The following is a 72,089-nucleotide window of genomic DNA, read 5'->3' as shown; positions in this document are numbered from 1 at the left end:
CTTGATAAATGACTGTTTTTTAAGATTAGATTTGAAGATGTGTAGAATTCGATATGAAAATTGACAAAATTTTGGAATGTCAACAATCGGTGCAGGAATGATGTACATAACACGAAAATAAATTAAGTGATCTATCTGACATTGGAGGCAAATCACAAATAAAATGATGTATGTGACGTCAAAAGCAAATCAGGAATTAAGTGATGTATCTGACATCAGAGGCAAATTGTAAATAAAATCTTGGTGTTACATTGCAAGAGTTTCATCTACCCAATTAAGTGCTTGGAAAAAAAAAAAAGGAGATCGATTGTCAGGGTTAGCAGCTGAGTGCGATAGGCTCCAACTTCTCGGTTGTGTTGTAGTTGGAAATTTTTTCTGTGGGCAATTTTAGAGTGTAAGACACAATAGTGACTTTGAGTCAAGTTTAGTGGTTCAGTGCAATAGCTTTGAACTTCTTGGTTCTGTAGTAGTAAACAATCTGATCCATGGGCTTGCTTAGCTGTAGTAGTTTTCTACAGAAATTGCTTACAACGACTCATTCACGACCTTAAGTGGGAATTGCTTACAATGACCCAAAAGGTACAACTAGAAAGTCATGATGTTGGGGTTGTATGAAGAATTCCAATGTATGAAGAATGCAAATGTTGTTAGTTCGTGACAGGTAGAGCCATAGTACAAGTAGGTAGCTACAAAGAAGAAGTTGATTGTAATATAATATCAATCAGAAGTTGCAGTGGACAACATCATATGATGAACAGTTGCATAGGCATTATTTTTTTAATAGGCTTGAAGGCAATATTCATTACAACAATGACAAATTTTGCACTAGCATAAACTACACCAAATCCAACAGTAATAACATCTCCAACCTACAGATTCTTTAGCTAATTCTACATGATTTTCTGGCAGTTCTAGCCCCCATGTGCAATGCATGATAAATTTACCTGTGTTAAGGTAAAAGATGTTGACTATGCAGAAATTTTCTGAGTATTTCTATTACTTGGCATGGATGTTGTAGAGGCAGAAGCAGTAGATGGATAGTCTAATAGCTGAGGACTTGTTGTAGATTCCTATGCTTCTCGTTCGAGATGTTATTGTTAGTGGTTGTTTCTTGGTTTCCTTTTCCTTTGTGCTTCTACTTTTAGGATGTCCATAATCAGAAGATTCATGAGAACAAGTGTTAAAAGAAACAATGTTGTGAGTTGACTAAGTTTGCTTATGATAATGGATTCCATGTAGCTTGTTGCTACATTGGTTAGAAATGGTATTCAGATTGAGGCTATGTTATGTGAACTAGAGAGAAGTATCTCAATATGTAGGTGCAGAAAGAAGTTATGTTTTGCAGGTGAGAAATTAGGCATTGCTTTTGCCAATTTATAGAAGAGTTCAAGGTGTTTGCAAGTTGGTTTTAAGTGTGAATGGAACTGAATTTTTGGGAATATTTTACTGCAAGCAAGAGGTAATCAATTGAAAAGATTGAAAGATAGTGGGTAATGAATGTTTGTAAGGCTTGTTCAATCTCGTGGAACGAGCCTTTTTGGAGCTTATGTGCTAAAATAGATGTAACCGAAAAGTCCCGTACTTCCAATTCTAATGCATCTAGTATTTTCAATTTGATTCTTGGTGTGGCATGCAACCAAACAAGCAAACCCTTGCAAGATCGCAACACTTCAATGAGAGATAAATTTCTGACAAGTGGAAAAATAAATACATATACTGTCTGATTTGAAATGGAACTGAAATACTTCAAGTTCAGACTAGAGAGGATATAATCCAAGATCAGCAACATTTATTGGATCAAACCAGTGTTTAATGATCGCCATAAAACAAAAAACCTACCACTTCAATGTTGCAAGATGCATAATGTGCACCACTGACAATCTATAAAGAGAAAGAGAGGAAGTAATGAAAATACATATAAAGTCTAATACTACAGTGCATGCAGTACTAATTACTGTAAAGTAAAGTAATGTAGTGACAATAGATAAAGACAAAGGTTACAGTCCGTGAAACTCCACAAATATTTTTGATAAGTCCCCCCCCCTTGTTAGGTCTTACAAAATAATGAATTAAACCTGACTGCCTTCAATACAGATACGAGATGGGACGACATGGTGATTTTGATATAAACCTTTCTTCATACATTATATGTACAAAAATTATAAACATACATACCCATAGTTCCACTTTGCATAAGCATAGGGTCCAATTTGAAGGTGAGCATAAAGGCCTGCTTCTTGTACTGTCTTCAAAAACCTCACTAGGTCAAATCTTCCTTCAAAATTATACTACAATTAAATTGTATGCCACAATAAATTCATCAACAATTCAGAGTTCAATTCGAAGTGATACATACATTTCAAGATTGTTAAAATATTTTAAATGTTTATTACATGAGGTTGCTTTGGCTCATGCCCATTCCAAAAGACATATGTTTGAATAACATCTATTCCTCCATCTTTAGACTTGGCAATAAGATCAGGCCACATCTATTTAATAACATGCAAAAAATTTAAGCAAATTGTACAATTAACAATAAAAAGAAACATAGCTAAAATAATAGCAAATGCAATACAAGCCTCTGGGGTGCTTCGAGGGTAATGTATGGACCTAGAAATTAATAACGTACACTGTCCATTGATTAGGAAAGCTTTCCCATCATAGCTAACACATGTTGTTGCATCCACTTTACAATGAAATATAGAAAATATGCAAATACATAGTAAAATTACAAATGAAAAACATCTGATAATCTCCATCGGATTCCTTTGTTATTAAAAATTCTCTAAAGCTCCCTGGTCAGTGCATTGCTGGGAAACCCCTGCAAGATCACAACACTTCAATGAGAGATAAATTTCTGACAAGTGCAGAAATAAATACATATACCGTCCGATTTGAAATGGAATTGAAATACTTCAAGTTCAGATCGAAGAGGATATAATCCAAGGTCAATAGCATTTATTAGACAAAACCGGTGTTTAATGATTGCCATAAAACAAAAAACCTACCATTTCAATGTTGCAAGATGCATAATGCTCACCACTGACAATCTATAAAGAGAAAGCGAGGAAATAATGAGAATATATATAAAGTCTAATACTATAGTGCATGCAGTACTAATTACTATAAAGTAAAGTACTATAGTGACAATAGATAAAGACAAAGGTTACAGGGCGTGAAACTCTACAAATATTTTTGATAAGTTCCCCCCCTTTGTTGGGTCTTACAAAATAATGAATTAAACCTGACTGCCTTCAATACAGATACGGGATGGGATGGCGTGGTGATTTTGATATAAACCTTTCTTCATACATTATATGTACAAAAATTATAAACATACATACCCATAGTTCAACTTTGCACAAGCATAGGGTCCTATTTGAAGATGAGCATAAAGGCCTGCTTCTTGTACTATCTTCAGAAACCTCACCAGGTCAAATATTCCTTCAAAATTATACTACAATTAAATTGTATGCCACAATAAATTCATCAACAATTCATACTTCAATTCGAAGTGATACATACATTTCAATATTGTTAAAATATTTTAAATGATTATTACCTGAGTTTGTTCTGGCTCATGCCCATTCCAGAAGACATATGTCTGAATAACATCTATTCGTCTGTCTTTAGACTTGGCAATAAGATCAGGCCACATCTGTTTAATAACATGCAAAAAGTTTAAGCAAATTGTATAGTTAAAAATAAACAGAAACATAGCTAAAATAATAGCAAATGCAATAAAAACCTCTGGGTGCTTCGGGGGTAATATATGGACCCAGAAATTAATAACATACATTGTCCATTAATTAGCAAAGCTCTCACATCATAGCTAACACTTGTTGTTGCATCCACTTTAGAGTGAAAATAGAAAATATGAAAATACACAGTACAAAACGTCCTGATAATCCCCATCGAATTCCTTTGTTATTAAAAATTCTGTAAATCTCCCTGGTTAATGCATTATTGGTGAATGATTTGGTATTTAAGCTGCCACAGCCCTCCTTTAATGTACTGCACTTGGATTGCAAGAGATAAGTCTATTAATTTGGATTGCAGACATACTGCTGAATTATATATGAGCTAACAGATTTAAGATTTTTGTGGGAACAGTTGTTGGAGTGTAGATTTTTCAGACAATTTTCTACAGTATTCATCTTTCAAAAAAGTCAACGGATTTGAAATCCTCAACAGAATTCATCTTCAAAACTAACAGTGAAGAAAGGAAGAGGAAAAGGTTCTAATGATGCAGGACCAGGGGAAAGGAAAAGGGAGGGGGAATTACATACGAGCTATCAGCCACCATTGAATATCTATTATGTCCATAGTTTATCCTGTATGGTATCTTTATAAAAAGACACATAATGACTATTCGACAAACAGTTGGTGGACAATGTGTCAAAGATATTCCCGACGTTTGTTTGTATTATATCTTGTCTGTATTGTTTACAAAACGTGCACTTGAACAACACGAGATAACCAGACATAATGTAAATTGCATACAAGCTATCACCCACCATTGAATCTTCGTTACATAAAATCCATAGTTTATTCTGTATCGCAAGTTTAGAAAAACAGAGTCATCCTAAATTTCATCTCCAATGACTATACTATGTGGCAACAATATCCTTTATTCTGTATTCCTATTTAGACTAAATAACAGAGTCACCCTACAAAGTTTCAGCATTAACAACCTTCTCCACACCTCTCGTGGACGATGTAGCAACAATATCCCTTTATTATTCTGTATCCATATTTAAAGAAAAACAGAGTCACCTTACAAAGTTTCAGCATTGACCATTCTCCATACAACTGTTAGATGATATGACAGCAACATCCCTTCCACTTTTTTGTATCATATCTTGTCTGTGCTGTTACTTATATGGCCCAATCGAAATGTTCTGATAACTAATATTCCAGAGTGAATATGACTGGGAGATTTAGCTTGCCTTAATTGAATACTTTTACTTGGAATGGGAATTATCTAGCGGGCATCCATGCCATTTCCATACTGTTCCCTTTATCTAGCTGAATTTCATGTAACCATATATAAAGTTCCATGTTAAACCACCTATCTGCACAGGGCATGCACAAGGCATGTTGTTGAAGGAAAGTTTTAGTCTTGACATACAATAAATTCAAATCAAATGAAATAAAAATGAATGTGACTCATAGCATAAGTTGCTGAAAAGAAGTCATGTTGCACAAGGAATGTTGTTGAAGGAAAGTCATGTTGCACAAGGCATGTTGTTGAAGTCATGTTGCAGAATATCTTTATTTTTATACTTAAAAAATAACCATAAATCACTAAGACATTTACGAGAAAGAAGAAAACACATTTTGATATTGGAAAAAAACTTGGCTGTTCTTACACAGGTCTAAATGGATTATCCCCTGTGAGCTCCTTAGTTGGACATTTTCTAGACATGTTATAGCATATAGGATATGTACTTATTGCATACTAAGAAAAAAGCAGTGAATGCTCAAAACTAGAGTAATGAATTTGAGAATTTCAGAGAGACTTTTGTAAAAACTTTGAGTGGAAGTAGGACAAAAATAGAACAATTGTTTTTAGATAATCAGTAGGAATTATGGAACATTATGATAATAAAAAAATATTGTACAACAATATTGTGCCATAAGTACATTTTCTTGGTAAATGAGTGGAAACTGCAAGTTAAATAGTTCTATTACAATAACACCATAATATGAAGAAACATATTCATATCACTTTTGCATTTGTTGTGTACGTGAAGGCAGTCAATCGCATTGAACAAGCTATTGGATTCCAATAGTTTCCATGTTCCTGGATTTTGTGATCTGTATAACAAATAGTTAGTTATAATAAAATGATAACATTGTGAATTGAACAGAGGACATATTTGAAAGAAAAGATGTTAAGGCATATGTTGATGTACCTTCCATTTGTTAGTCGACATGTAATAGTTCACTATCTTCAATGAGTGTGAACTAGCTGTGAATTTTTAAGTCACGTAACATGTATACAATGGTAACTTTTTGTTCCAAATATGATTCATATGACATTAGTTTTAAATCAGGAAGTAAGTCATGTAGTAAAGGCTATCTGACATTGCAATGCACAATGTTATTTGTAATAGATTCTATGATAGCATTTATACAATGCTTGTAGATGAAAGGGAAATTATTATTGCATTGTGAATAGTAGATTGTTCCATTGGTTATCAATATGGATGAATTGATTGGAGAGTTACAAATAGCACAAACAGGTTCGAAAGGAGTTGAATATGGATTTGCCGCCATCGGAACACCTTCGACCTGTTTATAAAATATTCAAATGTTAATCTACATTATTACATATGAAATACAAAGTTAGTAAAAAGATCATTATTGTTATACTTACAACATAGGTAGATGTAGTTAGTTTTCTGAGATTGTTTACTGCATCTGTGTTAAGTTCAGTCATGAATGTTGACTTTGTTGCTCTGAATATTTTTTCTTTTGTGTCTGTCCTTTTTGTTATATTTTTGAAAAGGATCAGGGGGAACTCTCCTTTTTGCAGTTGTTCTTCCATTGAAATAAAATATTGTTCGTAGGTGTCAAACAATTGCAACTGCAAGAGACAAATTACAATAATTATATAATGAAGTAATGCATGTTATCTATTGAAAATTACGAATAAGTAATATGCAAATACATTGTTCATATGTGTTGAACAATTGCAAGTGCAAGAGACAAATTACAATAATTATATATTGAAGTGATGCATGTTATCTATTGAAAATTAGGAATAAGTAATATGCAAATACATATTGTTGCATTGTCATTTTCAGAATCTCCATCTTTGATATGGAGTATGTAATGCAATCCAACCCGTTTGGCAAGTGTAACGGTTGTTTGCAAATCGCCTACTGATTATATTAGGGATGAAGCAATATTCTTTGTGAACCTTAGGTACAGTTTCTATGATACTTGATTCATTGAGCGAAATTATTTTGTCATAGTCACTGTAATCATAAACAGTTTTAGGCAATATCTTGAAATTTGTAATTGATATGTTGTTGCCTTGCAAAATTTTTTGTTCATGTCGCTAAACTAAATGTGCAGGTACAGTTAATGTTATAGTCATCATTCGTTTAGCATCTGTCAAATCAGCTCATAATATATGACATGATTTGTTTGCTTTATCAAGAAATGCACTATACACAACCATTATGTCTCCAACAAATAGGTGTCCAATTCTACGACTATTGAGATCTTCAATTGATACTTTAATTGGGAGTATATATTTTTGCCTACAAAAATTGCTTAGTTAGATACTGCTATAAACATTTATACAATGCTATGTTTTTCCTATAAATTGTAGAAGTATAAATAGATTACAATGTTGTATTTCATATGCATACCTTTTTGATGTATCATTTTGTAGATTTGTTGAATCAAGTTTTGTTGTGTTTGTTTCACTTGGACTAAAAAAAGTAATTGCACATTTCAATATGATGTGGATATTATCACATGTATTTTGCATAAGCAATCAATAAAAAATTTATGATATCTAACCTGTACATGTATTGTTGCTGCATTGTGTGGGGGGACTTACTACTAGTGCTTTCTCCACTCGTCCAACATTTTCTAATTTATATACATTTAAATATACATATGTAAAAACAGAATGCATATATAGTAAACATTAATATTCTAAATACAAATTAGCATATTTGTATAGTTGTCATAGACATACCTTTTCAAAACAAGTGGTTGGCTTGCCTTTTCTATTTGGGTTATGCCCTCTATCTCTTCAATTGTTTCTTTTCCTTTTTCAAGATTTATGCTATGTTATAGAATAGTAGCATATATTTAGTTCAGTTTAAAAGAGCATATAAAAGTAAAAAGTGAACAAGAACATAAAAACCATAGAAAAGGAAAAGCAAGAAGAATATACTCTCTTCGTTCATGTTCCATGTTGTTGTTCTTTTTTCTCATTCATTTTGTTTAATTGAAAAGGGTTTTACTGGTACAATCTGCATTCAAAAATATATGAGGTCATATGTGTAAATTTACAATAGGATGCTTGTCTTGCTTAATTGAAAAGGGTTTCATTGGCACAATTTGCATTGATGAATATATGAGGTCATATATGTAAATGTACAATAGAATGCATAATATATATGGTGTTATTATTTGGTTTACTACAAATATTCCTTAGTAAATAGAAGTGGTAAAAGCAATGACGTATTGCAAAAGTATCAAAATTTGCAATTTTGTAAAGTGTTTCACGTGTATATCATAGTTGAAGGACAAGAGATATTGTATCATGATCAGACCAATATGTATCTAATATGAAAATTCTATATTTTATATTAGCTAGATTTGCCCAAACATGGTCAATGAATGATTTATGCATGTTATTAGTTTTGTCAATAAGGAAATGAAGATTGTAGTTTTCCATGTAGCTTTCTAGCTGCTTTGTTTTTTGATTGCAATGCACCATATCAATATTGAAGTCCCCCAATATAATTATGATATTGTTTAGATCTAAGTGGCATAAAGATTTTGCAATGACATTCAAAATATTGTTTACATTTTCATGTGGTGATGCATATATATTGAGTACCGCAATTGTAATCCGTGAACTTTTAGTTTTGCGAGCAATGCCTCTACAAGTTGCTCTTCAAAATGTGTATGTTCAAGGATAATGCTATTTTTTTTATCAGTATCATTACTCCATGCTTAATGCAACTTGAGATGCAATTGAAATTTTTGAAGTACTCATTTTGCATACACAATGACATATGTGTTTCTTGTAAGCATAAGATATCAGATTGCATTATGTCATAATCATTGCATATGTCATTAAGATGTGCATGAAGATTACGAGTGTTCAATGAAAGAATAAAGATGGATCAAAATGATTGTATTGATGAATAGTCATATTCTAATTGCCATTTTGCAGTGGTTTGGAAATGTTGAACTTCACAATTTACTTTTTGCTTAACCTTAAAATTATTGCATTTAAGAGCATTAAGCAAATACAATGATTCTATGTTTCTGACACGTGATAGCGTTGTGTATACTAAGCCATGCACTTGTACTCCAGTAGGGTCGAATGCAAGCCTATCTAAGGTTAAGCCTTGTGATCTATGTATTGTGCGTGCACATGCAAGTTGAATTGGAAATTGTTTCCGTATTTTCAAATGAGCCATCTTTGGTGTGAATAGGCATTGCTTTTGATATTTGAAATATTGGTTTCCCATTATATGCTATGTCTGAAGTATAAAAATGAGCCAGTTTTCTAGATTGTCGATGACCAATATTAGGGTCATGGAACTTAATCCATAGAACATCGACCTTATCTATATGGATATATGATTGAACTATTCCATCTGCGCCATTTACTAGCCCATCTAGTGCATCATAATTGCAAGCATACATTTCAACTAACATGTTCAACTTTATCACATGTTCAACTTTATCACTAACATGTTCTCCTCATTTTCATCAATTGCATTAATTAAAATTTCATTGTCAGGGATGAGCATTAACATATTCTTGTTATGCATTGCAACATCCTTGCTTTTGTAAAATAAATGGGGAAATGTTGGATCATTTGGTACAGGGCACATGAAACTTGTATTAATATATGTTATATCATCAGATGTTTGGCAATTTGTTCGCATTCTATTTAAAACTAATATGAATCTCTCATTTTTTTGTCACATAGTCATATGCAATTGGAAGCACTTGACATTATCCATCCAGAAATCATGTGTTATTGTTTCATTGTTGATTCTTGGTTGTTCAAAAGTAAGAGAGTCTTGAATAGCTTGTGCTTGATAGAAATCACCACAAAATATGATGTCAATGTTTCCAAAGTATTTGGTTTGGACATGTTTTATGTTTTTGAATCTACTGTCAATAGAATATAACAACCGACTACCAATCATAGAGGCCTCATCTATGAAAGCTAGCTGCAATTCTTGATATAGTTGTGATAAGTTGTCTAATACTTCTTTGCTAAGTGGCAACAATTGAGACTTGTTAAAAGGCATTAGCAATGCAGAATGGATTGTTGTTCCACCTCCATTATATACAACTTTTACTCTATATGCTAATATTAGACTTTTTGGTTTCATAGGATCAGTTATGTTCTGTGAATCATAAATTCGTATAAGCATTTAGAAAATTGCTTTTGTTGTGAGTGTTTTGCCTACCCCTACTCCACCTGTAATAAATAGGTAAATTGGTTCCTTTGGGTTTTTTTCTTTTTTAATTCCAATGTCTTTTACAATTGCTTGTTGCTCTTTGTTCAACATTCTTCTAAGTTTGTAATACTCATTGTTCTCCATTAAAAATGGATGAGCAGTTATTTGAAATCCAAGATTGATTTTTTTCTTCATTTCAAACTATTTTGGAAATTGCAAGTCCGATTGCAAATCATATTCCTCATAATGGGAACTGTTCTCTTGGTTTCGCATATTTATTTGGTTAGTATTCAAAGAACTAATTTGTTCATTTGTTGCAGTCTCTAAATCACCCCATGTTGGATTGATGTTATATGTAAATTTAGCTTCATTGGCTTGAACTGTTTTTTTTTATGTAATCTTTATGTAGATAGCCATGTAGGCAATTCTTGTTTCAATGTATTTTCACAATTTTCAAATGGCATATATAATAATAATTTCTCTCTACAAAAGTTTTCAATATCATTATATTTGTTATATTTGACAAATCGTATAACATTTGGTTTTTTTCTTTTTGATATGTGTGCCATCTTTCTTGTAATTTGATACAAATTCTGAAAGGTAGATTTTGGTAAATGGAACTTGGGCATCTGATGTAGTAGTCAATAATGGAATGGCACATCACATCCTCTAAATCATTAGGTTCTTGTTTCAAGAGAATAGGCGGTTTAAGCATAAATGTGCGTTCATCAACTGGATATGTGTTTATGAATATACACTCTCTTGAACTACAACTCAATGTCAATGAAAGTGATATATGCACTGCTTGTTGAGTTGACATTTGTTGGATATTGAGTAATGTATTTATGAGTTTACGAATCATTTGCATAGCATAAATTTCATTTTTCTCATGCTCTTTGCATATGCTTCTAAATGCATTTGTCATAGACTTGACAATTCTGGTCATATATGAACTACAATATGATGCTGCGGCATGTGCATTTAGCACAAATTGTGCATCTGTATTTGCATTCAATAGAGTAGGAATAACCTTTTCAAAACTATTATTCCAAATGTGAGAAGGTTTTCGTTTCAGGAAAATTGTTGGTTGCTTTAGTATATGTTGTAGTAGTTGTATGTACTCACTTCCTATTAGTCCTATTTCTACTAGGAAATTGTCATGGGTTATTGAATCATTGTAGTTTATTTGCTCCAAAAATGCCAAAAGTGATATTGATTTCTTTGCAAGTTTTTTATTCTATATACTAGTTGGCTCAATGATCATTGTTGATTTCATTGGTGGCATGGGGAAATTGTATCTACAGTTTGAATTTTTTCTCTTCTTACAACTTCTTGTATGGTGATGTTTATGAAATTTAGCAACATCTGGCTCCAAATGATCTGTATCACAAGTTATGTAATTGTCAAGAAACTTCTCAATTTCTGAATTGCTTTGTTTTCCATATATTGGAGCATTTTCTATCCATAACAGTCCATGTTCATGTTCAGTTCCTCTATTTTGAAATTCTGTTACGAAATAGTAATCAGATATTTTTCCAAAGAATGTAGTATCCTGACATATCATTCACTTTATAGCATTAATTCTATGTCTATAGTACTGGCTACATGTGACTAGATATTTTCTTATAAGGTAGTCAATGTCATCATCTTCTAATGTATCAGTATCATTTTTACTTGCTTTATTTCTAAACAATGTGACCATTGTATCTACTAATGGTTTCCATCAATGTTCTGCACTTGTAAATGTCACAAAGAAAGTTGGAGGTCCCAATTGTCGTACCATTGCAAATATGTTTTTCTTAATTTGTCCCAAATGATCAGAAGATATGTGGATGTTTCTAAAATCTATGCATCTAATATCAGATTTCAATAACTTTTCCAAATTTGCTCGATACTTGACATATCTTGCTTATATTTTTCCCCCTTTTAGTTGTCCTTTTCTTATTCATATCCATATGCAAGAAAGCACTTTATCAATAATTATTCTCATTGTCTTGAAAAACAAATTTGTTGTATGATATGAGAAGTCACCACTTGCTTCTAACAATTCCCATTGTACAATTTTTTGGTAGCTAAACGTATTTGTGATGTCATCATCATGCGCATCACCATAGAGTAATGTTGGAAAGTTCATTTCTTATGCATATTTGTCCTTGAAAATCCCCAGTGGTTGATGTCCTTCAGTAGGTGCCAGTTCAATAATCTTGTCTTGAAAATTGTAGATGTGTTGTGACTCTATTAATCCATGCACCAATGTTTCAGTAGGTGCTTCGTTATTTGCATCACTGTTTGTATCACTTTCATTGTCACTGTTTGCATTTTGTATGATGTATTCATTATTCTCTTGTAAAACATGGGTCCAATTCTCATTTATACAAATGTTCTCAGCTTTATAAATACTTCTAGAACATAGTTCATTCAATGCTTTCATGACAATAATTTGACGTACTTTACCTGTTTGGTATGCATTTTTGTATTGCAATCGTCTTTTCAATGCAACTACAATTGTCATTGTATCACTTAGATATTGTAGCAATGCTTTTTGCACAATGTACATATGAACTGGTACATTGATAATTGATCCTGTTAAGCTAATATGTGATCTCTTATATCCCCATTGTCTGATTTGTGCAAATGCAATTCTTAGTGACACAAGTCTTTCTTCTAGATCTTAAAGTGTATTTACAGTTGGTAATGGAATGTTACATCTTATTTGTTCAGGTGTTGCAAATAGTGTAAGCTTTTCATTTTGAAGTGCTTTTTTGCAAGCAACACATATGTTTTCATTTCTGAAGGTCCTGTTGTTCAATGTGAAATTCATATGTCTTTCTTGCAATTTTGTAGTGAAGCATATGATATTTTTTTGCAAAATGCAATATGGTACAAAATGCACATGTATTCCTATGCATGTCTTTGACCTGCTTCATATAAATGTATTTTGCATCTTTCTTGCTTGGATGGATTTGTTTGCTTATTGTATTTTCCTTATTGTTTCCGATATTGAGCAATATTTGTTTTAATCCAAGAAATGTCATTCTTGTCTTCCTATTAGAAGATTCTTTTTTGCATATGTCATTGCATTTGCTTCTTGTAGGTATGAATTGCTTCATTTGGTGATAAGTAAGCTTATGACACTTAAGCAATTTTTGTAAGCAAGATGTTATTTAAAATTCAATGTTGTTATTGAGGTGTATGCGAGAACTAGATTGTTGATTTTCTAGTACATGCTTATGACAAAAGATGTTATCATTGTTATCTACATCATTGCATTTGCTTTTTGTACGTATGAATTGCTTCAGTTTGTGATAATTGAGCCTACGATGCTTAGTTGGTCACATTTGTTCTAAATGAGATGCTATCTCAAATTGAATATTATTGTTAAAATGTTCTTGAGATATACATTGTCGTTTTTCTAGTATATGATTATGACGCAATTAATCCTCTATTGCTTCCATGTACACTTGTTGTGAATTGCGATCATTTTTTTGTATCATTGCATGGTAATGAATATGTAATGTATCTGTTCTGAATGACATGATGTTAACAACACAATTGCATCTCAAATGAGCAAAACTGTAACTGAAAAAGTTATTAGCAATAGAGGACCATACTTGGATATTGACTTTGAATATGACAAATATCCATTGAAAACAGAATGGTCCACCTTCTACCTGCCCTTTCTCATATGGCATTGCCATATTTATGAGATATTGTTGCTAGTTGTTATTCATTACATAGTGTATCACATCATTTATTAGGTATTGTTCTAAATAATGCAATGCATCTTGATTCTTATGCATAAGTGCATTCCAAAAATATTGGACAATGTAAAGTCGCAAACACTGTGCATCAAATTCTGTTGGTACTAAATATCAAATTGCATTAAAGAGACTGTCACCACAATTAGATGTCATTTGTTTTGAGATCATGAATTCATTTAAAAGAATATTATGTGCAATATGCATCCAATGGCTTTCAATATCTTTGCAAAAAGATTACAGGTAGATATTAGATTGTTTAGAAATCAAATTGGAAACTTTTGGTAAAGTAATGGTTCATAATGACCACTAACAGAATTTTCATCATGAAAGAGAATGCAATATGGAATTGTATTTTCATGTTGACTAAAAAACAAATATCTTGTTTTCCTTGTCAATGACCAAACTCCAATTGATATATCTAGCCATTTAGCTAACCAACGTATGCAAAAGGTATCCCCCCATAGACCTCGTTGAAACTCCTTTATATTTGTAGATGCAGAACAACACATTTTATGAAGATACGTACCAATATCACTAAATCCATGTAACTCGTATACGAAGTCAGGTGCTAGTTCATATTCATATGACTCTATTGCTTCACCATCGTTATTGTTTAAGCGAAAAATAAAATGTTCTATTAACCCATTTCATAGTTGATTTTAGGTATAACGAAAATGTAGAAGCATTTCGAATGAGTCAAATAGACAATCTCCTACAATATATGAAAATGCATCTAGTCTAAAGAGACCATTTCTTTTTAATACACAATCAATGTTGTCAGGCACAATGCATTGTAATATGAATTTGTAATTGTCAACATCTATTATTTCTTCCATCATTTCCAATTGCTTACCAGAGTTGGTTATGCGAGAACTAGATTGTTGATTTTCTAGTACATGATTATGACAAAAGATGTTATCATTTTCATGTACATCATTGCATTTGCTTTTTGTACGTATGAATTTCTCCAGTTTGTGATAATTGAGCCTACAATGCTTAGTTGGTCGCATTTGTTCTAAATGATATGCTATCTCAAATTGAATATTATTGTTAAAATGTACTTGAGATATACATTGTTGTTTTTCTAGTATATGCTTATGACACAATTGATTACAATCCTCTTTTGCTTCCATGTACACTTGTTGAGAATTGCGAACATATTTTTGTATCATTGTGTGGTAATGAATATGTAATGTATCTGTTTTGAATCACATGATGTTAACAACAAGATGGCATCTCAAATGAGCAAAACTGTAACTGAAAAAGTTATTAGCAACCAAGGACCATACTTGGATATTGACTTTGAATATGACAGATATCCATTGCAAATAGAATGGTCCACCTTCTACCTGCCCTTTTTCATATGGCATTGCCATATTTACGAGATATTGTTGCCAGTTGTTATTCATTGCATAGTGTATCACATCAACTATTAGGTATTGTTCTAAACAATGCAATGGATCTTGATTCTTATGCATAAGTGATTTGCAAAAAGATTGGACAATGTAAAGTCGCAAACACTGTGCATCGAATTCAATTGCCACTAAGTAGCAAATTTCATTAAAGAGATTGTCACCACAATTAGATGTCATTTGTTTTGCAATCGTTAATTCATTTAAAAGCATATTATGTGCAATATGCATCCAATGGCTTTCAATATCTTTGCAAATAGATGACAGGTAGATATTAGATTGTTTAGAAATGCATATTGGAAACTTTTGGTAAAGCAATGGTTCATAATGATCACTAACAAGATTTGCATCATGAAAGAGAATGCAATATGGAATTGTATTTTCATGTTGATTAAAAAGAAAATATCGTGTTTGCCTTGTCAATGGCCAAACTCCAATTGATATATCTATCCATTTAGCTAACCAACGTAAGCAAAAGGTATTTCCCCATAGACCTCGTTCAGACTCCTTTATATTTGTAGATGTAGAACAACGCATTTTATGAAGATATGTACCAATATCATTAATTCCATGTAACTCATATAGGAAGTCAAGTGCTAGTTCATATTCATATGACTCTATTGCCTCAACATCATTATTGTTTAAGAAAAAAGGAAAATGTTCTATTAACCCATTTCGTATTTGATTTGAAGTATAACGAAAATGTAGAAGCATTTCGAATTAGTCAAATAGACAATCTCCTACAGTATATGAAAATGCATCTAGTCTAAAGAGACCATTTCTTTTTTAATACACAATCAATGTTGTTAAGCACAATGCATTGTAATATGAATTCATAACTGTCAACATCTATTATTTCTTCCATCATTTCCAATTGCTTACCAGAGTTTCCTTGTGCAATTGTCTTCACAGAAACTCAATTACTTTAGCAATTTTTACTATTGCTGTTATCTAGCATGGAAAAATTAAAAAAATATTAAAACAACAGCAAACAAGAATGAATTTAGAACAACGTTAAAACAAGAACGAGTAATTCCTTAGATGAGCTTTGAATTAACAAGAGAATGTTGAAAAGAATAATAGACAATCTATGTCAAATATGAACCCTGAGATTACAGGGAAAAGTTAAAAAACAAGAACAAATGACAAAGAATTGACCAGAACATTGAAGCACAAATAGAGTGATGTCAAAGATAAACCCTCCATTTATAAGGAAATGTTAAAAAGCAACAAAATGACGTTGGAAAAAGTTAAAACAAGAACAACATCATGCCTAAAAATGAATTTTTTGATGAAAAATACTTGAAGCAATAGCAGAAACATCATCAAGAAATATTCCCAAACAGAAGTCTTGATTCACAAGAAAAATTTAAAACAACTACATACTGGTGAGACTATTTGCAAATAGATTCGAATAATGATAATCATTACCCATAATGTTATATAATCTATGACTTTAATTAAGACTATATATACCTATTGTTTGTTGAAGACTCCTGTTCATTGCATTTGTTTGCTGCTGGAATGAGGGAATGGGGTGAGTATATATGTATCACTGAGTTAAGTCTAAATTATCACATGGGTGCATTTCATTCACAGGAGTAACAGTCATGAAGGCATCTTCTGACGTTACTGCAATTCTGGCTACATTAATGTAGCTGCACTCACTGTGTCTTGCATCTATATGGCTTTTGTATTATATAACTAAAACATAATTTGATTTTCCAAAACAAAATAGAAAGGATGTGACGTCAAAGATACTCTTATGATTGTTGTAATGTTTCAGTGCTTTGAGTCATTTGATGGGAAAATAGGTCTTTCTTTAAAATTCAGCTTTTTAAAATTGCCTGCTCAAGCTAGACCCAAGGGGTTATTGTTGATTAGGAATGTACACCATATGTCTTCACTTGCATCTTCTGACGTTACTGCAATTCTGGCTACATTAATGCAGCTGCACTCACTGTCTCTTGCATCTATATGGCTTTTGTATTATATAAGTAAAAAATAATTTGATTTTCCAAAACGAAATAGAAAAGCTGTGACGTCAAAGATACTCTTATGATTGTAGTAAAGTTTCAGTTCTTTGTTGATAGGTTATTTTCTTTCTACATAAATTATTCTCTGTAGGCATATTGTGCGTATTACTCAAACTTCACTTCTTGAGTGCTCTGAGTCATTTCAGTAATTGTCTGACATGCTTTCTGATGACAGGAGATCAGCGGTAGGAATCTGCCTGAACAGGAGTCTTCAGCAGACAACACATGAATAAATGCGATGGCTATATTATTGTTTATAGAAAGTCTTATCGTAAGGATACAATAGCTATATTGAAAGATTACTCTGTAACCAGAACTATAACAAGCTTAGGGGTCTGTAGATGGAAATCAGAATTTATATAAAATGGCTAAGCTGTGGTCTTATCTATTACTGTCATTTTGTAAAAGTTTTTCTTAACCTGGCTTCCTATTTTGTGTATTTGTATGGAACCTATCTCTATTCTATAATAAAATTAAAAACTTTGAGCATCCCTTTTGGAACTCATGGGTTTTCCCCTTTCTTGTATTGGTATAATTCATTATTAGCATATCTTTTGGTGTGGTCAGCCTTCACTTTCTAGAAGACATGATTTTATTGAATTCTTGATTTTGTAATTACCTAAAGTGTGTTGGGATGCCTAGGGAACTTTTTTTCTGAATAATATCGCTCACCCGGTCAGGCCATCAGGTCTACTTTGCTAAGGGGCATGGCTGGGGTTTGTCAAAGGGGAATTCTAGAGCTATGTTTGGTAGAATAAAACGTACGTTTCTTCCAGATCACAAGGCAGTTGTAGGTATTCAGGCCCCTGAGCAGGGTGATGACAAGTTAACCACCAGTCCCTACACTTGGTGATGATGATGCACAGTTTCAGGCACTTATAGGCACTGTACACCGAAACCTTCTTGAAAATGCATTAGATAAGGGATTATATAAACCACCTGATGAATAAGTGAAATAAGTGAAATTGCAGTACCATCTACGTTATCAAATTTAACAACAGAAGAAGCAATTCAAGATTGATACCAGTGTGAGTCTTTGATCCAGTTTAAGAACCTGTAAAAGCGTTCATTTAAGCTTATTATAATAGTTGCAACATTATATGATTCACTCACACACTTAATATAATTAATTGAGTTCAGTCAAGCTATGGGTATTGTCTCAAATTAGTTAATTCATATGTCCTTCCTCTGCACAATCGTCAATTATAGAACCATTAGAGCTCCAAATGCATCAAATATCTGATACAAGGGGTTTAAAAATACACTTTCAATAGGGAGGGGCATGTGGGGCTGCATGCAAGCCCCATGTGGCTACTATGAAAGTTTTATTTTTTTATATTTAACTTTATATTAGTGACTATACTTTTTACTTTTATTTTTATATTAATTTTTCTCTCCACATTAACTACAAATTTAATATAAAATAAATTTTACCACACTTTCATGCAACACACATGTATTAACCAATATTTTTGTGGGTTCACCATGTACTAAATGCATGTAGAGGAATTTTTGAATGGAGGCCAAAGTCATGTTGTTTATTTGTGGGATTTTATCTACAATCCCAACTCATCTCATAAAACTATTCCTACATAGAAGAATAAGGTGGGTTTCTTCTAGAAGATAACCAAAGGTATTTTGGGCACTATGTTTTCTCTGTTACTTAAGATAGGATATAGTTCATGCAGGAATATGATATTGGTGTTGAAATTTAATGGTTTGCAGTTGTGTTATTAGCCTTCTGTCTGAATAGAACCAAACATTTTGACGCTACCATGGAATTCAAAAGAAACTTTTCATTATTGGAGGTTGGAATAGCAATTATTGCCTTCCATCACAAAGCTTTCAGGTTATCTTTGTTCTTGTGTTTATTCTCTTTCTTGCAAGCCAGGTATCCAAGATCAAATCTAATGCAGGTAAGCTCTTTAATTTATCTGTTTGGCTTCTTGTCATAACCATAGAGCCGTGGAACGAGAATGGGGTCAGCCTTCACTTTCTAGTAGACATGATTTTATTGAATTCTTGATTTTGTAATTACCTAAAGTGTGTTGGGATGCCTAGGGGACCTTTTTTTTAATGAATAATATCGCTCACTCGGTCAGGCCATCAGGTCTACTCTGCTAAGGAGCACGGCTGGGATTTGTCAAAGGGCCATTCTAGGGCTATGTTTGGTGAAATAAACCATACATTTATTCCAGATCTCGAGGCAGTTGTAGGTATTCAGGCCCCTGAGTAGGGTGATGACAGGTTAACCACCGGTCCCTACACCTGGTGATGATGGTGCATAGTTTCAGGCACTTACAGACACTATACACCCAAAAATTCTTTAAAATTCATTAGATAATGGATTATATAAACCACCTAATGAATAATCGAAATAAGTGAAATTGCAGTACCATCTACATTAGCATATTTAACAACAGAAGAAGAAATTCAAGATTAATACCAGCGTGAGTCTTTGATCCAGTTTAAGAACCTATAAAATCATTTATTTAAGCTTCTTATAATATTTGCAGCACTGTATGATTACACATAGCCACCTAATGTCATTAAGTCTGTGAGGGAAGCTACCTAAGTGAAAAAGGAAATTGGTGTTTTTCTCTATTTTTCTCCGTCTACCAAGTTAATTACATGAACTGGAAAAACAAACTGATTTATTCAAGAGGCAGGGCAGAACAACACAATGAACACTTTGGTCCAGTGAATTCACACCAAAGTAAATGGCTATTAATGGTTAAACTTTGTAATACTAACCAAAAAAATTGTAAACTCTTTAGTAGGGCGACACAATCCCTGGGAAAACAATGCGCCAAAATAATATACAAAACAAGATTATAAAAATTAATGGCCATGTATAAACAACAACATAATAATAAATTTCAGACCATTACACCCATGGCTAAGAATGAATATAATCTACCCATTGAATATGATTTAGATGGTGTTATATCTGAGCTTAAAAGATAAAGTTGTATAAAAATGATATTTTAATTCATTAATTACATACTCATAGCAATAACAGAGTCATTTGGAATTTTCATATACAAAGAATTGGTGGTTGTTTTAAGAGATCTCACATTGAAGAAAACATCCATATTAGAGATAGGGATGGTTGAATGTGTTTACCCTTGGCTCCAAACTATTGACATTTTACAAAATATTGCCTTGCCATAAACATTAGAAAGAATGAAATTGCCAAGAATTGGACACTTTCAAGTCTCATAAACCTCAAATTCCTCAACTTAAATGGATTCTTATAGCTGGAGAAAGCTCAGTCTACAAGGTCTGATATCTTTGTACGTAGTTGAAATAGAGCAATTGAATTTTCTCGGAAGATATTCACAAACTTTTGGTGATTCTTTTTGTACATTATACCACCAAATATTAATTCTCTCACATATATATTCTCTAAATTAAGAACAAAATCACTCTAATTGAAGCATTAATTTCATCATCTCTCATTCACTTTTCTGCTCAACGTTCATCATATCTCATTCTCCTTAACCTATAAATTCAATATTAAAAGCATTTCACTATGCCATCTGCTATCATGATCATTGCCAGCAGTCAGTGATGGTCGGTGGAATACATGAATGCAAATAGATCTAGATAGGCATAGGCAGCGACACTATAGTTGAGAATTGGCCCTAGAGGAGGCACCAGAGTAAGTAGTAGAGGCATTGGTCCCAAAGGAAGCACTAGAGTAAGCTGTAGAAGGTAGAGGCAATAATTCTTTATATAGAATTGAATCCCTAGACAGAATAACTTCATCAATACATTCACATAAATCTACTGCAAATGCATAATAACGAGTACTCTAGAATAATTTGATCAATGCATTCACATAAGCCAACAGCATAAGTGGAGGCATCGATTGTATATATCACCATAAATCTCCTACACATAGCCACCCAATGCCATTAAGTCTGTAAGGGAAGCTACCTAAGTGAAAAAGGAAATTGCCATATATAGCTAATTCATGGTTTTTTTCTCTGTTTTTAAGACTAGCAATATTTTGTCCCACCTTATGAGATTTTATATGTCAAAGTTTATTGTATAATGCTCAAAGGAAAAGGAGGATGGCTCAAAATCAGACTACTACCTTGCCCATTTGAAGCCATGTGCTATGGAACTAGATTTGTTGCTACCTTTTCTTTTTATTAGAATTCTTCTACAGGTGCTTCAACAGTTTGTGGTGAAACCCAGACTACTGCCTTAGCTAGAACTAAATGGTAAAGAAATTATGGATTTGAAATAACTTTAAACCATCAAAGGAAAAATTGACACTCGACAGAGACTAGATTTTGTTAGAAATATTCAAAGAAGATTTCAAGAGGAAATTTGGGCATCCGAGCAGCTTATTGCAATTTCTATATATTTCTTTAAATAAAGGTCTTGAATTAGCATAATGAAAATGTATTTCACGGAGAATGCAGCTGCAGAAAAAGTAGAATTGGTACAATTCAATCCTGCTAAATAATTTTTTTGATCGATTGTAATTCTGTAGGGCTCATGACCATACATGTCAAATAAAGCTAGACTTCAAACGTTGTCAAATAAAGCTGGACTTAAGTTGGACTTGAAAATTTGTCATAGTTCATTGCTCTCAAACTGTAATGTAATGTATACATGTAAAGACAAACTATACAAACTGTAATGTATCAAGCTAAAGACAGAGATTTTACAAAAGAAGACCTATAAGACCCACAAAAAAACTGGAAGACACCTGTAATGCATAAAAAAAAGAAACTGAAAGACACTTGTAACACATGCTAAAAAATGTTTCATATAAAAAAAGAATTCAACACGTAAAACCCTGTGGGCCCAAAATTTTACCACTTCCCTGCCTATGTGGGCCTAGGGCCTACGACCTTACTACTTGTCTCTCTTGCATGCCCAACGCATGTCTACTTCTTCCGCGTGTCTACTTCCTAGATAGGTGGAATGATTGCTCAGCTCTAGACCTTAGACACTGTAAATAGATAAATGCAAATAAAAAAGTCCAGACACCTACTTTGTTACTTACCTTTGATTGAAGCATCGTCACTGCTTTCCCTCCATTACAGATTTCATTTACCTTTCACCATCCAGCTCATACTCCAGCTTCCCATTCCCTCCATTATAGATTTCATTTACCTTTCCCCATCCAGCTTCTGCTTCAGCTCCCCAGTTCACAAGCTCCATTACAAATTTCATTTACCTTTCACGATCCAGCTTCCCAGCTCCCCAGTTCACAAGCTTCCCACTAGCTAACAAGCCATCTAGTGAACCAGCAAGCTCTAGTACTTCCATCCAAAGATTTTGGTGAAGCTTCACAGAATCGGGTCAGAATATACAATGACAACCACAAAAGCAGGTTTTATAAAATAAAATTATGCCAAAATACCTTGAACTTTTTGGACATCAAAGCTAGCAAGGTAAGATAGAGACATTGCAGAAAGCTGCTCAACTATTTTCCCTCATGGCTTTTAATCCTGCATGATAACCCTGAGCCTCTGGTAAAGTTGTGCAGAACTGCCTCTCTTGTTTTTATTTTCACTAACCGCGCCCCAACCACAACTCTATTCCTTTGTCGTGCTTGCGGTCTAGGTCCATTAGATGTTGTAGCAGAGTCCCTGGTTCCAGCTTTTCACCACCACTAAGCTGCGTTAAGGTAGGCATGCCCCTACTCCTTCCTACCTATATGCATGCTTCCTGCGAGTACTTTCGGCTCATTTCGGCCTCAACGAGGAACCACGGTAGATTCGTTGTCATTATTTTCATTTTCTTGGTTTTTAAAATAGGCACAAATTCCCTTTCAGAGAGCTGTGAATGTGACAAAGGGATAAAACTGAAAACCAACAAAATCAGCACAACATTTCTTGGTTTCTAAAATAGGCATAGATTCCATTTCAGAGAGCTGTGAATGCAACAAATGGATAAAACTGGAAACCAACAAAATTAGCACAGCGTTTCTTGGTTTTTAAAACAGGCACAGATTCCCTTTCAGAGAGATGTGAATGTGACAAAGGGATAAAACTGGAAACCAACAAAATTAGCACAACGTTTCTTGGTTTTTAAAACAGGCACAGATTCCCTTTCAGAGAGCTGTGAATGTGACAAAGGGAAAAAACTTGAAACCAACAAAATTAGCACATCGTTTCTTGGTTTTTTAAAATAGGCATAGATTCCCCTTCAAAAAGTTGTTAATGTCACAATCGTATAAAACTGGAAACCAACAAAATTAGCACAACGTTTCTTGGTTTTTAAAATAGATAAGTCTATAATATGCATTTCTTGGTTTTTAAAACAAATAAGTCTAGTTTTGAAAACCCCCTTCGGCCTCAGGATCTTCGAGTTTTGCTCTACAACCTTTGTCTTTGCCCATGCTTAGTGCTTAAACCACTGCTCTTACTCAGTCTCAATCTGGTAGTCATGCTACCTACAAAACCCTTCGGCCTCAGGATCTTCGAGTTTTGCTCTGCAACCTTTGTCTTTGCCCATGGCTAGCACTTAAACCACTGCTCTTACTCGATCTCAATCTGGTAGCCATGCTACCTACAAAAGAGGACAGAGGACCATGACATCAGGCATTGGCTACATGCAAGGCACAAGGAACATGCATGAAAGGAAAATAGGTATCCTGAACATGCATGAAAAGAAAACTTTGAGCAGCAAAACAATTAAACTTTGGATAAAATAACCATGTCCATCGTAATGTGCCTCGAAACAAGTGAGGTTTCCAATAAGAGGTCTACGTGAAAAGTTTAGTTAAAATTTCATTGCGCGAAATTGAAATGCCCAAACCTTAGCTTAAATGCTGGTGAACAGCTCGGTCAACGGCAACTAATACCTGGTCAACGCTCGATCAAATGCTATAATCCCTGCTATGCCAGAGGCAAGGAATAATAATAGTGTTTCATAATTAAATTGAAAAGATCTTGAGTTTTGTTTGCACCTCTAATATCGTATCAAAGCCGAGGGTTTCGGCATAGTACTTTAACGAGTTCAGTCATTTTATCGGGAGTAGCATTGAGGAGTTGTGATGCTGTATGAGGAGTGTTACACAATAATTTGTCACCATTTGTCACCATCCCTGTTACCCCTCTCCCGCACTTTGGAGGACTCATTCCAGGACCTGTGAGAAGTGACATAACTTGAAAACACTTGCATTATGTTCCCCTAAGTATGGACTTCATATGCCCTGAAGACATCTCCTGCAGAATATCCTTAAAAATTTCCCTTTTTCCATTAGCGCAGATCCACAATGTATTACTCTCGCCAATGGGGGAAATCTTCCAAAGAGGGCGTGCCAGTTGGCACTCTATCTCAGATCTATACCCGGGCCAACCGAGTTTGGGAAAGCTTTTTAACAAACGCACACCCGAAAGTTTTTTCCTTTGGACTCATGAGGCTTTTCAAGGATAATGCCAATCTCATGGATGTCGAGATTCATCGTATCTCTATCCATAATAGCTTTTTGAGGATAATGCTAATCCCATGGATGTCTAGATTCATTGTATCTCTTCCTCCTCCTCCATCTATAAAGGCTTGTTCTGTTGCATTTGACAAGCGGGTTTTGAGCATAGGGAGAATTATACTATCAGAAGTCTGAGAGATCGCTGTAAGAGTCTTCTTTGCATTCATAATCAAAGAGAGAGAGAGGCTTGTTCCCAATCCCGACAAGCTTTGCAAGACATATGTAGCTAATCACCCAGCCAAAGGAGGATTTGACGTCAGAACTATGGTTGTATTCTTCTTTGTTGTTTATCAATAATAGATGACTATCATTATGATTCCATTCTTGTTGTTCATTGTAATGATGTTTGAGTTATATCTTTTCTGACCGGTATATAATTCCATCTATTGGATTTTATGCTTGTATTTGTGTCATTCTTTGCATGTGCAGATGTCCATTCACGAAGATTGTGAGGATCGTGACCGGTCGGAGCAAAGGAACGGGAGTGTCGACTCTTCTACAACACTAGCATTGGAATCCAAGTAGGCTCTCATCATTTACCTTTAATTTGTAATTAAGAACCTACGTGTTAGCATTGTTTGATTGTTGCTAGACCCATTCTGGGCTAGTGGGGATCGCTTCTGTCCGCAGAGGGGATTTACCTCTCCAACAATTTGGCGACTCCGCTGGGGAGTTAACTTGTTGTTTGATTTGTAAACTTTGGACGGAGCCTGAAGTATGGCCAGATAGCCTTTGAAACGCTATTGCTTTGCATTAGCGAAGTAGATCAACGCCACGTCAGTCAATCTTCGGTTTGGTTTACGAACTAAACAACTTGGAGTTTGTCTTGTCTCTTTGGTTTCTCTTGTTTGATTGCTTAGATAGCTTTCCGGGTTGATTCTTTGGTTGTCTCTTGCTTATTGGTCTGTCTGGGTAGTGCTGGCCTGGTCTTGGATTGCTTGTTTTTTATTTTAGCATAGAAAACTCAATTGGTGCTCTTTTCTGCATGACAGTCGTGCCAATTGGTGCCACTTGTCAATGTACAGCCCGCGCGAATCCTCAATTGAACCTACTTTTAGCCTGAAAGTCGCACCAGCCCAGGGAACCTTTTAGAGTTTGCTTGTTTTGAACCTTCCAAGCTTGGTTTTTGTGTCTGGATACTTCCTCTCAATCACTTGAATGTGTTAGAGTCTTGTTTGATTGGTTCTTGGCCGTTACCCTTTGGGTGTTTGCTTTTTTCCACCGATTTCACATTTTAGCCCTAGGGCATCTAGTGGCTTTGTGCATCGAGCCTTCCTTAGGAGTTTTGGTCTTCTCTTGGTCTAGTCGATTTTTTTGGTTACTCTCTTGCACTTGTTCAGTGATTTTTAAGCTTTTTATTGCGTTATTCGAGTGATTTACCTCTTTTTCGCTTGGATTTTGCTTGGCTTCGTTTTGGGCCTGGATCACATAGCTCATTGAGGTTTCTGTGATTTTTCTTGGTTTGAAAGATTGTCTTGGTGTTTCAGGGACTTGATTTTGTTTTCATTGAGTGAAATTTGTTTCTTTTACTCTTTGTTATTATCTCTCCAAATTTGTTTAGTGCATTTTGCCATCGAAAAGAAAACGAACAATCTCTTTTGCGTTGCAGTAGTTAACGGAAATTAGAGCTTTTAATTGTTATTAGCGATTAGTGACTTTAAAGAAAAGTTTCGTTTATTGCCATTAGCTGCATTAGAGTCATTGTTGATTGTTTCATGATCATTTTGTTTGATTGAAAGATCTCAACTCTCTCGTAGCTAGCATTCATCGAACGAAATGATATATTTTGGCATATAGTTTGCATTTAGGAAATTGTGAGAGATTACATACGGTAGGACTTGGAAATTGAAACCTAATCAAAGATCAACCATAAAATGAACTGAATAAACATAACAACACATTGGAACATAACGCACACATTTAGAGGTCTAGGCTAGAGACGTGCTCCAGCGTCGTTAAACCTAGTCACTTTTGTTTCACTCAAGGTTGGGTGATTCCTCCTTTCGTGACGCAATAGTGGTCTAGCACGGATTTGAGCTCCCATGTACCATCGAGTATATGGGAAGACCCCACTAGGTTATCATCCTTTATCCATAGGAAGCTGTGTCTACCGCCTTACAAGCCGTAACACACCGAACATAGCATTCGGGAAGATTGACTGCCTTACGGGAAGTCCTTGGTTTTCATACGATTGCCAAGGTGTATAAGCAGTTTTATGGATTGTCTGGTAAACCTTTTGCCTAGTTTCTCCAGAGGAGTCACTTTCGTTCCTTTTCGGACTCCCTAAAAGAAAAGGTCCATCTGAGCACTTGTCACTTCAGGCTCATTAAACATTCGAAGGTGACTAGAGTCATCTTTTTGTCCTTTTCTTGACTCTTAAAAAATGAAAAGGTCAAGTTATGTCCTCGCGTCTTAAAATTTATTTGGCCACGATTCACATTTACCCAGTTGGATCTTGTTTGCGTTAGCTTGAGTAAGGTTCTTTCTCATTTTCAATGGCAACCCTCCCCAAGCCTACCGGCCAAGGTGTTCCCCCGGATGGAAACCATAGTCCATTTCCTTCTTTTGGAAATGCCCGTGCTCCATATATGGCAACTTTGTCTTTGCCTGGGTTAGCCATCGGTTTGCCCATATGGTTGTTTTCAACCTCAGTGGTCCCGAGTGTGATGACTCCTGTTCCACCGTCTCCTCCACCCGAACAACATAATGTTGATTCCAAGGTGGACCTCTCCCCTTCTTCGCCTGTTTCTGCGTCCTCATCCTCTACTTCGCCTGGCGAAAGTCTGGATTCAAGTAACCAGGTGGCTAAGAAGAAGAAGAAGAAGACAAAGAAGAAGAAGACTCCTAAGGGAGAGGCTAAAAGTGCAGCTACTCCCTCGAGTACACCTCCAATTGAGCCACCTTCTGCTCCTCCGCGGAAGGTCAAATTTCCTTGTAGGTTGTGCAAGGAGGACCATCTTCTTCGCAATTGTCCTAGCATTCCTAGGGTCTTAGGAGTATGGTCTCGCGATTCGGCCCACCCCTCATCGTCCTTTGAAGTTCACAGCGATGCTACCCTATCAGCTGGAAATGGTAAGGGAAAAGGGAAGATTCGAATCCCCTGTATTATTTTTGAAGGAAATCATCCCCTTCACCTTTGTCCACTCATGGATAAAGCCTCTGTTGTCTTGGAAAGTCTCACAGCTCCTTCACCCCAACTACCCGTTGGCTATCAACATCTCTCTGCAGCCGCAGATCATCCCCCTGTTGACAAATAGATTGATTCAAATTCTTCTCCTGTTTAGGCCCCTCTTCCGGAACCTGGCTGTGCCCAGCCTGTTCCAGACCAACCATTAGTCGGAAAGAGTGTCGACTCGAGTTCACCACCCGTCGACCACTCTGTTTCGGAACAGCATCATTCCCATGTTCTTCTCGTCTCCTCAAATTCTCCTAAGTCCGGAAATGACTCTCCTATCCCAGCTGCTCCCGAGAGTCCTGCTTCGGTTCCTTTAAAGCGGGAGGCAATCATACGATTCCCCCACCAAGTAGTTTAGTCGTTTCCTTCGACTGGAGTCGTTTGACCACCTCCCGCCTTCCATCCCATGTGCCTTTCTGGGTTACGGTACATGCCTATAATAAGGTGATACCTAGCACTGTTTTGGATGAGGGTGCATTTGTCAGTCTTATGCCTGCCACTACTTGGCAAGCTTTGGGTTCCCCACAGCTTGTGCCAGTCGCACCGAATTTGACGGCTTTTGACAGAGGAACTACTCAACCATTAGGGATCCTTCCAAAGTTCCCTATTACTTTGGGAGGCAAAACCGTCTATATAGACGTATCGATTACCCAAGGTGCTTTAGATTTCAGTCTTCTCCTTGGCCGTGACTATGTATATGCCATGGGGGCCCTGGTCTCTTCACTTTTCCGTGTGGTTTGCTTTCAACATGATGGAAGAATCGTGACTATAGATCAATTATCATTTGTTCGTCCCCGAGTGCCTCCTGTGCAGTTCTCATCCCCTCCTGGTTTTCATCCACCAGTTGCATCTGCCCCACCATCGTGCACAGTGTCCTGGGGGCATTGGGTCCTAACTTCCGAGATGTTACCCTTCCACCCGGAGTGGCACTCTTGGAAGCCTCGACTTCCTGTTCATTATGATGAAGTTCGGGCGGAGCATAGTTTCTTTCCTATGTCAAGCTCCTTAAAAAATGAAACTAGGTCTGACGGAGCATAGATCCTTTCCTGTGTCAAGCTCCTTAAAAAATGAAACTAGGTCTGATGGAGCATAGTTCCTTTCCTATGTCAAGCTCCTTAAAAAATGAAACTAGGTCTGATGGAGCATAGTTCATTTTCCTATGTCAAGCTCCTTAAAAAATGAAACTAGGTCTGGCCGAGCATAGTTCCTGATCTTGTGTCAAGCTCATTAAAAAATGAAATAGGGGTATGAGGATAGTTCTTTTCCTAGGTCAACCTCATTAAAAAATGAAACGTCTCCTCCTTTCCAAATTGAGTCTTTGGTTAAGATCTCGTAAAATTCAAGTCGAGTCTTTCATAGATCTCGAGAGTGAACCTTCATTCCATCCACTTTGTTGAATGCAATGAAGCTTGGGGGGCATGTACCTCATTTTGCGTCATTATGCTGGGGGCATGCGAACTCATAACAAGCATAGTTTTTCGTTTCAAGCTTGTGTAAACATGAAACCGAATCCAAGCAGAGTTCTCCATGGTTCAAGCTTGTGTAAAAATGAACCCATACCTAATTTACATCTCGTGATTGCCATTTTTATCCGCTAAATTCTACTAGATGAGCCTTGGTTGTTTCATTCCATCGCCACCATCTCTTTGGCTGATCATATGCTTTCACTTGATTATTTTTCCTTTCCTGAGGAACCGCAGCGATGAGTGGTTTTATTAGCCAGCCTCTTGACCATTACATGTTTTGAGCAGTTCCACCATTACCAGAACCAGTTGCTACCCTTTATACCACTCGTTCCTCTAGGATGAGTCTCCTTTAAGCTCTTTTCTGACTCGTAAAATATGAAAAGATTGCCGAGTATTTTTCCCTTTTTTACTCGTTAAAGAGAATAAAAATGGAGGTCTACTTTCAGCTCTTTTCCGACCGTTTAAAGACGAAAAGATTGCCGAGTTATCCCTCTTGACTTGTTAAATGTAAATAAGAGGCGATCGTCTTTAAACTCTTTTTTGATCATGTAAATATGAAAAGATCATCGGGCCCTTGTCTTTTTAGGCTCGTTAACGGTTACGAAATGACGTGATATCAATCACTTTTTTACTTTTTCAGGTCGACATCACTACACATGAAAAGTACTCCTCGATCGTAATGGTCGGGCGGTTATTTCAAGTATTGTTTTATACTTTTTCGGGCTCGCGAGACACAACTTTACGAAAAAGGACACCCCTGGAGTTTCCTTTTCTGCTATCTTTTCAAACTCTTTAAACATGAAAAGACGTCGAGTTCTTCCTTTGTCAGACTCGTTAAAACCTGATGAAATTGGATTCCGTCGAAATGACACCTCACAAGCATATGTTATCCCCGTCAAGCTTGTTAATAAAAATAACTGGGGTACTCGCCAGAAATGGTGGAGGAAAATGGAACCATAATTATTGTCATGTCGGCAGTATGTCGCTCTTGAACATGGCACTTGTTTGCATCCATGTCTGGGTGGGGACATCTCATCTCGTTTTTCACTTGCCTCCGTAGGTTTGGGTGATCCTGTTTGACCTCTCGTCTGCTCATTGCCTCGTCACCATGACCTTTGATCCATTTTTGTCAAATACTACCAAGTCCACTGTCGTGCCACCAATATGTTCAAGAGAAGTTGACCTCTGCAAAATAACAAGCTTCCTCTTATAGCTCACATAATTCTGATTCACCACAACATTCTTCCTCTGTCTCGTGTCGATGACGTGGGAAACACTATGGCCCACCTTCGATCAAGGTCACTTCCTCTCGACTTCAGCTCATTATCTAGGAAGCTAATCTAGAGACTCCCTTCCGGTGCCTTGGAGCCTGCATGCCTCAATGGCAGGTTCTTCGTGTTCGATGTTAGGTTTTCATCATTGGCCTCTGATCGAATGATTCTACGGGTGTTTGACGCCAGCTCACTGATTCACACGCCGTAGATTGTACCTATAGTACCTTGAGGGCCATTGTCATTATTGGTGGTACCTCTCGCATCTGTTAACAATTTTCATTATTGACTGGTAATCAGACGATGTTCATGCATGTTCGACTTGAACTCATGTATTCGCATGCTTGAACTTGTACTTTTGTTCGGGTCGAGATGGAGCACAAGACCCTGGATTTTGTCTGTTGGAATCTAGGCTGCGATTTTGTGGATTATTGTGATTATTACATGACTTATTCACTGGATGGCTGCGACCATGCCTGAGTCTATTCATCGATCCTCATCGGATGGCTGCGCCCATACCACATATATCATGTACTTGAGATATCAGTTGTACCTCTCTATGGAGATTCTCCAGCGGCAGCATTTTCAGTTGCATGTGTTCTTGTAAAGAATTTCACCCCTCTCTCTCTCGGGCCTCATGCTTTAGTGGGCATCTGTTACACAGTAATTTGTCACCATTTGTCACTGTCCCTGTTACCCCTCTCCCGCACTTTGGAGGACTCATTCCAGGACCTGTGAGAAGTGACATAACTTGAAAACACTTGCATTATGTTCCCCTAAGTATGGACTTCATATGCCCTGAAGACATCTCCTGCAGAATATCCTTAAAAAGTTCCCTTTTTCCATTAGTGCGGATCCACAATGTATTACTCATGCCAATGGGGGAAATCTTCCAAAGAGGGCGCCAGTTGGCACTCTGTCTCAGATCTATACCCACGCCAACCGAGTTTGGGAAATATTTTTAACAAACGCACGCCCGAAAGCTTTTTCCTTTCGACTCATGAGGCTTTTCAAGGATAATGCCAATCTCATGGATGTCGAGATTCATCGTATCTCTATCCATAATAGATTTTCGAGGATAATGCTAATCCCATGGATGTCTAGATTCATTGTATCTCTTCCTCCTCCTCCATCTATAAAATCTTGTTCTGTTGCATTTGACAAGAGAGTTTTGAGCATAGGGAGAATTATACTGTCAGAAGTCTGAGATATTGTTGTAAGAGTCTTCTTTGCATTCATAATCAAAGAGAGAGAGGCTTGTTCCCAATTCCGACAAGCTTTGCAAGACATATGTAGCTGATCACTCAGCCAAAGGAGGATTTGACGTCAGAACTACGGTTGTATCCTTCTTTGTTGTTTATCAATAATAGATGACTATCATTATGGTTCCACTCTCGTTGTTCATTGTAATGATGTTTGAGTTATATCTTTTCTGACCAGTATATAATTGCATCTATTGGATTTTATGCTTGTATTTGTGTCATTCTTTGCATGTGCAGGTGTCCATTCACGAATATCGTGAGGATCGTGACCGGCCGGAGCAAAGGAACGGGAGTGTCGACTCTTCTACAACACTAGCATTGGAATCCAAGTAGGCTCTCATCATTTACCTTTAATTTGTAATTAGGAACCTGTGTGTTATCATTGTTTGATTGTTGCTAGACCCATTCTGGGCTAGTGGGGATTGCCTCTGTCCGCAGAGAGGATTTACCTCTCTAACAAGGAGAGTCGTCAATCACTGTGAAGCCAACGATCCTATGTAAAATTTGAGTGGCCTGTGTACGCTCCATGTTGGAGCTATTGGATAATGAGGCTACATATCTGAGCATTGTATGATTCTCACTTCAAGTGAATTGTTGTCCTGAAGTGCAATTGAGTGGTGAGGAGGAACCATTGAGTTATTGTGATGAGCATTGTCTAGAGGAGAACACTACATAGAGGCGTTGTTAAACCTATTGTATGTAAAGGATAAGGGGATAGGTGCTCCACTCTAGTTTGATTGAGGTGGGAGTGGAGGTCTCCAAGTATATTATATATGCATTCATCCACCTGTGGAGTTGCATGTGATTATCAGACAAAGTTTCAAAGTTGGTGGTTGAGGGCTGGGCCTAGTGCAATGAGCGGCTAGCGACTATGGTGTGAAAGACCATAAGAGAGTCTCCTTTGTATCAAATCTCTCTTTGAATGGGTCAAGCGACGAGGTGCAATGAGATTGGAAGGTTGATCTATGGTGGGAATTGGTTGTTAGTCTTAATAATTGAATTTTTAGAGAGATTGATCAGTTCCTAGTACAAATCTCACCAACTCAAAGAAAGGATAAGGTATGAATTAGTACAAAATTCATTGGCTGGAAGAGTAGAGAATTTAATCTCCAATAGTGTTAAAATTGTTCTTCCCAGTGTAAAATTGGTACACTTTACACTATGCATTTAGTGTCAAATTTCCTCTACAATATGAAAGTGGATGTGTCTTGGTGTATTTTTTTTAAGAAACATTTTCTCACAAGCTGAAGTTGAGCCCGATGGAGAAGTTGTGCTTCTATGGATTGTGCTCCAGAAACAAATATTGCAAGAAGGATTTTGGAGGTTGCAGAGTTTCATGCAGTGGCCAAGGAAGCTTGAGGAGAGACTACAAGGTTGTGGCAAGAATGGTGTGAAGAGTCATGCATTTTGGGAGTTTTGTACAAGTGAATATAGGAGTTGCTGACTATGTAGAGAGATGTGATGGTGGGATAGTCACTAGTACATGGTACAAGTTGAGTTTTTTTGAGTTGCCTAAAGACATCGTTGTAGCATTGGACAGTGGAAAATGTTGACTGTGTGGGTATGTGCCTAGTAGAGGCTGCGGGAGGAGGAAGATCAAAGAAAATTATTTGTTGTGGGCTTCCCGAGCTATCTCAGCGTAAGTCAAACCATTGGCCATAGTTGAAGACAATTGGAAGATTCATTGTTGGGTGTCACATTTGAGCTCAAAGTCAAAGTTCTATGTGGCCTTTAGATATCGATCTTATTGGGCCTGATATTGTTCAAGATAGTCATTGGTTTTTGGCATGGGTCAACAAAGGAAATTAAAAGGTTTCATAGAGAACTAAAACAACTAACGAGAAAGAATCAAAGGGAAAATGTCGTAGAAAGATATGAAATATTTCAAGTAGAAGAACCCAAACTCGAGGATCAAAATGCATAACTAGACCTGATCAATGAAGAATTTGAAGAAACTAGTACAATATTGAAGCGATTAATGTGAGTCTTGCCATCATTCTCAGGTAAAACTTTTAAGCTTTGGGAAATTAAAATGGAGGGACTGCTCAATTCGGTAAATTTATGGAAATTTGTTGAAGAAACTTCCATAAATCCCCATGATAAAAGTAGATGTGTAGTGACATTTCTTCTCATTATATCATCTGTGGATGAAAAAATTGTGTCTAGTATTTTGCATGAATTTGCTGAAATACATAATGAAAAAAAAAATTGGGATGTTCTTGAAATGATGCATAGTGAGAAGCTCACGATGATGAATATCTATAGAAATATGTAGATATTGCAGAGAGAAACGTTGAGGACTCAATGACAACTGATGAATTGAAGAAAGTGAATAACCTCTTTGAAATAGAGGAGTTACCTCCAAACGTTGCTTTTGATAGATATGAATTTGCAACAAGAAGAAAATATGATGATGAAAAGAACTCAAATTATGATTTAGTGAATCTCATGAATGTTTACCAGCATTTAGGTATTGGTAGTTTCTATGAAGAAGCAACAAAAAAGGTAGAAGAGAACTCAATTGTAATTTCAATTGAAAAATTATTAAATACTCCCAATGATGGAATTGAACATGTTGAAAAAGGAGTTGAAATGAATTTGCATCATCCAAGTTGTAACAAGGAGAAATATCCAGTGTTAATGATTTGGAGTAAGAAGAAGAAGAAAGAAGTTTGGAGCAACAAAATTGTTAGGTCCCTATAATTCTAGTGTATTTCCTTATTATTATTGTCGTTGTAGCCCCTTATTGTTATTATTGTGCCCATTTTGTCCCCATATTGTTATTATTGTGCAGCATAGCAGCCCACTATTTTTATTGTTGTGCCCTTACATTATTATTGTTATGTCGGCTTTGACTATATTGTGGCCCTTTAGACTCCTATAGATAGAAAGGAGGTCTTGTCATTTGTATCATATAAGAATTGTTCATTTGTGTAATGTAAAGGAGGTTTCCCCCTTGAAGAGGCTAGTTTGATGTCATTTCTCTATCTTTTCTTCTATTGTGTGAGTTGGTTTGATAACAATTAGTATCGGAGCATTGGATTCTAGGGTTTTAGTGCTTCAAACAGGTCATCGTGGAAGTTTCTCCATAACATTATTTCTATGACATTTCAGAAGATAAAATTAAAACCCATTTGAGCCACAATATTGATGAACCTCGGCTATGAATTGCAGAACTTGTCTCACTATATTTTGGAGATAGGATCCAAGATATGTAGGGTTTTTCCAGGCTCCTTAATGATATCTCAAACATGTGACCTAGGGAAAATCGTCATAACTTTCTCTCTCAGCATCAGATTGAAATTCCATAAAAAGGTACAGAAAGAGGATGCAATTAATCTTTCTGTGAATTAGTTGTAGGTCCAAAGGTTGAAACAGTGACACATGGAACTTCGTACAAGCTTTCTCTACTGAACCAGTCCTTAATTAGGTCATCGTGGGAGATTTGGAATAACTATTTATTGTAGAATCCAATAATAATCATACTTCGATGGTGTTAACAAGGACTCAAAGAGCTACCACAAGATGAAATTTTAGACCTTGGAGATCTTCAATTATAGAGATACAACCAATTCAATATCAAGCTCCTACAAAGCCAGAAAAGGTGTGTAGTTTTTTTAAACTTTTGCACAAGTTTGGTTTGAAAAAACAGTTTGAAGGAATTCAAAGGACATAGTGAAGCATAATTATCACTAATTGATGCCCCGAAGAAATAAAATGGAAACACCTAGTAAGCAACTTAAAAGATCTAGCATGACTTGTGAAGAAGAGGAAATAATGCAACATGATATATCAAAATTACAAGAACAAGTGCAACAAATTTCACTCTCACAAAAAGTAATAGAAGCTAAGATGGATGGTTTAAAGAAATGTGTGAAAGCTAAGATCTATGGTTTAAAGAATGGCATGGAGACTAAGGTGAATGGCATGGAATATAAGATGGATGGCGTGGAAACTAAGATGGATGGAGTGGAAGCTAAGATGGATGGCATGGAAGCTAAGATGGATGGCATAGAAGAAAAAATTAAAGGCAACATGGAATATTTGAAGATAGATTTCACAAAGTTTCTACAAGAAATGCTTACTAATAGCGAAAGGGTAGTAAAGGAAACTCATGATGAGAACAAAAGAAATGTTAATCATGATTTCAGAGACTCTAACATTGGATTTAAGACCCACCATGTTCCAAAGATCGATATGAGGAAGTTTGATGGAAAGGATCCTATAACATGGATAGTAGAGATGGAGCAATATTTCGATCTCCATAATGTGAAAAATACACAAAAGGTATGAATTGAAACTTTATATTTGGAACCCAGTTTGTATGGTATCTATGGATTTTTTCTTCTAAAAAAATTGTCACTTGGGTAATTTTCATGAAAGAAATGATAGCACATTATGACGATACAAAAAGAAACACCTATTTTAGCCAATTGATAAATCTAAAACAAAAAGGTTCAGTGGTGGAGCACATTGACGACTTCCAAAAATTGAATTTAAGGTTAAAACATATTCCAGAGGAGCACAGGATTGATGTGTTCATAAGGACATTAGAGGATAACATCCAACATGAGGTTCACATTTGGGAACTTGATTCATTAGAGAAGGCATTCAGGTTGGCAAGGAAAATTGAATGAAAAATTATTTGCAACAAGGAATACTACCAATCACAACTATAAAGATAGAAGCGTTGTTTCCCATAGCCTTCCACACCCTACAAGCTTGACACCACAACAATTAGAAGAAAAAATAACAAAAGGGATTTGTTACAACTGTGATAGAAAATATAGTAAAGGTCATAAGTGTGCTAAGAAGAAAATATTTTACATAGATTTTGAAGAGGAAGAAGAAAAGGAACAAGAAACATCAAAAGAAGAGGATACACACAAGGAGCAAAGCCTAGAGAAAGAAGAAATGAATACGACCATATCTTGTAATGCATTGACCGGAATAATGAATCCTCAAACTATCAAGATAGAAGGACATATCAAGAAGAAAAAGGTAATAGTGTTGATTGATTCGGGTAGTACCCATAATTTTATTCATTTTAAGATAGTGAAGGAATTGCATTGCTTCCTATATCCAGCACCAGAGTATCAAGTAATGGTTGCAAATGGAAGAACCATAAATTTCTCTGGAAAGTGCCATAATATCAAGCTATCCATGGGAGAATATGTGTTGAATAGTCCAATGATTTCCATTCCAATGGGTGGTGCTGATGTTGTACTAGGAGTCCAATGGCTACAATCTTTGGGTGCAATAGCCTTTAATTTTCAAAAACTTTCTTGAAAAAAAGAATTGAAGGAAAGGAAGTTGAATTAAGGGGTATCAAAGGGAAACCAGGAAAGATAATAATCTCTAATGAAATAACATAGCTTCTCAAGAAATAACAACGTGGATTAATTGCATAATTATGTTCTCTAGAGGTTCCCACGTCGAAATCATCTATTTCTTTAGATCTTCAAAATTTCTTGGACAATCATTCCAAGCTATTTGAGACTCCCAAAGGCCTCCCACCTATTCATGATCATGATCATGATCATGATATTCATTTGATTCTAGGAAGTGTTCCTCCAAACATCAGGCCTTATAGATATCCCTATGCTCAAAAGAAATTGAACGTATGGTTGCAGAAATGTTAGAGAATGGTATAATTCAACCTTGTGAAAGTTATTTCTATGCTCCATTAGTATTGGTGCACAAGAAGGATGGATCATGGCACATGTGTCCGAATTATAGGGAGCTCAACAAGATCACTATTAAAGATAAATTTCCCATTCCTATCATTGATGAATTATTAGATGAATTTCATGGAGAAATTTATTTCACCAAGTTATACCTTCGTTTAGGATATCATCAAATCAGAATCAAGACTGAAGACATTTAGAAAACAAAATTTAGAACTCATGAGGGTCATTATAATTTTTTTTCATGCCTTTTGACCTTACCAATGCACCTTCTACATTTCAAGGTTTGATGAATTCCATTTTCAAACCCTTCCCTAGAAAATTTGTGTTAGTATTTTTTGATGATATACTAATCTACAGAAAGTATTGGAAGGATCATGTTCAACATGTTGATAGAGTGCTCAAACTATTGGAGGAGAAACAATTATATGCAAAAACCTCAAAATGTTTCTTTGGAGTACAAGAGGTGGAATATTTGGGTCATATTGCATCTCATTAAGGTGTTAAGTTTTACCCTAGAATAATTAAAGCCATTAAGGAATGGAAAACCCCCACATCTATAAAGCATCTGCGAGGATTTCTCAGGTTGACAGGGTATTATCACAAGTTTGTGAAGAATTATGGGAGAATAGTAGCACCTCCAATAACATTACTAAAGAAAGATGCATTATATTGGAGTCTAGAAGCAACAAAAGCCCTTAAACATCTTAAAGAGGAAATGTGGCAAGCACCGGTCTTAGCTACACCAGAATTCAAAAAAACCTTTATTGTGGAATGTGATGCCTTAGGAAATGGAATTGGTGCTATTTTAATGCAAGAAGAAAGACCTATTGCTTTCGAAATTTGTCCAATCGAAGGAAAGTATTTACACAAAGCTATTTATGAGAAGGAAATATTGGCAATACTACATGCACTTAAGAAATGGAAACCTTACCTAATGGGAAGACACTTCAAGGTAAAAACATATCATGATAGTCTTAAATACTTTTTTATAAAAAATATTATCTTTAGAAGAGCGGAAAAAATGGGTCACAAAGATGTTAGGTTATGATTTCGAAACCATCTACAAAAAAGGGAAGAAAAATGTTGTTGTAGATGCACTCTCAAGAAAGGATGAGGATGTGGAAGCATTTCTTTGCATCATTTCTATTATTCAACCAGATTGGATAAACGAAGCAAGGGATGAATGGAAGAATGATGAAGAAGTGTGGGCCCTCATTCAAAAGTTACAACAAGATCCCAATACATGTGATACATTTAGCTGTATAAATGATTCGTTATGGTACAAAGATTGATTATACCGCTATAAGAATTCCCATATCAAACAGTAGATTCTTATTGAATTTCACACCTCTCCCTTAGGAGGGAACTCAATATTTTGAAAAACTTACCACAAGGTTAAGAAGGAATTTTTTTGCGATGGCCTTAAATTTGATATTCAAAAGTTTGTGGCAGAATGTTTGGTTTTCCAACAAAATAAAGTTGAAACAATTAAGACCCTGGGTCTATTACAACCTTTATCCTTTCCAAGTGAACGTTGGGAAGAGGTTTCGATGGATTTTATCACAGGTTTACCCAAGTCTTATGGAAAGAGTGTCATCATGGTGGTATTTGATAGCTTACTATGTACGCATACTTTTATGCATTATCTCATCCATTTAAAGCTAGTATAGTTGCTACTGCATTTATGGAAGCAATTCAAAAGCTATATGGAAACCCAAACATTATTGTAAGCGACAGAGATTCCCTTTTTAGTGGAAAATTTTGGACAAAATTATTTTCTTGTCTAGGTACTCAGTTAGATCATAGCTCATTGTATCATCCTCAATCTGATGGGAAAACTGAGATAATGAACAAATGTTTGGAATTATATCTTCATTGCTCTCTATCCGATAAATAGACACAGTGGGTCAAATGGTTGCCTCTGGATGAATGGTGCTATAATACTTCCTTCCATACTGCAGCAATAATGAACCCATTTATGGCACTTTATGGATATCATCCACCATCCATCACATCATATTTACGAGAAAATCATAAGGTTCAAGCAGTGGAAGATCACATCGAGCATCGACAATAAGTTCTCCAACTCTTAAAGGATAACCTCACTTTGGCACAAAATAGAATGAAACAACAAGCAGATCAACATCACGACAAAAGAAGATTTGATGTAGGTGACTGGGTATTTCTATGGCTACAACCATACAAAGAAATGTCCCTCAAGCAAGCTAATAAGGATAAAAAATTGTTATACTGGTTGCATAACAAAAATCAAGAAAAAGTTGCATCATTATATTGTAGCAAAGAAAGTAAAAATGAAATATTCAAGTAATGTTTGTAAGCCTAGCTAAGACTAAGACCAGCAGGAAATTTAATGTGTAGGTCATGATTAAGCGGAGGTTTTATAATATTAACCATGACATCGTCCGTGACTATTCATGTGACAAAAAACCATGTTCATGTGACGATAAGTTAAATGTAAGTCGACAGGGAACAACTAGTCGGTAGGAGTCAGTAAGATATGAATTTTAGTTGGCAGAGATCACTATTGATTCTTTGACTTATGCATGTATAAATAATAGTGTTTGGTAATGAGATTGACAAGCTCTTGAGTTTTCTTTGCACCTCTGATAGTTCCATGATCGAAGGTATTAAATAACTGCGTGTAAGATAAGCTATATATTGGCCAAGAAGGATCAGATTTGTAGAATATCTTTTTCAGAGAAAATACTATGTGTACTCGCATGATGAGTTCAAAATTGGGAAATCAAAGCCTAAAATCTGTGAAAATTTTGAAATGAAATGAACAATAGATATTTATTCAAATAGGAATCCAAATGTGAATTTTCCAGGAAATGAGAAGTGGTTGAACTTGTTCACATTGAAGTTGTGGTTTAACCTCACCACATTGAACCTACACATCCAACATTAAACATATGATCATTATTAGCCTTGTTCTCATAGTCTTCTGGTAGAGTTTCTTTCATCATATCACGATCACTATCCAATTGCATAGAGAATACACAATTGTGACTTTCCTTTAAAGTTTGTGTCGATGATGAATATATTGATATATTCTATGATCTAGGTCAAGCAATACATTTTTCTCCCTAAGAAAATTCACAATCACAATTGATATGAATGGAATGAAGGATTATGTGAGTGAGTTTTGCATTCTTGAGCGGTCTTACTAGAACAAGGTCGACTTGGTGATGTGAACCTCAGAGCAATGGAATAAAGATACGATGGTGAAAATTTTGAATTAGAAAGAAATCAAATAGTGTTATGGTGTTCAGAACCAAAATGATTCGTCGCATAAAAATCCCACAACGGAATAGTGTGGTCATCCATTGTCTAATCAGGAAAAGCACCAGTTAAGTTGATGATCCATCGCGCACCATTAGGGTGTATCTACAGTCTCTACATAACTCTGTTGCCGTGTCTTTTCGATTTCCTCTGATGCCACATTACCGACGAAAACAGAGACCGACCTGAACAAATTTTAATTAAAAAAATAACATGTTACATTGTATTCCATCGCTATATAGTCCTTTCGCGACATAACCATAGATATGTGTCTCAGATGAAACGTATTCGGGGCATATTCGCGCCACATTTAATCTCACCAATCAAATTCTTTTTATGAAAAAATTCAGCAAACCTACTTCCAATATATAAAATCCTTTCGTTAATGAATTTGCAAAACACAAATAGAAACACCATCTCTACTTTCCAAATCTCTACATTTCTTTTAATTGAATATTGTAATTATTTTCAAACATGGAGATAAATTGTAATTCCCAAACCTATACATTTTGTCAAATAAAATATATAATTGTATGATTATTAGCCAAATAAAACAAAACAACTTGTAAAATGAATCCATAAACACTCAAACTCTCAACATGATGAATGCTCAATAATGATGAGGTCATTGAACAAATTAAACGCAACACCATCCCATTAAAACACACCGTGACATCTATTTGTGGAAGACAAATTCTTTTTCAATCATTTTTTCTTTAGTGTCATTTCCTTCGTAGATGGATATATACTATAATATAGACAAGTAACAACCACAAAAGCTTATAAACACGTATTAGCCAAATAATTTATTTTTTCCCTTAAAACTTGAATTCATTAAACTCATTAGCTAATTTATTTATTTTTTATCATCAAAACTTGAATTCATTAAATTCTAAAAATTAAGAATTAGGATAAAAAAATAAATATCATATAATTTACTTATTTTTATTATTATATAAAAATTTATTTATTTTTTAATAATAGTAATAATAATTTTAAATAAATAATAAAATCAATCACTTTGATAATATTTTTTTCATATTAAATCAATCTAGTGTTTTAGTAACTAAATGCCTTATTATTTTCTTCATAATTGGTTAGCTATGAAATCTACGTATAGCACATGTTTGGTATAATATTGAAGAATGGCTCTCTCGATTCCATGATATCTTTATTGGTTTATTTATTTGATGCAATATTTAGTTTCTTTTGTAATCAGTTTTAATGTATTAAATATCAATAATCTTTGATATTAATTATATTTTATGTAATTAATTTGTTCTATTAAATATCTTATATATATGGTTACACAACTTTAAGTGTAAGTATTATGAAATTGGATTTAGAGTCTAATGAGTGTTTATTGAGCTAAAACATGTTATTTTTTATATTTTCTGTTTTTTCCATTCACGTCACTTCAAAATATGTAAACCAGTATTATATGTTTAGGTTTTCAAAACATGTAAATCAGTATTATATGTTTAGGTTTTGAATGTAGATTGAAAATATGCAGAGTGGGTATAAATTTGATGTAAATTTGTTTCAATATCCAACAGATGTCTAAAAGTTGAGTAAACTTATAAAAAATAAATAAAAATTAAGATTAAAAATAACAGTTTTCTTTTTCCCTTCAAAATATAAATCTATTAATTATTTTAATGTTGATTTTTTAATACTTTTTTCATTTAAAAATATAATTAAATTATATCAATAAAATATAGAGAAAGTATATTATATAAATTAATATTTAAAATACAAATACATATAATTCTATTTTAATTTTTTAAATGTAAGATATTGAATTCTACTTCATACATTTTATAATAAATCAACTATCTTTCCCTAAATCAACTAATTATTTAACAATAATATTGACCATGTTCATTGTTTAATGCTTAAAAAATATCTACGTATGCATGTTGTATAATTATATATGTATTATCATCATGATTATTATTTATGTATGTTGTCTAAACGAAATGTGTAAAAGTAATATACATGCCGTAAAAAATTACATGAAAACTTATATATTTACAGTGTAGATATTGTAAATGTAACATATTTATGTGAATTGATCGATGAACGTAAATGTGTAATAATTGATATCGTAAATGTGAAATAATTGATATCGAAAAATTAGTTACAAATTAATTTTACATTTGTGAAACAAAAATGACATTGAAAGTAAGATGGCACTTTTAATATCCTTTCCATGTTCATGAATAATATTAACTTATTACATAACATCAATAAATAGTTATTAAAATTACCTAAAAGAGAATATTTTTACATGGTCTCACGGGCATATATAACCACAGAGAATACGTGGAAATGACAACAAGAGAAGAAATGATCTGAGATAAGCTAAGCTAATCATTCATTTGAGGATGAAAGGGAGTTGGTTTTGCCTTGGGAGAGTGTATTCCTATCTTCTCACCATGTGAAAAACAACGAGAAACCTATATAGATAAGCACATTATGCTTTGTTGAGAATAATTCTTACGTCCAAAGTGAATTATATTGTTTTTTAAGATATTTCCACGAATCTTACACATTTTGTTGGAAAGTTATGTTGGGAATTTATTTGGAAAAACATTCATGGCTTCTGTCTAGAAGATATATAAAATTACCTATGTTTTTTTCAAAGATTATACATGAAGAAGAATGTGGGTGAGGTTATGATAAATATTAATTACTATATAGTTTTTGTTTTTTTTTTTTTTTTTTTTTTTTTTTTTTTTTTTTTTGCAAAAAACATGTGCACACAAATAATAATATTTTTTTCTTAGAAAATGTGTTTTGTATGCAAATAATACATGAACTTTGAACTTTGCAACACTGAAAGAAGATATGATATTTTTTCAGAAATGTGGGTGAAGTTATGATAAATATTAATTACTATATAGTTTTTTCTGGCAAAAAAAACATGTGCACATCAATAATAATATTTTTTTTCTTAGAAAATGTGTTTTGCATGTAAATAATAACTATTGCATTAGTTATTTGGAATAAAATTCTAGGTAAATAAACAATAACTATTGCATTGGTTTTTGGAGAAAAATATGTCTTATGTTAGTTGTCTCTAAAATAATAATTTCTTGTGAAAAAAATATGTATTTTATCATGCAATAAAAGATTAATCTTTTGGAAATAAAATATATATATTTACATCTAATCAAATAATTATTTATATATATATATATATATATATATATATATATATATAATGTAGTAAAAGAATAATTTGATGAAAAAGAAAATATAAATCGTATGCAAGAAAACTAGCTACTAAGCATTTAAAATTCTCAGAAAGAAGTATATGTTGCATGTAAGAAAAACTATCTACTACGCGAATCTTTGAAAAATTAATATGTGTTTGCACACATGAGAGTATAGCTACTATGTTTTTAATTTCATGAAAAATAAACAATTGTGCATAGACAAGATTTTATATTGAATGCAATTATTCAATGCATAAGAAATATATATATATATATATATATATATATATATATATATATATACTTTTATATTAAATACAAATATTTGATGCATTGGAGATGTGCATATATAAGTTTTACATTGAATGCAAATGATCAATGCATGAGAAAAACACATGTGAACATTGCACATAAAAGGTGAAGAATTAACATTATTCTTTTCAAAAGTTCATGTGATTGCATGCTATTATGTTTAACTTCTTGAAAATAATAGGTAAATATGTGATTTCATGCTATTATGTTTGAATTCTTGAAAAGAAATAAGTTATTCCATGAACGGAAAGTAAAACTATTATGTTAAATTTCTTGAAAAGAAATTTGGTTTTGCATGCAAATATAGAATAACTATTGAGCTATATTTTTTTGAAATTGTATACAAATTTTATTAGTTTCTTGAAAAGAAAAACATGTGCTTAAATGCACATAAATAACTGTTATCTAGCAAAATCATGGGAAAATGATATGTGTGAGATGCACAAAACAATAGAGATCATGTTAATTTATCTTAGGAGGAATATGTGTTTATTTTTTAGAGATTTCTTGAGGAAGAGATAGGTATTGCATGTATAAAAGAATAGTTAGATTGTGATAGGCTTTGCATGAAGGAATTGAATAATTAATATGTTTATAAAATAAATGTATATATAATGTAAGAAGCATATAATTAAATGTGCTAGATTTTTTGGAAAGGAAATATTGCATGCATGGAAAAGAATAATTCTCTTGTTAATTTATTTTGGAAAATATTATGTTTAACGTGTCGGAAGAATATATTTATATTTGTTATTTTACATGCACAAGAATAGTATATTTTATGTTATCTTTTCTTATGTTAGTTTTTCCTTTGGAAAGATTATGCATTTGCACACAAGATTATTTTAGCTCTATTTTGGAAAGATTATGCATTTGCATGAAAAAATATGTTCACTTTCTTTTGAGAAAAGATTATATATCTGCATGCTATTGTGAAAAGTTTAATTATTCTCATGAAAAATCATAGCTAATGTGCTAGTTTCCTCGAAAATAATAACTACAGTTGTAATTGTTTCTCTTTGGAAATGAATATGGACTCATGTGTGAGGGCAATAACAATTAAAGTGACATTTGTATATAGACGTTCTTGATACTTATATGGTTTTTATTAATGTGTGTGAAAAGATGTTAAATAAGGCATGACATGATATTTCATATATGTTTTACATCTGCACTTGAATAGATGTTGAAGCATTACTAATAAAGATTAATTATTGGTTTATTAATACTTCAACTAATCATGATATTGAAGTTTGTTGATGACAACAATTGTGGGGAAGGATGATGACATATGCGAGGGAAATATTACATTTAACTTTGCGACTGATAATAGATCCACCCATATTGAAGAATATCAGTTGTAGGATGATCCATTGATGGAACAACCACGTTCTAAAGACTTAATGTTCAAGGCTTTGTGGGTAAATCATATCATGATGATTGTAATAGCTTATAGCTAGTCATGTTACATTTAAGAAGCTATTTGTTTGTAATATTTTATGAAAATTGTTAAGAGGTGGACTCCCTAATAAGAAATTAAGTGAGGGATGAACACCCTCACAAGAATTTAATAAAAAATAAACATTTGTTGGTTTTCACCCTATGGGATTTTCAAGGTATATCAGTGTCTAATAATGTGGTTTCCCATTATTCAATTTTCATGATGTTGATTCTTTGCATCATGTGATATTTATTTTATCAAGTATGTGATTAACTAACATAGTTAAGATAATCATGGAAATGATTCAAGGTTTCATCAAGGAGTTTATGATATTATGCCACAACAATGACAGTTAATGACTCTGTAATTTACTATTACTTTACTAAAGTTACTTTATGTAAATATGATGCTTTATCTAATGGTTAATGAAGGAATACAGAAAGGAAATCAGAAAGTTATAGGTTGGGAAATGTTGTAAAAATAAATCTAATTTCAAGCATTTTCAAGTGACGTTACTGATGGATGTTACAGTAAAGGTTAATTTTTTTGCACAGATCAACTTTACATTGTTTTTTAATATTTATTTATTTATAAAATATTAATTACAATTTTACAAAATAAATAAATTTAATTTAATTTTTAAAATTTCTTTAAAAAAATATGGTATTTTTAGAAATTTGAATAATTTTTATTGATATTTTCAGAATTAGTAATATGGTTTATCATGACAATTTTGTGGCAAAGCTAATATGGAAAAATAATATTTTAATATTGATGATTAATTCTAGGTATTTTTACAATGGATTTCAATATGATGTAGAACGATAAAAAAGAGATAAATGAAGTATATTTTCATATATATAATTTTGTTTATACCATTTGTGTATAATTATGTCAAATTTGAGTAAATTTGTCAATTTGGATGGATAATTCTATGCACTCTCATAATCAATTTCAATGTGAAGTAAAAAGTTGAAAGGTAGGGAAATGAAGTAGCTTATCAAATATATAATTTTTTTTTATAGAATTTATGTATATGTTTGTGAAATTTGAGTTTGTGGAATGTTATTTATCGAGGAAAATATAATGCATATGTTTAGTACCAACATGAGGAAATTTTGTCAAAAATTGTACATGGATCTCAAGTCCCTAGGCCAGGTCACTAGAGGAAGTGTGAGTCTTACTCTTTAAAAGAAATTTCCAACCATCTATGGCTAAGGAAAATTCCTCAAACAATAATAGATGGCATCCCAAGGGTATCCTTTGATTATGATTGAGAATGTCATTACGAGTAGGAATTTTTTAGTAGCAGGTATATGTCTTAAGACCTTTGAAATTATTTAAGGAATATGGTCTACCTTATATCCCAAGAAATATCTAATACATACATAGCCATTTTTTATACCTTAAGGAATTATGTATGACCGGTAAGGTATACCCATGGTCCTTGAGAAAAGATGTTAGTTTCCTCACAAGGTTTTGAGAATTGTATGGGACTTAAAGCCTTGATACAGTCGATGGGGTAATCCTAAGCCTTATCCAAAGTACAAAATTTCTAGGCATCAACGACCCAACAAAAATTCCCAAACCACCATAGTAACCATTGAAGGTATCAAGCAACTTGTAGGGCTTTAAGGGCCAAAATTGAAATTCCCAACAATTGTGATTCACACCCAAAATCATTAGGATGTTTTGAGAAGTAAATGTATAGGTTTTAGGCCTATGGATATGATAAAGAGAGGAAACATGGGCTTAGAGTCCTAGAGAAATATTTTATTAATATAGGGACAATAATAACATGTTCAACCACCACAAAAGGACCTTTCTAGGGTATCCTTGGTTTGTGGATGGGATAGTAAACATTATGAATTTTTGAATATTATTTATGACCGTTTATAACCTATAGGAGGTGAACGTAACAAGAAAAATACATCAACCCTTAAAAAATATTAGAGGGTTTTCGGGCTAAGGATAACACCACGAACCACCTCTAACTAGTTATACAGGTACCATTGAAATTTATAAACACTAATTATGGCTCTTGGCTCATTATATATGGTCATTACAACAAATATGAACCTTAGACCATAAAATAAGCTTATATTCATCAAGAGGAAATAATAATTCCTTGAAAAACCACACATGACCACCTAAGTGTATCCTTTACCTATGGTTAGGAATTTTTGTGCCACTAGGTAGCTTTGAGAAGTAAGTATATGTCCTCAAAGAGTGAAAATTATATAGGGAACAAAGCCATGGTATAGGTACTAGTAATTCATTCAAGGAATAAGAATCAATTATTAATGCCTCGAAGCACAACACATGACTTCTAGAGAGTCTTTTTGGCCTTTAAGAAAGGATATTAATTCCATAATAAGGATTTTATAACTATGTATTGGCTTCAAGGACTTAATATGGTTGAGGAAGAGATCCTAATACTAAACCAAAGTACAAATATTTTAAGAATTCAAGGGAATTTTTTTGTTTTTTAACCACCACACTTGAATTTTCAAGGATTTTAGAAATGTTTAGAGCTCAAGTGTCACAAATAACAACTCAACCCACCATAGGTGACCTCTTGATGAGATCTTTGGCCTTTGAATGGGAATATGGGAATCGTTATGAGATTTTAAGAATTAGGTAACAATCTTAGTTCTTTGAATGTGATGAGAGGGGAGAGCCAAGAATTAGGTCCTAAAGGAAGTCTCTAGGAATCTAAGGTAAAAAACAACATGATGAACTAACCTAAACTACATTTCTACAAAATCCCTTTTCTTCAGATGAAAATAATCATAATTACGACCTCTTATCCTAAATCATGAGTTTCTAGACCCTAGATATAAGTAGGGGAACAAACACAATAGTAGGCTCTAAATCAAGCTTATAGGCTTATGGGGCCAAGAAGGACACCTTGAACCACCAAAATTTACCCCTTGAGGGAATTATTTTCCTATAAGTAGGTACATCACACAGTTAGCATTGTTTTGCACTAGATATAGGTCTTAGGGCCTTGAACATGGTCAATGAAATAAACATGAGCCTTAGGTTGTAAAGGAAGATTATATCCATCCAAGGCCCAAAATGTTGCCTCAGAGAACAAGTGACATGGCCTCCTTGGGGGTATCCTAGCCTATGACTAGGGATGTTAGTGCCACTAGTTGCTTTTAAGTAGTGGGTATGTATCCTAGGCTTTTCAAAATGATCTAGGGTCAAATTACATGTTGTGTGTCCTAGACCAAACTTTGAGACATTTAAAGCCATCATTGGTGCATCACAGTAGTTCGAGTGACCTATGAATGTTATCCTTGGCATCAAAGAAAGGATTAAACTATATAAAATTTTCAAAGGTTATCTTATCCAACCCATTGTCACAATTTTTCCCCTATATTTCTTGCAAAGACCTTGATATTCAACAATATTTCTACATTTTGAGTTAATTGTAGGTCATTGGAAATTTCCTTGCAAAGTATTGTTAAATAATTAAACTCCAAATAAAAAATACCAAATTCAATAGTAATATCATAGTGAAACAAGGCTATTCTTTCTCTCAAAGATTATTAGTATTTTGTGGATTAGATACAAAATTAGATATTTCTATATTTTGGGTTAAATGTAGATCATTGAAAATTTCCTTGCAAAATATTGTTAAATAATTAAACTCCAAATAAATAAACCAAACTCAATAATAATATTAGAGTGAAACAAGGAAGATTAATAATATTTTTATAGATTAGATACAAAATTAGATATAAAAGAATTGGGAAGGGAATATAAGAAAGAGGTTATTTTTGTTGATGCCATTAAAGAATTTGTGTTATTACAAAATAAAAAGATAGTATCCAAAAATATTTTGATTTAATAAACCAGTTATGCAGTTCCTTAGAAATGAAAATCAACATAACCAAACATAACTATGATAACATGTAGTTTCCATATGAATAAATTATCACAACTTAATAATGAAGAATCAAAAGGTATTTTCTTGTCAACCCGTTCATTTAGTTGGAGATAGAATTGGATCTTTTTTTTGGGCTAAAGAAGCGGTAGTGGACGACGAGCGTCCTTTATTTTATGCAAAAACATTGAAACAATGAAGAAATAATATAGTTATGGTGTTGTAAATTAATAATGCTTCTCAGAAAACTAATGGTGTAATAAATAATTTTGTCTTAATCATTTATTTAGAATTTTATCGTGCCCAAAGCCATATGAGGCTGAAAATGGTTACTATATTAAAAAAAATAGTAATACAGCTGTAAAACTTCTCGTATCTTATTTTTCACAATAGTAGTGGAGACAGCCATAATGTAAGTGTTTTCACATTAGTAGTGGAGATGACTAATATGCAGGTTGACTGGCCATTTCATTTAAAATTTTATTAAAATTAGTGACTGGTAGGTTGTGAGGGAAGGTTTTAATTTTTGGATGATTTATCTAGGTACTGGATTGTTAACTTGTTCGTTGAAATTGGAAAAAAAAAATAAACCAAAACAATTTTAAGAATACTATAGACTTAATTACTCTATTAGAATATATTAAAATCTGAAATAAATTATTAAAAACCCAAAAAAAACATTCAAATTTAGAAAATATCATACAAAGATGAATAATGATGATGCAAAGTATATATATATTTTCATAAAGAATCCGATGTATAGAGTCATAGGATGTGCAATTAACTTACACATCGAATAATATCTCGTTAATAATTTTAATAAATTTATTAAAATATATACTAAAATTGCTTTTTAAATTACAATAACTATATTTCTTTGATGTATTTTCACTTTACATCTGGACAGTCTAACTACTTATTAGATGTGGACGACTTACATCAACAATAATCCAAAAGCTGGGCTCGACGTGGAGAACTTATTCCAAATTCTACGATGAACATTGTCTCTCTCTTTGAGGTTGGCATGAGAGAGCTTGTCCTCCAACGCTTTGAATGTTGAATTTCTCTCAGCCCTGCAGGGTTTATTTCTAGCCACCGCTCGTGCTTGTGATTAAAAACACATTAATGAGTAACTAAGCAGAGCACGACGATAAAAAAGGATGAAGCTATTTAACATATGATGTGGGAAGCCCTTGTCTCTATGCCTTTTTTGTTCATATTATTGTTAATGATCAGAATCGATAGTTAGGTTTAGCTGATCAGGAGTAAAGAACGTGACATTCCAATGAATACTGTAGCATGTTACATTCCTCTTTGTCTGTAAATTTTCGGCTCTGTAATCTCAGTTAATTTGTACAATCCTATGCAGTGATTGCCCACAGATATAAATTATCTATTTGATGAACACATTCCTTTAACAACCTATTTCAGAAGTGAAGTGCCATTGTACTCGTTGTAATGTAGAGGTGGTTTTATACATTAAAGAAGATGAGAGTGTGAAATTTAAGTCTCAGATATGGGAACTGCTCAATGAACTATACACAGCACACAGCTACCCGCATGTTAGGGGACTTCATAGTGGCTGTCAACGCCGCTATTGGCGGTGTCCATTGAATTCAAAGAAAGAAGGTCAAAGAATATAACAGTTTCTCTAGGAAACCATTAATGCCATATATCTCAGCGGGTAATGGTAGAACAGATTGTAAAACAAGTTCCCTGTGTGTTTTACTATGAGACAATACTGATGAACTATATACAAGTTTGTTTGAATCCTCATTCCGGATGTGTAATAATCTGCAGGCTCCTGATCTGGAATTTTCTTATCAAAAGGTAATATTTATCTTATGCTGTAGAAATAAAATAATTTCTTGCATGTAAACGGGTACCGGAATTTGATAGAAATTCGGATTAACTATATGTCGGGGCAATATTGCCGTTCCTTGTAGTGTAACGAAGTTTCCTGAAAGCAGCCCTATCCCAAAAATTGCACAGGTGAAGATAACTATCAGTGCTATCACTGAGTTTGATATCAGTATCAGTTGAAATACTCATCGGACTCTGAAAATTTTCAACTTAGCATTTCTTAGAGCGGAACTCCTCTGATTCCACACACACAACAGTTAGTTTCGAAGTGAATGCAAATATGGACGCCATAACAATAATTTTTGATATAGCTTTTGATTGCCGTATTTTCAATTTTTATAGGACTTCTTTTAAAAAGTCCACTCAGCGAAAGAAGCACACAAGCTCTGAACAAAACCATTGCTAACTTCAAGATCATTTAATTCTCGCTCCAGCTATAAATGCACAAACTGTAATCTTTATTTATCTTCCATCCTCGATCTTCTCTCCTGTATAAATATCCTATGTTTATTTACTGCAAGTTGAAGAATCAGTGTCAGACTATTTTATCTACATATATTCAAGAACATGCTAGTATTGCTTTCAATATAGTAATTTTGTGATTTTCTTATAATGTTTTTTAATTTCTATTTTAAATAATTCATTGTTTTAATTAATTAAGGTATATTTCTTTTAGTTAAAAAATTGAAAATTTTCAGGACAATAACATATATAAAAAACATTAAATAAAAAAAATATTATATAATATTCAATAAAAAATGGTAAATAGCTAATTTTTTAATTACAAAATTTTGAAGGATTTTTAAATTTTATTTTAAATTCGGTTATATGGAAAACCTTAATAGAATTATCTGGAATTTGAATTTGGTAGAAAAGATAATGAACATTCCCTCAATCACCAAATAAAGCCCATTAAGCCTAAGGTTATTGAAACACGCATCATCTCTACGAATAAATAAAAAATCGCTTTCTAAATATAGTACCGTATATCTATCTTAAGTAAAATGTACAAAGTAAAATGTATGATGTATAAAGAAACCCAAAAAAAAAAAATATTGTATAAATGAAAATGTTATTATTGATTGGGTTGTGGCATAGTGCATAGGTTTTATAGCTAAACGTTGAGTAATACGTCGAGAGTTCCAGTCTCTCTAACCCTATGGGTTCAAGTTCACCAAGCTTTGATTTGATTGTGAAAAGTGTAATGCAGAAGACACTTTATGTAAATAATTTGATTGTGGAAAGTGTAATGTTAAGGCACTATATGCAATATGTTATTAGTAAAAATGTAAATATTAATTTGATTGTGAAAAGTGTAATGTTAAGGCACTTTATGTAAATAATTTGATTGTGGAAAGTGTAATGTTAGTAAAAATGTAAATATTAATTTGATTGTGAAAAGTGTAATGTTAAGGTACTTTATGTAAATAATTTGATTGTGGAAAGTGTAATGTTAAGGCACTATATGTAATATGTTATTAGTAAAAATGTAAATATTAATTTGATTGTGAAAAGTGTAATGTTAAGGCACTCTATGCAATATGTTATTGGTAAAAATGTAAATATTATTATTTAGATTTTTGTTTTTTAACTATAATATTCTTATTATATTTATATTTAAATTTAGTTTTATTTATTTTATTTATTATTTTTATATCAAAAAAATTGTTAAGATTAGTATAAGGAGATATCATCACTTTAATTTAAATTAGTCTAATTAAATAAATTAAATGACTTATAAATTTAGATAGACATCAATTCATAATAAGATTTAAAAAATACTTACTTCATCATACACCTCAAGTTACTAATCTTGAAAAATCATAAAAATTAACAAAATTATAACTTTATTTAAAATTATTATTATTTACAAAAATAAATAATATATAAATTAAATGTATATATTTTTCAACCATAGATATTAGCAACATTTTATCATGGATATTTTTAACTTTTAAATAGAGTTTCTTTCAATACCATGGGCCATGGCTTATCAATACCACATTCACAGAAAACCATAACTTATTTCGTATGACATTTGTTATTATTATTATCATCCAATTTTGTTTATGTCATTTTGTTTATTTTCCCAACAAATTTTGTTTATTATCATATGACATTTATTTACATATCATTTTTCTTAAATTATTGAATTTAATTAAAATGGAAAAATTGCATATACACTTGTTGGAAGCGATGCTTCCATGTCATGTGTAATATGATTTGCAGCTTCTCATTGCGAATATCAAGGTATCGATGTAGAAGATGTTGTTTCATGTGTATGGGTTGTTTTTGTATCAAGAAAGATGTTGTTTGTGTGGAAGGTATTTTTTCCTATGTATGGGTTGTTGTTGTATCAAGAAAGATGTTGTTTGTTTGTATGTGTTGTTGTTGTAGTATGTTCCAGTGGTAGATCCACTTTCTTAGTATATTCATTAGTGGAAGTCCATATTTTATATCTTATATATATGTAATTATTGTGATTAATAAAATATGAAGTGTGATTTGTGTACGACATTGATTTCTATCCCAATTTCTATTACTATTTTGGAAGTAAACCTCAACCTTTCATTTATATACAGAATTAAGAATATTTTAAAATATTTTATAGAGATTAAATTGATACCATCTACTTAATAATTATTAATAATCAAATTGAAAATTTAGAAACTTTATTTGAAAAACAACAAATTTATTTATAAACCTAATAACACAAACAAATTTATATTTATTTTTTTTATTAAAAAAAATATTAACTTTATTACAGTATGATAATAATAATAACAAAATTGATATTTGATTAGTAATGAGTTAAAAAAAACAAAAGAAAACAAAAAAAAACTTTTATTTAGGTTTATAAATTAATAATGAAATTAGAAAAGAGATTTTTTATTAATCCACCGTTATCCAAAAGTTAATTGATTGCATCGGAGAAACTTTACATAGTGAAAATAAAAATAATTAAATTAATAAATAGATATTCGCTTATATTTGTCATTTTTGTTAAATTTAATGAAATTAAAGAATAAAGTTTTATATTTAAAGAACTTTTATGGTATAGTGTTTGGTTATTTTTGATGTAATTATTTTATAATTTATATATGCTGAGTTTTGGTAGTTTAATTTTCTATTAAATTTAAATATTTAGTTAGTTTGATATGGGTATTTATTTTGAAATAGGGTTTTTAAAAATTTAATTTAATTATTAATAATTATTATGTGGATGGTAGGGATAAAATCTCCGAAAAATATTTTAAAATATTCATAGTAGTATACACAAATGAAAAGTTCACGCTTTATTTCAAAGTGGTTATGCCTATTTTTCCCTTTTAATTAAATTGATTAATTTAAAAATATATATAATATGAATAAATGTCACATGAAGTGAGTTATAATTTTTTGGGCATGTGGTATTGATAATCCATGGTATTGGCCTACGGTATTTCAAACTAATTATTTGCATGGTAAAACATATACATGGTTAAGTGAGGTAAATATCCATATGGTTAATGATTTTATTTCATTCTTTCTCAAATGTATATATATTTAACTTATATATTATTTTTATTTATAATTAATATTGAAATACTCATTTTGATGCTTATTATGGGTTGATGTTCATTGACATTTACTATTAATTTACTTTACATGGTTCTGCTAGATATTGGTATATATTCTAGTATACTTTTACATAAAAAAAACTTTCCAATATTAACCACATTACATCTATAAATTCATATTTACCTTTTCACGATTACTTAATACAATTATAAACTCACAATGCAAATATAAAAAATTAATTGACATATTCATAAAATTGCAAATAACGTCCTTGGGGGTCTTTGAAAGATGGTGATTGCCTTGTCTTTAAGGCACTCATAGTTGTTAAGTCACTAGTTCAATTCCCTATTTTGATGTTATTATTAGACGTGACCATGATGTAGCCCCAGCTAAACTAAAAAAAGAGAATGACATTTTGAAAAAAAACAATCCACATATATCATCTACATCCACGTTAGTAATGTAGTTGTCTAAACATATATATAAATATTTTGAAAATATTAATTTGTATTTTATGAGAATGAATGAGTGTAAATGGGAGAAGGATGTCATCTACCTGGAGTGAAAGGAAGTCACTTACTCAAGATTGATCTCAGGTTTAAGATTGATCTCAAATTCGAGAAGGGAACCCAAAGGGTATTGAGATTCATTGAGTGAAGGGTTGTGATGAGAACGTTTTGATAGGGATGCTAGCAACAATGAAGGAGATAGACAAATCCAAATCATAAGAGTGAGAGCATTAACACCTTGGAAATTAATGAGCCGTTCATGCCCATCAACTCAAATCTCAATGCCCTCATGATTGGACGAGGAAATTGGTATCAACATCCTCCAAGTATGAACTATGCCATTGGTGGTGAATAGGGACTACTTAGTGCATTTGGAATATTAGGTGGCTAGATTATGGTGGTTTGTTGGGTTGTAATTTAAGTTGCTTTGTTAATTTTTTGTTTATGTTCTTCGATACTATTTGACTAGTTGACCTAAGAAGTTTGAGTTCAGGGACCTCGAAGGGATTTAACTTCGGTCAAAATAATTCACCTCCAATGGTAGGCCACGACTTCACTTATAAGTAGGCAACCGAGTAATCCTTGGGTCGAATTTTTCATTTTTAGGGTTTGCACTCACGTTTGGAGGAGAAACCATACTCTGGTGTATCCATGTCACTTTCATCCAAAAAAGAAACATGCCAAGAGGGATGGGGAACAAGGTTAAGGAAAACAATTACAGTCGTGATGTGATAGCCCTAGTTGTATCTGATTATGAACTTCATGAAACACATCTTATGTATTTTAATTTTCAAATTAAGGTGAGGTTGAGTGAGGTACACAGATTCTAGAGATAGGGTGGTTACTTACTTGAGATGTATAGTTTACTTACACCAAGAAAAAATGGACTATTTTGGGTCACCGATTGAAGGTTGTTGTGTTTTTAATAGCACTAATGTTCTTAATTTATGGGATGAAAAAGGAGTACATGTGCACATGTTTCCTAGGGAAAGAAATGACACATGAAGGGACAAAATTCAATGAAAAATCACATGCAACATAGTGCAATGGGCAAAGGAGGAAGTCAGTGGAGGCCTTGATCATGTTGAGGAGAGGAGAAAGGGAAAACAGAATTCAAAAATCATGCAATGGGAAGTATGCAAGTATGGAAATGAAAAGGAAAAGACAAATGCATAGTGAGGAGATTATGCATAGGCTTATGCAACTACAGATTGTGAAAGAACGCATAGAGAAGAATCGTCATAGGCAACAACTCATAGAGAAAAAACATTGCGGACAAAAATTCATAGTGAAGAACCACTGTAGACGACACCACTCACGGGTGCACATATATTTAGGAGATGTCGAGTTTCAATTCTATTTTTTAGACACTTTAGATGGGAAGGAATAAAATAGTAGATAAATTGAGAATGCTCAGAATAATTGGCATTTATGAAGCAAAGGAATAGAGAGAAGAAATAGAGTGTGCGTTGGGCAGTGAAATAATTCCTTTACACTGGTGGATATAGGAAGAACTTATTGACAATGTAGTGTAACAATGAGAGAACTTCTAGTCTATTCTAGGACTCTCAGAGGAGTTGGTTTATTTTTTGATTGAGATAGAGGTATAGGAAGAGCTTCTCCAAGTGAGCATAAATCTCAAGACATTCAAGCCAGAGGGTGGAGATTGTCTTCTCTAGATTCCCTTGATAGCCTGGGCTAGAGGTTTATCCCTTGGAGTCTTGGGAAGAAGTTTTGGATTCCCACTTTACTTGTTCATTTTATTTTGGTAGTTTATTCTTGAGTCCCCTTAATGGGTGGAATCAATGTGTGACAGGTTGAGGATGGAGGTAAGGACTGTTGATTCTCTAGATCTCATTAGCTATTGAACAAATGGAGGGTGGAGGTAGTGATCCTCTTGATTCATTGAAGACATGTTGACTAATATTTGGTTATTGGGTGGAGGTAGGAGGACATTAAGAGTCCTTTTTTTAGCCATAAATTGGTAGACAAACCCTTGAGCTGGCCATCTCAGTCTCTAGAATTCAGCTCAGGGGTGATATTTGTAAGAGAAAAATAGACTACATCTATCTACGGTTAGGCAAAGAGTCATAGTCCCAGACTCAGTTTCACAATTATTTACAATATTAGTATTTCCTACCTATGTTTTTCTGGTAATGAATATGTGATACGTTTATGGTTTGAAATGGAATTTCTATGCAAAAAATAAATCACTACATTATTACTATTACATAATTAAGGAATATACTATGCAATGTTAAAGGCATCCAAATAGCCTACAAGAATATTTATTTTATCATAACAATATTTAGTATGATAATGACATTATGCATTAACATTGGTTATGTGTAATGTGATGACGATAGGACTTTTTTCTCTCTCATTCTTACCAACCTGTGATGTTATAGGAGGGGCCTCTTCAAACCTTCAGTGATGTGTACCTTGACGATGGGACCACACGTTCATTTTGGTTAGGACTTGGTCTAAAAGTTCTATGTGCTTTATTTTGTATCTCATAGCTCCATGACTTGGGTTGACTTGATTTTACACCCGTGCACTTTCTGCACGATGCATAATTTTTACTTATGAATTGATGTTTAATATCCCATGGTAAGAAGCAATATTTTGCCTATTTTCCTGGAGTTCTGATAATGTCACTACAAGGAAAATACCTTCTAGCAAAGGTTATACCATAGTTTTCTAGTGTTATAGAATTCGAAAAAAATTTCAAGAAAACATCCACTTGGGGTAGAGGATGTTTTAGTGGAGATTATAATAGAACTTCACCACAATTGAAAAAATATGGGCGGATAGAGGTTTCAGCAAAAAAAATTTAGTGGTGTGTTTCATGGAAAAACAACACGATGTGCTAAATATATAAAAGCATCGGGACTACATACATAACTAAAAGCACTGAGGCATTGAATGAAAATAACATTGGTTCTTGAAATGTATACTTCCCTAGTACGCATATATAAAAAAATGCCCCAAGGTGTTATTTTCAGGAATGACACCGGGGCAAGAAAAAAAATATTACATACCTATTGATTTTATTAAAATCGCAGTGTCAATGCGTATGATTTGTATTAACACACTGGTGCCCTATGAGTATAAAAGAATCGGTGATGTTAATTTTAATAATGCGCCAGGGCTGCAAATAATATTTTGTAGCATCATAGCATTATTTCTATCAAAACACTTGTGCATTAACACTTACAATGGATCAGAGTGTTAATTTCAAACAATATCGGTGCTTGAAGATTTAAATGCCCTGTTCTGTTATTTTATGATAAGTCACTAGCCATGCAAAAAATATGTTGTAATAGTGCTATTATATAATACAACGCGCCAATGCGTGTTTATGTTATCGACACACTGAGTTTTTGTATGAGATTTTCTCTTTTTTTGGAAACATCAACTTGTGACAGTGCAATTATTGTGATTTTTAAAATCTATTATTCATCGAAAAATCAACATATATCTCATAAATGTATTCATATAAATTAAAATTCGATTAGTGAATTTATATATGATGTTTGGATTAATTTGTTATATTATCATATTTCACATATATTTATTATAATATTTAATTATCCATATATTTAATCAGTGGTGTAACATTTCATAGTGACATTGGATAACACAATAGAATAAATTATAATTTATTTTATTATATAACGATAAGAGGCTTATCTTATACAAAATGGGATTGTTATTGCTAACTCCTTGTATTTAAATTGGGACACTATGTCCATTACATTAAACAAAATGTTTTATTTTCATAGACAAGTATTTCAAAAAATAAAACACATTGCATTGATATCCAAATAGATCATCATTCTTCACTAGAATTGTTATCAGTGCTCAAGCTACTTCCATGAATTGGGTTATCTCGATGAATGTTTTGTTGATTGCATCAATTGTTTTCTTCTTCTTTACCTTGTTCCATCTGCAAACATAAAATTAAAGTGTAATAATTGTATCTACATTGGTGATAATAATGAAAACTAAAATAAATAACATACTTCAATGTAAATCGAATAACAATGTACCACAAAAAGATGTGACTCATGACATGTAGACATGGTTCCAAAACCAAGATCCATGCCTTATTGCAACAAGTCTTCTGCTGGCATAATTCCATATTTTTTCCTTCATGTTTTATACCCTATTATAAATCATAGATTTAATATAAATAATTTTTTCATTCGATCAATTATAAACTCAGAGACGTAAAACAACATGGATACTTACAAACTCCATAATTAATTTTTGATATGCCAACATATACTCACAACCCATATTTAACCCAATGTCAGTCAAATATTATGATGCCTCTTATTTGTATGTGAACACCTATTAGAAGACATTCAAGGATGGTTTTTGTAAACAACTTAAAATATAAAAAAATGAAGCCTTAATTTGTTATAAAACTAGCCTAAATCCATCTTAACACTGGATCTATCAAGAGACAAGAGGGATCAAATATATCAAGGTGAAAACCTATTTTTTGAGTAAAAAAATTGAGGAAAGGTTTGCACCTAAAGATATATGATCCCTCTCAACGCTTGATAGATCTGATGTCAATATGGATCTAGGATGGTTTTAGTCGTGTGCATTCATACAAAATTTGTTGAACATCTAATTATTTTGATCATTTTAAATATGTTAAATATGTCTAAGACTAATTTGGTTGATTTAATTTCAAATTTTCTTAGTTACCTCAGTTTGTTGAGATGAGAGAGACTATTAGTAACTTGAATGATGAAAAACGATTAAATAAAAATTTTGAGTGCAAAGTGTTAATGTAAATAGTAAGAATATAGTAAATTACAAACAATCTTCATTGTAATCAATCTGAAACGTTTTTCTTCACTGTTCTTATTGTCACACCTATTAGTTTTTCCATTCTCTCATATTGATCATATGATAAGAGTAGTTGGAATCATAGTCCATTCAAATATTTAACTTGAGCTACTGTTGTAAATAATATACCTTTTCTTTGGTGCTCTCCAATAATAATAGTAGTTTTCTCCAAAGTAAATCATTGTGACTTATGGAGTGTTAAACCCCAAATAATTTTCAATGGTAGTTATTTTCTATTACTTCATTTGAATGCAAAGTAATTAACAATGTTGAATGATGGAAAATAGGAATAATAAGAACGTAGCCAATTATAAATAGTTTATATTTTCAAGAAGGAAACATTTAGGGTAAGAAAACATTTTATTTAGGATAAAAATTCAAGCATTGTATCTACGGTTGAATTATTGTAACACATAAGTCAATGCACGTCATGAATAATTTTTATGTGCTTACACTGAGAGTGAGTGTGTATGTTTTCAGGGTGAGAAGGAGAGACGAGGGGAGATAGTGATATAGATGGGGGGAGAGGGAAGAAGAGAGAGGAAAAGATAGGGAGGGAGGAAGAGATATAGGTATGGAGAGATAAATGTTAGAGAGAGGGAGATAAGGGGAAGAGAGAGAGAGAGGGAGGGGAAAGGGAGGGAGGGAGAGAGATATATAGATATGGAGAGAGTGTGTATGTTTAGGGGGTGAGATAGAGAGATAGAGAAGGAGAGAAAATGGGAGATAAAGATATAGATGGAGGAAGAAGAGATGTGCTTACAATGGAATCAATGAACATTATTAATCTAATTACTTTGAAATTGATGTACATCACAAATATAGTTGCATCAAATTAGAAATCAACATCTATAGTAAAGTCAATGCATCTAGTGCAAACAATCAAATAGGATTAGAACTCAACATCTATACTGAAATCAATGCATCTACTGCAAGTAATCAATTAGGATTAGAAATCAATATCTACATTGAAACCAATGTATCTAATGAAAGCAATCAAATATGAGTAGAAATCAACATCTACGTTGAAATAAATGCATCTAGTGTAAGGTATTAAATAGGATTAGACATCGACATCTACATTGAAATTAATGTATCTAGTGCAAGTGATCAAATAGGATTAGAAATAAATATCTACACTGAAACCAATGCATCATGTGCAAGCAATCAAATAGGAGTAGAAATCAACATCGACACTGAAATCAATACATCTAGGGTAAGGTATTAAATAGGATTATAAATCAACATGTACACTAAAATCAATGCATTAGTGAATGTGATCAAATAGAATTAGAAATCAACAACTACATTGAAATCAATACATCTATTTTAGTGAAATCCAAAATATTCATGACTTTCTAGATCTAACTTGTATGTCTTTATTTGTCTTTATGTGTCCATTTATTCTTCCCTCTTTCTCCACTTTCCATTTTGTTTCTATCTCCTCCCCCTCTCCTTATCTCTCTTCCCCTCCCTCTCTCTGTCGTCTCTCTCTATCTTCCTCTCCCTTTGTTTCTCTATCTTTCTTTTCTTCCCTCTCTGCCCCTGCCATCTATATCTATACCTCCCTCCATATCTCCTTATTTTTCTCTCTATCTCATCCCCTTAAACACATGTCACACACACTCTCTCTCCCCATATATATCTACCTCTCCCTCTTCCTTTCCCTCTCTATCTATCCCCCCCCCCCTCTCTCTCTCCCATCTATCTCTCTTCCTCCCTCCCTATATTTTCTTCTCTCTTCTATCCTCTCCCCACCCCATCTATATATCTATCTCCCCTTGTCTCTCTTTCTCAACCCCAAAACATACACACTCCCTCTCCATACCTATCTATCTCTCTCTCTCACTCTCTCTTCCTCTCCCTCTCTCTTCTCCCTATCTCTCTCTTTCTCTCTCTTTCTCTTCTCTCTCCCTCACTAACTGTCCATCTCTTCCTTGCCACTCCCTCTCCATATTTCTCTCTCTATGTATTTCTTTCCCTTCCAACTCCATCTCTCCACCCCCCTCTCTTTCTCCTCTCTCTCAAGTCTTGTCCCTTTTCCCTTCCTCCCTCTCCCCTTCTCTCCCACCTCCTTCTGTCTCCCCCCCATCATACACACTCTCTCTTTTCACCCTCCAGCTCTGCCACTATCTCCCTCCCTCTCTCCTTCTCTCTTCCCCTCTCTCCCCTTCCATGTCTTTGTCTCCCTGTCTCTCTCTTACCCTTATTTCCCTATCTTTATCCTCTCCTTTTCTCTCTCTTCCCTCATCTCTTTTCTCCCTCATTCCATCTTCATCTCTTCCTTGTCACTTTCTCTCCCTCCACCTCTATCTCTCAATGTATTTTTTCTTCTCACCCTCTCTTTCCCCCTCCAAATCCATATCTATCCCTCCCTCTCTCCCCATCCTCTCTCTTCCTTTCTCTCTCTCACTATCTCTCCCACCTCTATGTCGCTCTCCCCCACTCTATCCCCCCTTCCATCTCACTCTCTTTATTAAATATTATATCATTTTATTGTATTTAGGAAAGTATCTAAAATAAATAAATAAATATATATATATATATATATAATTGGTTGTAAAATAGTAAACCTATATTTTGGATCAATCATGTTAAAGAAAATACAATAATAAAAAACTTAAAATAATCATGCACTATCTTTCCTCTATCATTTTCAATCACTTTTCTTTCTCACTTCTCTTGGATCCTTGGTTAAGATGCATCTATCCTGGTTCTTTATAATATTATTTATATTATATAAATTTCGCATATGTATATATAAAGTATTCTCATTTTTTAATTTATCCATTTAATCTCTACGGGAATATTGTTAGTGGTCGTGAGGATGGAGGGTTTAAATACACCTCAAAAGTAATGATAACCTTTTTTCTCTTAGATTTAATTAAAAAATGTTATAAAATTAAATTAAAATAAAGTATTTGTAAATATTTTGACTTTGAAATAAGTTATGGCTTTTGGGCATGTGGTATTGATAAGCCATGGTATTGGTCCATGGTATTATAACAGAATAATTGAAAGCCCAGATCTATAACATAATAATCAAAATTATAGATTTCCCATGGTATTATAATTTTATTCCCTCCTCTCCCTCTCTATGTTTCTCTTGTGGGTATTGGCCCATGGTATTGTAAAAAACCTACTTGGAAGTTAATAATATCCATGGTAAATATTCATAATTAAAAATATTTTCATATTGTAAATATTAAGCTTTTGTCCACTTATTAATTAAATTAATAGAGGTAACACATCTATATTAATTATTACAAATATATTGATTACAATTAAATTTCTTACTTTTTGCACTCTCGGCACAAAAAGTTAATCGGGTATTAGATTTTTCTTAATATTTATGTAATCAAAAAGTGAATTGGGTATTAGATTTTTCTTATTATTTATGTAATCAAAAAGTGAATTGGGTATTATATTTTTCTTAATATTTATGTAATAATTGCATTTTTCCTAATATTTCCCCACCTCTACAAACAAATTCCTGTGCCAACATATCCATAATTTGTTTTTACCTTTATAGGCTACATGGATCCATGCCCAGTGCCAACATATCCATAATTTTTTTTTACCCTTACAGGAAAGTTTTACCTTTATAGGCTACATGGATTCAACACCATCTTTTTCTACAACTAATTATGTATCTAAATATAACATCAGACTAACATAAATGGGTCAATACCATAAGCCATTTTTTTATTATTATTATTTAATTTTTATAGGGTTATTTTTATTTATTTTTGGTTATTTTAATTTTATTTTCGCCAAGTTACAATGTTTACATTACATTAAGTTACACATATCCACCATATTTTAATTTTATTTTGACCTAGTGAAAATGTTAACATTATATTACTTTACATTACACATTTCTAGCATACTATAGACATTAGATCTCGGCTCAATGAGGAAATTAAATTTATGCCTCATTCTAAAAAGTAATTTATTTATTTTTTAAATTAATTTATCTCATTATATAAAGTTTGATGTAAAATAAAAGTGAAAATTCAAGTATTTAAAAATGGTGACATTGTTTTTTAAAGTAATGTTATTGTTTTGTTGAGATGGTTCTCGTATGACCGAAATATTTCCATTTCTTTGACCATATGGATTACATACATTTGAAGCACATTTTGTTGAGATGGTTCCTCCTATGATGCAATTATGTCGAAATATTTCCATTTCTTTGACCATATCCTTGTACTCTTTTTTGGACATTCTTATTGGCATGTTTTGCATATCAAGTCATTGATCCTTTGGGATTTTCATAATCTTCTTGCAAAATGTAATAAACTATTTTTCTATTGATATATGAAAATTAAATATAACAAAATTCATATTAATAAATGAATGGTTTGTATTAATATATACATATAATCCTATAAAACAATTTTAATTAGGAATATTACCTTTTGAATGATTTTTTCTTTTATGTTTTTTCTATTGTAATTCTAATAGGTCTCATTGACCATTGCTCTATAAACACTTCCTATAGTTTAGACATAATTTGGTTCCTAGAATCATTGGATTGAATTTTGTATTGTAACTGGAAAGTACTTCTATACGTTTGTTCCATTATACCCCTCATAGTTTAAAAAAAAAAAAAAAAAACTCATTTCATTAACCTCTAGCACCGCTCTAGATGAGCTAAGGACCAATACATCGTCATTTACATGTTATATAATTTTTCTTTTCTTAGAATCAGATTGATCTTTTCCTTTCTCGTTCCTCATTGTATAACATTAAACATATATGAATTAATATATTTTTTGAAACATGTCATCTAGTATTCTTAAGTATATTGTTAATGAAAAAAAAACTCATATTGAATAGTATTTTTTCTATCAAGATTTTACACTCTTTTGTACTTATATTAGAAATAATGTTGTATACCTTCTTCTTTTTGTGGCTCTACATGGCACACACTAACTAATTTACAAACAACTTTCCTTATTTTCTTTTTTGGATGTGTTATCATTGTGTCGATCAATATGTTTGTTACTTAACAACTTCTCAAGCATTTTTTATCAAGTTGTACAATTCAATCCGCCATTAAAAATATTTCCTACATAAATCAAATATTTTTTAGCCAAAAAGAGCTCGCGTAGCTAATGCATTTATTTGAATAAATTCCTCGGTGCGGTTTAGCCACTAGACACACTCGGCAGTGAAAAATATTTTTTTAAATAATTTTCAATTATGATGGTGCGGTTTGTAATTATAAAAGCACCACAATGACTTAACAATTTTATTTGGCATATAGGGTTGGTGCGTTATATTACATTAGGAGCACTGATAAACAGGCCAACATAATTATAATGTACCTGCCCATTGTATTACACAGGGAGCACCGATGAGTAAGCATATACCATATTTTTAAAAAATGGACAAGGTTTGGATCTAATTCAATAAGTGATACCCCTAGTTTACATGTCAAGCACATTATATATAGTATGTACACAAACTCATTCAATCTAAAATGCCCAAAATGAAAAAACTCTAATTGTGAAGTGGTAGAGGGAGTTAAACCCCTAAGGTGAAATTTTCTAGTCACATAAGCAACAAGAAGCAATGGTTTAACGAAAGTATTTTTTGTTCTTTTCTAATTATAATTAAATCTAAATAGGAACAAAGATCGTAAAAAAAATTACTAGTAAAATAAATAGTAAAACTTTTATAGTAAAAATTAATTTTTTTGCGATGTAGGATGCAGGGTTTTGCCAAATTTTGATCTTTCTTTGGTTCCAAAATATTTACAGTGCTTCCAATATGTCTCCCTTGCAAATGATATCTCTGTTAATTAATCCCTTACATAATTTGTAACAAAAATTATTAGTAAAATCAACAATACTTGTGTTGTTTTCTTTTCACTTAAACGAGCATTAGTGCATTTGATAGTTAAGATCACTGATTTGTTTACAAGTAAAGCACACTAAAATGTACTGGGGCACAAAATTCTATCAATGCACCAACATGATAGAACTCCTTTTTGATTACTTTCAAAATCTCAAAATGATGCGATTAATATTTTAACACAACAGTGCAATTTGTATTTAAATGAATCGGTGATGTAATTGTTATAAGACCATTGACATGGTAGATTTTTTTTTTTTTCAAAATCTCAGAAACAAGTGTGGACCAATGTTGTCTTTATTTAAATGCATTGGTGTGGTTTTGGACAAGAGCACTAATATGATAGTTTTGGACAAGAGCACTGATATGATAAAATATTTTATGTTTTTAAAATTTTAGAAACCAATGCAGGTATTATTTGAATACCATGGCATTGTTAAGATTTAAATGCATCCGTGTGATTCATCCTGATAAGAGCACCGATAGGGTTTAGAATATATCTGAAATTTTATTTTCACATAAAATGACATATTATCTTAAAATATCATTTAGGAAAATTCCACATGAATTACAGTTGTTCATAGTATACATTTTCTACATAGAGTCATCTTATTCTTAAAAAAATGGTTTGAAAACTATATTGAAATTCATATTGTGGTTGTATGGTTTGAAATTAATTTTAGACATGTACACAAAATTTTATTTGTGATTTTCCTCAAATGCAAGGAGAAAATATCAATAATATCAAATGGTCCATTTTGGTTTTCCTTGTTCTAGGTTGGAGGAATAATTTTTTATGTATATTATCTCCGGTTTCCATTGTATATTTTATATTAGTAATAAGAATTTATTTTCAGGTATTATGTCTATAGGGTTAAAACCTACAATTCCTTTAAATAACTTAATTCTCTTCACTCATATATTGTACCCAATGTTGTTCTTTCACGTCCTCTTCAAAATAAGTAGGAAGATATGATAATAAGGAAAAATATCTTGTTGATACATAATGTCACACTCATATATTTCTCTTAATCTCCTTGTTCTCTTAATTCACCACTACAATAAATATCATTTCTCTAATTTCTCACTGAATCAAATCACTCTCTATTGGAAGAAGAAATATCTACTTCTTTTTGCACCTGTAACCTTGGAAATCTTAGTGGAGAGACGTGTTATCCTAAACTTTCTACATGTTAATTTTATTGTGAGAGATGTATTTCTACTATCCATTACTCTACTCTCTTTATCATTCTAATTTTTTCCCTCCATGAATTTTATTTCTCTACTCAACACAAATCTCCAAGTGAATCATTATATTGTCTATAATATTTGGATTATTCACTATATCCAATGAAAAATCAATTTCACTTATGTTATGAAGCTTTCTCTTTAGCTATCTTAAGACACTTGCATGTGAAATACAACCAAAAACTATAAAATCAGACACACATGACTTTGTTCTAGTCCATGCTTCTTAAGGAAATTTAACATTCACATTATTTGTTGGAGATCTTTTCAAAATGTTGACTAAACAAGAAATGGCTTCAACCCAAAAACGATTGGAAAAAATTATATCTTTAAGTATACTCCTTTCCATGACCATAAATATATAATTCTTTCAATGAGAGACTTCATTCTAGCAATGGAGAATATTTGGAGGCAAAATGCATTTTATTTTCCTATTTTCTACAACAACAAAAAAATGTGAATCTGTTTGAGTCATACTCTTCTCCGCCATAGAAGTGCTTTAACATATTTTCAACCTATCTTCTCTGTTACAACCTTAAATTATTTGAAATTTCTAAATTTCTAATTTATATTTGAGAAATTACACCAAATTTTTCTACTAAAAGTATCAATATATTTTAGAAAATAAAAGTTTCCACCAATGAAATGAGTTTCCATGGGTCCACAAATATGTGTAGATAGGCTTAATACTTTTTTAGTCAAGTAGGATAGTTTTAAAAGGCTATCTCTTTGGTTACTTTTAAGAATGTGACTTTAACCAATACTAATTTTTCTCTTTAATGTGCGTTGTACATTAACTTTTTAATGTTTTTATAATAGACAAAGACTCCACAAAGATCAGTGACCCTACCTAATATGCCACAACAAAGTATCAGATATTCTTCAGAAATTGAGTTCATATTATTGTGACATGATTACACTTCTCGGACTAAATAGGAACATTCTATTCTTGGACATTTAGACCTTTGCAAAATTATTATACTACGTGACTTATCTAATATTGTGCATGTGGAGTATTTGAATCTAAATGTTTACTCAATTCTCAAAAACTTAGAAAATAATTTTTAATATTTTTTACATAAAAGAAATCACAAATATATTTATTCTTATTTTTTATAGCCAAGATATATATAACACCTTTTCCTATTTCCTTGACATGATGATCATCTCCTAAAGTAATTTGATATTGAATAGAGTTATCAATAGTAGAAAACAACTTCTTGTTACCTAGCATGTCATTGTTGCAACCAATGTACAATAACCAAAGGTCCTTATTTTGATCATTTCATCACATGAGATTAAAAATTAATCAAAAATCCCCTTTTTAGTGTTGGAGACATTTTTCCTTCCTTTTTTAATATTTGTATACTTCTTTCTCCATTCAATTTCATAGTGTTTATGTCCTTTTTAACAGTAGTGACATCATATTTTGGATTTCTCCACACATATTATACCTATATCGCTCTAATTCTGAGAGTGGCTAGACTAGCTTGGTTTCCTTGATTATTCTGGTGTAGATGTTCCTTGTTTTTGATGATTACCTTCATCTCATTGAACATTGTCTCTACTTCCTACACCTCTTTCTCTACATATGGATGACCATGTCTTCAAGGTACCTTTTAGGGAATCCTCTTCCATTTTGGTTCTTGGTTCATGGGACAAAACATATCCCATTATTTCATATACATTTAGTTTTAAAAAATATTGGACTTCTCTATGATAATGAAGATTATATTAAACTTCTTGGGTAGGATCCTAAGAATTTCCTCCATGAGTCGTGAGATAATTGACAAATCCCATAACTTTGGTCATTAACTAGTCAATGTTCTCTTACTCTTCATCTTCAATTTTTTAAACCTTGTCCCAAGTGTTTGAAGCTTCAAATTATTCACTTTTTCATTACCTCAATATGCTAATGCTAGGATAACTCCATCATGATTTATCTTGGAAGTTCCTATTATTTTAGGAAAAATTGAGATGCTAATTGAAATCTAGATCTAAACATTGATTTGTTTCTCCTTCACCCTCATTTATACATCATTATTTTTATGGGAAGTAGACATGGTCTATAGAGCAGCTTGATTCTTTTCTATAAATCCATTTCCCATTGCTTCTCAACATTCTCATACCTACATGAAGGTATTCATTGTTGTGGACCAAAACTCATACTTCTTCCAAACAAGAAGTAGCTCATGTATCCCAATATTGCTTCTAAAGGCCATTCAAAAAATCTCTTAATTCCAAGATTTTTTTTTAATATGCAGGTCCAATTATGAAAACCCAAGTCTACATAATTCATAAATATGAGTTCTCATAAAACATTAAGAACTTTCAACAAATCAAATATGTGATGGATCTACTCACGGATTTGTGTTAGAAAAAAAAACCTATTTCTTTAATGGCAACAATAACTTCCTCAAATCTCTATGATTTAGTTGAAACTATCATCACAAGAACTGAAACAATCCATAGATATGAGACCATAAAAAGTTTGTATCCCCATATCCATGATTTACTCCTCACTCCTTGAATAGGCTTAAGCCTCCTCGGATACCATGTTGAAGCTCATATGTATAGACATGAATGAAACCATTTAGAAATTGAGCCATTATACACTCTTCTCACCATTAAATATATTTTATAATAAATAAGGATTTTTTTATAATTTTGTAGGACTAACTACATTTGGAGATATCTAGAATTAATAAGGTTTTTCAAAAAATATCTAAACAAACAACTTCATGAGGTATATATCTAAAAATATCTTTGTCTAGAATCTAATTTCTTGAAGACCATAGTTAATAGTAGATACTACTTTTAGCATAGTTATTTCACAATATTAAAATCTACCCATTCTATCAAGCCAACATAAAAATTTATTAACATTTTAAAAACATGTCAACAATTACATTTCTTCATTCATTACTGACATTATCATTTAATGGAGAGATGAATTTTGTATAATAACTAGCATATTTTTAAATATTACAATCTTGTATTTCTAAGTTGTTTAATGAAAATATCAACCATATTCTCATTTGTATTATTATACATCAAATCAATATATTTTTTATTGGATTTTTTCTCGTACAAAATGATGTTGAGCTTCAATGTGATTCATGATCAATTGGATTACTTGCAAAAATAATTGAACTTTTATTATCATTGTAGATTCTAGATGATTTTTTCCATGTCTTGATTAACAATATTTAGGCAAAAAGAAAATTCTTATTTTTAATATAAGGAAATGGCATAGTTGGATACCATTTACCACTTTAAGACAAAACCTTCGATGTTGATTGAATATACATCTAGTGATTCCTTTTTTATAATCTAGATTATATTTCAAATAAAAAGTTTAATAATTGGACAACAAAACATCGAGTGTGTTAGTATATTTAATACAAAAATCAATTGTTCCTTTAGGGCATGCAATATGAGGTATTGTTGTGGTTAAGTAATTTAGGATTCCTACCAGTTATCCACACAAAGTACTATTTACTAAATCCGTATCAGCATTAATGTAAAGATTAAAAATTATATTTTAAGATAGTAGTTTGCAATGATTCTGTTGTAGTAGCTACAACCACCCTCCAAAATTTTTCCTTAGCTTTGCTTTGGAGCCACCCTACCAACCTTTCACAACAGCATGTCTTGCTTCATCAAGTACACAAGCTTCAATGATTTTCTTGCAAAAAGACAACTTGTTTATCAATGCTTGATGCATTTCCCTCACCGGTTCTTTCTCCTGACTTGGTCCAGCTGCAGGCTGAGAAGCTCCCTCAAGAAATTGTGCAATTCAGGTGGGCAACTAGCCTTCCCTCCAGAAATTGTGCAATTTAGTCTAGCATCTTGATGGGTTCCAGAATTGCATAATGCTGCCAGTGAGGCTTCATCCAAAAAATTCAAAAATTCCTCCCAACAGGTTTACTCAGCCCAGGAATTGTATAGTCCTAGGCAACAGTCAGCTGCTCTGCCTAGAAATTGTGGAAATCTCTTGGGCAGCTAGCCCAGCTCCCTTCCAGAAATGTAGATTTTATCGAAGTAGTTAAGAAGCCTCTTGCATGTACAATTGAGGTTATCGGTTCCCTCCGGGACTGAGAAAAACTGATTTTAATGCATGGGTGCTTCTGCCAAGGCAACATGCAAAGGCACTCCTTGATTCAGGGATCTACTCTTAGTAGCTAGAGGTTTCGTGCAAGGATCATTTCAAAAACCTCCCACAAAGTGATGCTCTTCCTAGATTTGTGGCATGCGCGTCACATCTTTGATTTCATCAAAACTCATGATTTGGA

Source organism: Pinus tabuliformis, chromosome 1_1 (assembly GCF_031772625.1).
Source record: "Pinus tabuliformis cultivar Carrire ecotype Pingquan chromosome 1_1, CPIR1, whole genome shotgun sequence".
NCBI lineage: Eukaryota > Viridiplantae > Streptophyta > Pinopsida > Pinales > Pinaceae > Pinus > Pinus tabuliformis.
Note: the sequence above shows the minus strand (reverse complement) of the source record.